The sequence below is a fragment of the Azolla caroliniana genome, unplaced genomic scaffold, assembly GCF_043228905.1.
Source record: "Azolla caroliniana isolate FFs.n. ecotype wild unplaced genomic scaffold, voAzoCaro1.0.p SCAF_1, whole genome shotgun sequence".
Taxonomy (NCBI): domain Eukaryota; kingdom Viridiplantae; phylum Streptophyta; class Polypodiopsida; order Salviniales; family Salviniaceae; genus Azolla; species Azolla caroliniana.
Genome location: NW_028230436.1, coordinates 2788274 through 2860096, shown reverse-complemented (window position 1 = coordinate 2860096; position 71823 = coordinate 2788274). Strand labels below are relative to the sequence as shown.

The window sequence follows — 71823 nt, the reverse complement described above, 5'->3', positions numbered from 1 at the left end:
GGCAAAGCATCAAATTTTGGTTTTCATCTAATATCATATGAAAGTCGCTATCTAATATGTCATAAATAAACCAATTTGGCAATTTTTATTATATTGAGGTTGAATAAAAAATCAAATTTCTAGATTTCACTACGATGCTCATCACAAAAATGGTGTTCAATGTTACAAATTGATACTCATGTTAGAAAAACTCAAACGTATGTGTACAAGTATATTGCCTTTGTTTTGTGTTGTGTTGAGATGGGATGATTGAATTGAATGGACTACGTACATAATTGTAGGTGACACTAAAACAGATTTACCTGTGATCGAATGCATAACTAAACATCGAAGGTACTCATGCAATAACACGACAAGGCGAGAGGCTCATATTGTGAAGATGGTGGAACCATACATTGGTGAGAGTAGGAGGACCACACACATATCCCTCGATAAAGTGACAATGAAAATATCCTCAACAAGTCATAGATAAGGCTTGATAGGAATGGTAGCCAACACGATTGTAATGGTTCTTCCGGGGAGAGATGCATGTAGTGGGAAAATGAAGATTAGAAGCACATAGTAAAGTAGGTTAAACGTTTGTGTGTGTGATGCCATGTAAATTAGGGTAAGGTAAACTAATGAGTAGCTAAAGCTAGAGCTGGCATGGCGTGGCATGCATGTGACTTTGATGAGACAGAAAAGGATAACATCATAACCACACACTCAGTGTTTCTATGTATGTATGTATGTATGTATGTATGTATGTATGGATATGTATGTATATGTATGTATGTATGTATGTATGTATGTGACAATGACATCACAAAAGCACGCGTGAGAGAGAGTACGACTTGCTCACTGCTATCACGTGACTCTCCTTCCATCACCCATCACCATCACCGACATCACCCTCCATCCCAACGCCCCCCTTTTTACCCATCATTCCATCCGTGGCTCGGTATGCATGCCTACCTGCCATGCCCCCCCCCCCCCCCCCCCCCATATCATCATCACCCATCCATGTATGCCTGTATGCCTATCTATCTATGTATGTATGACATACCCACATCTCTATATGCATGTCTCTGTATGACATGGTCGCATCCCTAAACGGATGATGTCTATATGTATGTATGTATTGCCACATATCTCTACTATGTACATATATGCTTTGCACGTATGTCTATGTATATGTGACATCATGCCTCCTATGTATGTATGTATGTATGTATGTATGCATGCATGCAGGCTTGTATTCAAAGTATGTATGTATGTAGTAGGCATCCATGAATTGTTTATCCCTTTGTGTATGGAATGTTGTGTGTATTTTATGCATGATCCCATCCAAATTTGGAAGAGAACAGTTTTTCTGTTCCATTTTGTTTTTTGTACTTATTTTCTAGCCCCTGCTTTTTCTCTCCCCCCACTCTTTCCTTTCCTTATTTTAGCTTTTTAATCAGTTTGAAACCGTTCCCTTTTCTTTTAAAACGGACAATTTTTTCAGTTTGTATAGCATAATTGATGACAACCCAACCTCACTCCACTTGGCTTTTTATACATACATTGGAGTCAATTATATATATACATAATATAAAACATACATCAAAACAAGCATAGATACACATACATATCATTCATTAAGGAAAGATACATAAGACACTTGCATCATCAATCCATCCTACAAGCACAATACATATAATTCATTAATGGTACATGCAGACATACAAATCCACTACCTCCATATACATGCTATATTTATTAATGAGACATCCATACATGCATGTAGGACAAGTGAAAAGATGCCTTGGAGACAAAGTCACTACACGGCTAGCATGGCTCTCTTGAAAGAGGACAAAAAGGAAGAGCAACTTATCCCCTGACTTGTAGCACTACTTGTTTCATCATTGGTCATAAGAAAAAGTAGAGAGAACAAAAAAGCTGATACCACAGACCATGATGTGGAAGGAAATAAAAAAACCCCACCAACTTGTAAGCCTAGTGATTGGTATATGATCTGGTGATAAAGTTGTGTGGGTGTGTTTTAGTACAAATACAAAGCTCACACTTTTACGGCACAAATTCAAAACTTCCTTGAAGGATGAACAACAAACCCTAACATCACCATGAAAAGAGAGCTTTTTGACCTGAATCTATGAAATCTCCACATTCTTATCTTGCAATTAATAATTCATGGGACATTTATGTCTCAGCCACAATTGATTCCAAAAAGGGAAAGAGAGGAAGTATGCGAGAGAAGTTTTCAAATGATACAATATGACATGATGTTGATACACAGGGTAAATTCATTAAAGAAAACTTTACACTTGCAACAAGCCCACAATCCAATAGAACCAGTAAAAATTTTCATAAGTATAATTGATGTGAGTAATCCAACTATCGGCTCTTGAGTAAATGTTTTCCTCTCATACATATGTCTCTAGAGTAGACTAGGAAAACTTAGGGCATAATCCTTCCCCAATAATTGAGACACAAAGGGTCATCAACATAAATGATCATCCTCTTGCATAATCGAGGTGACCGCATTATATTGTGCATTTACTTCTTCCCAGAGATTGTTCACAGATTCAACACCAGTTCTTCTTATCCTGATTATTGGCAGATCGCACCAAATCCATTAGCAAAAGAAAAGATCAAGTCAAAAAGAATGGCATCAAAGGTTTGATTATCGAGAAGAATCGGTAGAAAGTGAGAGATCATCAGGAGAGAGTTCGAGGCTAGGAGGTCTCTTCTTACTTATAGGGGAAAGAAGTGACACTACATTTCCTGCACCATTGCTATTACAATCCAATATAACCGGATTCGAGCACCTAGGGCAAGTTGGGTTACTCTTTTTCATCAACACATACATGAGGCATCGAGAACAAATAGCCGTGGTCATAGTGGATCCACAGACCATTTCTTGAATGTTGCTGGTGGGTTTATTGGCACTTATAACACTATTCTCGAGTTTCCTCCATTTCCACTCTTGGATTGTGCTTTGAGGAGAATATACACCGTTGTAATTCCTTTGAGGGGAACATACACCATACTTCACGGTTCGAGAATTTGTTGGCATTGACTCTGACAAAACTCGGGTCCTTTTCTCATTTGTTAACCTTAGATCCAAATCAAGAGATAGCGATTCTCTGTCTGGAGACCTAGCCATTTCTCTATCGGATTCAAAAAAACTCATCCTACCATCATGATTATGTTCATGTCGAAAGGTTGTATTTCCTTGATACCATCCTTGAGACCAATCTTGCTTTAGCCCATTATTCATTTGTGAGGAGGATTCTCTTCTTACTCTGTTGCGGTCCTTTAGAGCGTGATGATGTGTGTATTGAGATTGTTTGTTAACCCTTCTCGCATTCGATGTAGCATCACACTTCTTGATGTATATGTTACCAGACTGCTAACAAATACAAAGTGGAATTATACAAGGGTAATAACAGCTCACACCAAAATATGCCTCATTACATGGAGACAAAAGGCAAAGACAAAAATGCAAAGAATTAACTTAATGCAATAAAAAAGAGAGGAGAAGAAACATATCAGATCAAAATGCCCTTATTACATATCAGAAGAAACATATCTCTGATGCAAAGAAATCCAACAGTATGGATACACCATTCAAAACAGTTCATGTTCACTGCAGTGCTGAAATCCACAAGGAGCAATGGCATCCAAGCACATGAAATGCAAGAAGATGCCTCTCATACATGACCAGTCACAGTGAAGAGAAGTTAAAACCCCAAAATCACATTAAAAACAAAGGATGCATCATCACCATACATATGCAACACGCAAGAAGATGCCCTTTTAAATACATATGCAGAGCAGAGGGAAAGAAAAAAAAGCAAGGGCATTACACAAGATCATGCCCTATCACACAAAACAAACACAAAACCACAGAGGCCATAACAGAACGATTCAATCACACTACAGTGAGAATAACAACAGCAGGAATCAAGGGCTTTCATCCAACACAGTTAATGGCTACTTATGTATACATATACAATATAATATAAGGCACAAACGAAAGCACTGAGAGATCAGAACATAGATTCTGATACAGAAAGCAAAGCAAAAGGGGGGAAAAAAAAAACAGATGAGTATACATGTATGGTTATACCTTAAGGTCCAAGCATCTTTCCCAACCAGATGGCAATGGCTTATTGTTGTCGGTTGATCCAGGAATATCGAAGAAACTAGAGCTGGCCCCCGAGTCGTGGTGTTGCTGCGAAACACCCGAATTGTTGTCGCGGCCGTGCGGAACCAAATCCTGGTGACCATCGGCGGGCGAGAAGGAATGAGGTAAAGAAGCATAACCATTGGAGGAGGGGTAGGAGTTAGTGGTTATGTTTCCCATCATGAGTTGCTTGAGGCGAGAGGGATCGATGTTCCATGTGGGCCGTGGTGGGAAGGACGATGATTCGTGGCCACCGATGATAGTCTGGATTTTGGAGGAGGAAGGATGTGGTGGGGCTCCTGCTGCAGGAGGTAGGAATTGAAGCTCTGTAATTGGAGGAGATGCTGCCATATTGGAGGCATCGCTATAATTTTGCGATAGATTGATGTTGATATTGTGGTTGGGGGAGGGGACAGAGGAATTATTAGTAGTGGGTTTGGAAGACCATCCCCAATCTATAGGTTTCGGTGGCGATGCAGCCGCCATCATCACCGCTGTCTCTATCCTTCCTTCTCACAGGAACAGACCACTTCTCTTTCTCTCTCCTCCCTGCTTCTTCTGTATTAGTTTCTCGAGGAGGAGGAGGAGGAACAGAGCATGCTCTGTTTCTCCCTTTTTTTTGAGTGTTTGTGAGAAAAAGGGGGGTGGGGATGAGAGGAGGAAGAAGAAGAAATCTGAAGAAGACCGCCGCAGAGGAAAGATTTTCTGAGCGAATGGGGAAAAGAAAAGGAAGGAAAAGGGGACCAAATTACTGCTCCCAATTTACTATATATATATATATATAATTTATTTATTTATTTGTATGTATGTGTAGTATATATCTATTTTTTTCTCATTAATTTCTTCATTATTCGTTATTATATATAATCTATTTTTGAACCTTTGAATTGTTTATTCTTTCTTGCTTGAATTATTTTTGCTAGGTTTTCCACATTTTATTATTATTAGAATTATTAGAATTAGAATTTGGGGTTGAATATGAGAATTAAATGCAGTGCTCTGTTCTGAGTATTTAGTTAATAAACTCTCTCTCTCTCTCTCTCTCTCACACACACACACACACACACACATAAATATATATATACTGTTATTATTTCTATTTGTTAGTTATGCATTTGTTTTGTTGTAATTGGCAGCATATACATAACATACATATATCAATATGTATGTATGTGAGAGTGAATTAAATCCAACAAAAAAAAAAAGAAACGAACTGGAGGCCAAATCTGATGATATGGAGAAGAGCGATTGAAATGGAAATGGAAATGGAAAAGAAAAGAAAAAGACTGAAGGACCGGATGGGGAGGAATGGAGATGAGAGGAAGTAAAAAGGAGGAGAGAGAGAGAGAGAGAGAGAGAGAGAGAGCATTAATTTAGAGAGAGAAGGGAGGAGAAGAATGTAGCAGGAGGAGGAGGAGGAGGAGGAGGAGGAGAAGGAGCAGAGAGACACGCAGACCTCGTATCATTTAATGCTGCTGCTTTTCTCATTACTCGCCTCCTCTCTCTCTCTCCCTTCGAAATTAATTAGAGACAACATGCTCATTCTGCTTCTAACTACGCCATAAATAACACAGGTAAAAAAAGAAAAGAAGAAGAAGCAGAAGCACACACTCAACTAAATAAAGCTGTAGACCACTTTTCTGTTTATTTATGTATATGGCCGGCCTTCTTTTTGCCCCCCCCCCCTTTTACCACTACCACTACTCTTACCTACACCTTCCACAATACTACTACTACTACTACTAATAATAATAATAATAATAACAATAACAATAAGGCCTTCTTTGAGTAACAGTCAATCAATCTTTCCATCAACCTTTCCATTGTCCCCTTCCCCCCCCCCCCCCCCCCCCCATCTCTCTCTCTCTCTAGGTTAATTTTCACTAAAAAAGCTCTTGAAATCTTCCCAGGTCCTTTCGAATACTCAAAACCATTTTTACATCCACCCTTCCGATTGGATTTCGCTTACGATTGAACCTCCTTGAACTACATTACATTAGCCCACTTGTTCTCACGATACTAAAAAACTAATCAATAACCTTGTTTGTTTGTTTACCTTTTAAAAAGAAAACTAATTGTGGGGTTTGAAGACACCACACTCCAACATCTTGTGTCGGTGTTACTGGCTTCATGCCTCTTACTAATCCTTGATCTCTTCAGTTAACATCTCAGAGGCTTTGTGGCGGATAAATACTTTTAGAACCAACATATTGTTTTTAAAAACTACGCGTTTATTAGACTTTCAAATTTTAACATAACTTTGTTTTGATGTGTCACTTTGCTCTAACTTGAGCCATATGCAACCCCACAATACATTATTGTACTCTTTGAAAGAACCACAAAGAGAGGGGGAGAGAGAGAGAGAGAGAGTGTGTGTGTGTGTGTGTGTGTGATAGAGAGGGAGCGGAGATCTTTTTAACATCCACATGATATGATTGTGATCTATGGTGTGGGGCCAATCCCATGGAGGAGAGAGAGAGAGAGAGAGAAGAAGAAGATGAAGGGGGGGGGGGGGGGGGGAGTCTTGAAAAGAAAATTGAATTGGCAATGTTTTCAACTAAGGTTCCCAATCACCTTTTCCTCAAAGGAGTTGCCATTGTAGGGTTTTATATTTGTGATAAAATCCTTGTTATTGTAGAGGGAAAACTAAGGGATTTTTGTATTATTGTGATACACAACCTTTAGAGAGAGAGGGAGAGAGAGTTTATTATTGTCCTTCGGCTTAAACTTGGATTTTGATTTGGAGTTGATTAAGTCACTCTCGATGTTCAATACTTTAACTAATGAACATTGCAATTGAAAGTGCATGTTGTGATTGATAGAGTAATGTATAGAGGGATTGATCAAGGTTCTAGGATGGGGAAAGCAAGCTTGAACATGTCCATGGTCGAGCAATGTCATGCCCATACCCTTCAACTTGCTCATGCCAAAACATGACTAGACAAAGAGGAGTGTGTTCATTCCATTGTTGGCTTTCTAGAAGGACATATGGCATTTGTGTCTATGCACAATCCTTATCTTCCATTGTTTTCCTCGCTTGCAAATTCTCAAAATGTCCAACATTATTCTAAGAATTTGGGACAATTGGATGGGACAATTACCTCTATGTGTTAACTTAGTTCCATTTCATTTATATTGTTTGAAATCCTCGTAGTTTATGTGAAAACGTCAACAAGCATCAAAATTAAGAGGGATGTGTTTTAAGGACTTGTTCAATGAATAGAAATAGTGATGTTTTTACCAAGTTTTAGTTAGTGCAAATGATACCATTCTCCAATGTTTACATTCGAGATTGAATTAAATGAAGAAATTTGTAAGCAGTTGAAATTTAAGTAGCAATTCACACTACATGTTATGAGATGGAAATATATGTCCAATTTCAAGGAGAAAAGTATGGATTTGGTAACACTTTCTTTTTAATTATCTAGTAAGGTAATTGTTATCGTGAATTTTTAATCAAACATTACATGGAGAATGTTAATCTCAAACTTCACGTCACATCAAGTTTCAAGCACATTGAAAAATGAGATGAAACCTTGGGCATAACATTTGCGTACGGAACTTGACACAAAATAATATTTGAAATCACGACCTCTTGGATGAGCTACTCAACCTTCATAATACATAGATGCGCATAACTAAAAGGTTTCTCCACGAGGTTACAAACAACATGTTTTGAGAGATAATGGTAATAAGATTACTTTACACTAATTGGACATAGCATGACCTACTAACATTCAATCAATATGCACATTAACTTTTGTATACGAAATGATAACCGTTTTTATTCTAAGCAAATATATATATGATTGCTTTGAGTCAAGTTAATTACGCTAACAAATTCTATTACTAGGACCAATTCATCAAAGACAAGTATCTGATGCACTTGGTTATCACGTGGAAGGTAATAAAAGGAATAACGATGGAGTAAAACAGGGCAAAATGTATCAAACATGCCAATCCAAATTAAGACAACATCCTTCTTTAAGGTAAGACTAATTAAACACATGGAATGTGACTTTGATATTCACATGCGGGCTTTCAAGATGAATGTTATGCAAATAAAAAGTATGTCTTATGCAATCACTTATGTTGTGCATATTGACATGAATATATTCAATTTTGTGCCTCTTTAAGCTTGCAATGTGATTGTCCTTCGCACCAGAAGGGTGTCATTCTATAGAAAAAGGAGAAATTTGATACACTATATCATTGAAGAGTAGGTAGTATTTGCTTGAACACATGTGCATCTCCCACACTCGTTTGCATGTACATGCTTTGTAAAGCAAAAGCACAAACTTGAACCTACTGCATGCTGCCATTGGTTGGTGCAAATTGCAATGAAGCCCCTAACCCCGGGGTCCATTTGCAATTGCTTAGCTACCTACGTAGCCACCTTCTTGACTTAACAATCAACAGTCTTATGGTTCCACTATCTCATTCTTTTATGATCTATTTATGCACATGTTTTTTTTTTCATATTTATTATGCTTGTAGGTACACATATTTCTTTGAAGTATACCCTCAATCATTAGCGATTATGTCCGTTTTAAATGTCAGCTCATTTTGACTTCTTATAAAAGAAACCCATTTCTTCATTATTTGTAAACAATTAAATCATGTGTAGTGGTCTTTATTAGCATTTATATACATTTTGAGAAAATGCGCATGACATGTCTTTCTTAGCAAATTGCACACGTGGATTGAGATTCAATAAGAACAACAATCGTTTCCATTGCCTTATGAACTAGGGATTTTTTCAAAATTGCCCCTACCATTTAGAATATTAAAAACTCCCTTAATAGTTTGAAAAACATCACTCAACTTCCGACATGGAAATCTAAATTTGTTTATCATCTAAATACAATCAATAAAGTACTCATCATAAATGCCAAGAAACATGAATGGTGATATGCTAATCAACATGAGAGTGTAAAAGTTGTTTATCATCTAAAGATAATTGGTAATGTCACTAACGGAAATGCAAACTAAAGAAATGTTGATCTAGGAAAATTGATGACTTGTTATTTGCAGTGGTATTTTCATGAACAATGAATGTTAATAATAAAATATCATTGTTCATTGTGATAAATATGATTAAAGTGTATTGTACACTGTCAATCAACATTGTTGTCATGATGGTTATGAACACATTTAACAATGGGATTAATATATCATTGATTGCTGAGCTAATATCGACAAAATTATGTTTACATGCAAGATAGAGAGGTTGGAGAACGAGTGGATATGAGAAGACACACGTCGTATGAGATAAAGGAAACATAATGTGTCTTAGGGAAATTGTTCATAGCACTATTAGCTTTCTCTTTTTTTACTCAAAGTGATTATAATTTACATAGATTTTAACATGTGATGCAATATGATGATTTGACACAGATTCTATTATGAAACACATTTAATCTAACACGTTTTATATATGAAACAAAGTTGTATGGTTTGTTCCTAGCTTGATCGTTTTGTTCCACAAGATGCTACTTATTTTTTAAAGTAAAGTAAAATCAATCCCGTTACCTTAGCCTAGATTGTTTATATGAGTATTTGCAAGCAATGGAAATGTGTTTATAACTAATGCGAAAGTTGAATATGACATAATTATGGATCATGAAAAAGGCAAATGACATCACATGACAAATTTCTCCCTTGGAACTTATCTTCAAGAAATGGTTAGGAATTTCCTTCATTATCATGTGCTCAAGAAAGCTAATGTAAAGGGAACTTTATTCCTTGTAATAAAGTGAAAAGATATCGTTCAAAGAAAACTTTTACATTTAGTCGTGTATAATATGTGATTTATCATTACAAACATCATCCTTGATATCAACCATTAGAATTCTCCTTGTTTATCGAATTATAATAATGTATCTTTGTTGTTCCCTACATTGAATGCCACAAAACTATATTTTGGTTAAGAAACAGAATAGCGTTGAATTATTATGCCATTTTGAAGATGAATGGGATCACGAATTCTTAATCACTATTTTTGAAGAAAAATTCGCCTTGTTTATGAGATCCATCCATTGACGCTTACCACCCATATCTAAACATTGATATGGTCACATTCATGATTGATTCTTTATGTTGTGCATGTATTTTTGTCATCACTTTCCATTATTCAAACCCATGCTCTCAATAGTGTTGCCTAATTGCCACAATATTACGATCTAATAATGTGTTCATTTATCAGAATAAAATAATATATTGGATGCACTAAACCTATGTTTAATTATCATCAAGAAAACGAGTTATTTCTCCATAAATATGTTTGAATGTCACATATGTGTACACATCACATTCTCAATAAATGTGTTGGGTGTTCAAAGTCAAAGTAGTCAACCTATTCTAATATGTACATAGTAATAAGTATTATATTGAATAAAAGTAACATTTAAGTAGGAGGGCTTGAGAGAAATCACATGTGTACACAACACACAAATGCAGTAGATTAGGCCAAAGATAGGCCTATTTTGCTCATGGTTAGCTTGGTTGACCAAATCGAAGACAAACATGGTTTAGACATATACATACAATTAATTGGAATTGATAGTGCTCACGAACTACATACGCACTTCTTATGGTGATTGAATTACTTCATTTGGCCACTCTTTTGTTGAAGGTGCAATGCCACTTACCGCTCATGATATTAGATATTGGAGGCCCTCAAGACCAATTATTGGGCTTCATATTGGAGGAATCTTGTGGTTATTGTGTTGATTCTTTGGCCTCGTCTTCTTCTAATCTCATTTTAATCTTTCTTTAATTGCTTCAAATTATGCTAATGAAATATTGAAGGGGAAAACACCATAAAACCCTTATGTTTTCGCAAATGAGCATAATTGCATGAACAAAGTTCATGCTCTGTCCTTTAACAAGTCATATAAGCTTACAAGTAGATAATATATAGATATTTATATATATTATATAGATCTGCTTGTAAGGTGGTGGAAAATATTACCATGTGGTTGGCATTTCCATTTGCCATTTCGTGTAAAGGTACTCATATGGAGAGTGATTGGTGGGCTCTTGGTGGGCTCCCATTTGGTTCAATCTTAAAGCGAATGAGGACTAGGGTTAGGCACATGTTTCTTTTGCACCACTCCATTGGAGGACAATACTCATAGGTTAATCAAATGTCGTATAGTGTGTATAATTTGGAAGTACTTATTAGACATTTGGCAAGTTTTAACCCGTTGCTATTTGAGGCATCAACAATGGGTTTTTTCTCAATATGTTCAAAATGGTCCAAATGATGAGATGGAGATATTGTTCCAAATTTTATGATATTGGGGATTGCAACACAATTGGAATATGTGTAATGCGTTCATGTTTGATAGGAGACATGGGTGGGGTGAAAACCTATATGAAGAAGTTGAAAGGTATCCTTATGAGGAATTTTTGGATGTTAGAGCATGTGAGGATCATTTCCTCAAATGCATATTCTGGTTTTCTAGTGGTTGTTAAGTATCCGATAATCACCACAATGGTTGTGGAGATTGTGGTGCCAACAAGACACCAAGCTCAACCAACCTTAGGAAAAAGGGGGATAGAACAAACCAAAGGGGAAACGATGCAGATCAATGGGCAACCTAGTGTGAAAGGGAGACATTTACCTTGAAAAAAGTTATATAAGCCACCGTTTGGTGACTTTGAAAGTTATTCTTGATTCTTAGGGTTTCTCCTTTTTCTATTAAAGCACTAAGAGCTCCTCTTCTAGCTCCTTAATCTTTCATAGGAGTTAAGAGAGATTAGAGTTAAGAGCTAAGCAAGTCGAACCCTAATCTCCTCCTCATGTATGGTGTTAAACCTCTTTGTATCAAGAAGAGGTGTTAATGCTAAATATCTTCTTTCTGTGAAAGAGAGTAAAGCAAGGGAGAGAGATTAAGTACTAATAGGTAAATGCTAAGCAAGCTAGTAGCCTCCATCGATCTATAAATACGTTTCATGAGGTACACGGAAGCAACACAACAACATTACAGGACGTCCTTCTCCCTACATAGGATAAATAGGTAAAGGAGATTAAGAAGTGTTGCAACAAGTGGATTTTACATACAATTAATATAATCATGTGCTTTTAGAGAGAGAGAGAGAGAGAGAGAGAGAGAGAGCATTTGGCTTCTCCTAAAAGGTTTGGTGGTGCAACAATATTGGATTTGGAAAGGCATTTGATGGCTTGTAGATTTTCATTATTACGAGATATATGTGAACAAGATCAACCATGGATATCTATGATGCAATATTTTATTGAGCATGAAGGATTGGTGCACGAGAAAACAAAGATTCAAGCATCCTGGTGGACATTCCTCAATGGAAGTATTCCTCTAAAAATTCAACATTCTGTATGTGGACAACATTTGGTAAGATTGTGGCAAGATGCATTATCTCTTTTTAAATGGGGACCATTAACTGATCAAGAATATTGTAATTCATTACAAAATGAATTGTTTGTTTCTTCCCGACAACTGTTTTGGCATGGGAAAGAGAAGTTGAGACCAATTCGATCGTTATTTTGATTGGGGATTGTACATTTGGAAGATGTGGTTGATAATGAATCTCAAAGGTTGTCAGATTTTGAAGATGTCAAGCAATGGTTATGTATTCCCCCAAATTATGGATTTATTTGGGAGAAATTACAAGATATACTATTGTTGCAAGGATCTTTGCCATTGAAAACAAAATTTGCACCTTGGGTGGATTGGCGGTTACAAGATGGTACACACTTGTTACAGGTCACTACAAATATATTGTGTCATCATGCGATGACATCATTATCTTGGCTATCTCCTAAAGCAACGGAATGTATGTAAGTCAGATGCAAGGTGGTGGAAAATATTACAACGTGGTTGGCATTCCCATCTACCATTCTGTGCAAAGGTATTCATATGGAGAGTCATGATTGGTGGGCTCCCATTAGGTTCGGCCTTAAAGAGACGAGGACTAGGGTCCGACACTTGTTTCTTTCGCACCATTCCATTGGAGGATTGTACACATAGGTTCATTAAATGTCCTATAACGTGTACCATTTGGAAGTACTCATCGGACATTTGGCACGTTTTAACCCGATGTTGTTTGATACATCAACAATGGGTTTTTTCTCAATATGTATGTTCAAAATGGTTTAAATGATGAGATGGAGATATTGTTCCAATTTTTACGTTATTGGGGTCTACAACACAATTGGGATATGCGTAAGGCGTTCATGTTTGATAATAGACATGGGGTGAAAACCTATATAAAGAAGCTGAAAGGTATTCTCATGTGGAATTTTTGGATGTTAGAGCATGTGGGGATCATTTCCTCAAATGCATATTCAGGTTTTTTAATGGCATTACAGGACGTCCCTCTCCCTACATAGGCACATATGATAGGTAGAGGAGACTAAGAAGTGTTGTAACTAAGCGGATTTTACATACAATTAATATAATTGTGTGCTTTTACACACACACACACACACACACACACACACACACACACACACACACACACACACACACACACACACACACACACACACACACACAGAGTTGGGTTCTTGGCTAATGAATTTAATGGGGTAACAGATCAACTCCGTAGGATGAAAGGGAAGTTGATTTGGCAATAATCACAACTATGTTGCATGGGGACATTGTCCCAAGAGGAGATAGAGGTATGGAGGTATGTCATCTAGTATTGCAATACTCGAGAGGGTTTCCCTTGTACTATCACTATTTATGAAGTAGTGAAGATAGCAAGGGTTGTATTATCAACTTGTTTTAATAACAAACATTGATTTATGAAAAAGAAGAAGAGAGAGAGAGCACATTTGATTGACTCAAGGGCATATCGTGAATTACGGAAACTTAGGGGTATTTGATGAAATAAACAAAACCCAGGTTTTATTTTTTCTCTGTTTTCCGATGGTTCTCAGTAAGGTATCCGTATAATTGCTAGTTGTAGTTATGGTGGTCGTGAGCTCGCAAACAGAGAAAACCAAAAGCAGACCACAGATGCAGAAGACGAAGAAGAGGAAGGTATGTCCGCTTGCAGAGAACATATCTATAACCTTTTGCAAAAGAGCTTACTAAAGAAAGATTTGTCTGGGGCCAGAAGAGCTCACTTCCTAATGGTAAGCCATGGTCTAGATTCTGTTTCTGTTCTGTGTGACCATTTGATCCGTCTGTTTTCTCTCTGTGGAAAGTTGTTTGAAGCTACTCTTGTCTTTTGCAATGTTTCTCAACCCTCTTCATTCACATGGCAAGCTTTCATATATGCACATGTTGTTGTAGGAGAGAATAACAGAGCAATTCAACTTTATCATGCCATGCAGGCTAATAGTGATTGTACGGAAACAAGTAAATTTGTGCTATCATGTGTTTTGAAAGCTTGTTCTGGTATGGGGAGGTTGGGAGAAGAAGAAGGTAGACATATCCATAGCGGCATTGCTAAATCTGGTCTTGATTCAGATGTAGTAATGGGGAGTGCACTCGTTGATATGTATGCCAAATGCGGTAATGCTATTGAAGCTATGAAACTCTTCAATAGGTTGTCAAGCCGGAATGTAGTCTCTTGGGGAGCAATTCTAACTTGTTATATGAATCAAGAAGCAGGGTTTGTTGCATTGGAGCTTTTTGAGAAGATGCAAAGGGAACATATAGAGCCAGATCATGTGGCTTTATTGTGCATTCTTAAAGCTTGTGGTACTGTACAGGCGTCAAAAGAAGGAAGAATCATACATGAAATGGTTGTAAAACATGGATATGAGAAGGATCCAAACATAGGAAATACGGTGGTTGATATGTACGCTCGATGTGGGAGTTTAGATGAGGCTTGTAAGTCGTTCTATGAGCTTCAAGCTCGGAATATTGTCTCCTATGGAGCAATGATCGCTGGATATGCACAATTTGGACATGGATTTCTTGCTCTAGATCTGTATGATCACATGCAACTAAATGATATGGAGCCAAACAAGGCCATTTTTGTATCTATTGTAAAAGCTTGTGGTGTGGCTAAAACCATACTTGAAGGAATGCTTGTCCACGAGCAGATCGTTGATAGTTCATTTGAAACTGATGTGCCTATTGGAAGTGCCCTAATTGATATGTATTCAAGATGTGGGAATCATGAAGAGGCCTGCAAGGTGCTCTATGATTTACCAAATAGAGATGTGATATCATGGAGTGCAGTAATATCTGGGTATGCTCAAGATGGGCAAGGTCTTTCTGCGCTAGGTTTGTTTGCGAGAATGCAGAAGGAGGGAATAAAGCCAGACAATATCTCCATTTTGTGTGCTCTCAAGTGTTGTGCCAATGTAGGGGCCATCATCGAGGGAAGGTTGATTCATAAAGAATTAATCAGAAATGGTCTGGTGAATGATCTTATCATCGGTAACACTGTTGTGGATATGTATGCCAAATGTGGATGCTTAGAGGATTCATGGAGAGCACTCCAGAGCTTAGAGAACCATGACATAGTAACATGGAATGCAATGATTTCAGGTTATGCACAACAAGGTCAATGCATACTGGCAAATGAGTGTTTCATTAACATGCGACGACATGGCCTTGAACCGGATGATAAAACCTATACTAGTATTCTTGCTGGATGTAGCCATGCTGGTCTTCTGGAGCAAGGTCATGATTACTTTAATGTAATGATAAAGCAGCGTGGCATGGTAAATGGTGTTGAGATATATGGCTGCATGGTTGACCTTTTGGGTCGTTCGGGTTGCTTGGATGAAGCTGTAGACTTGCTTCATACAATACCGACCCCACCTGATGTAGTGCTGTGGAAGTCTCTGTTTACTAGTTGTAGAACCTACAACAACAAGGAGATTGGAAAATGGGTCTTTGATCAAATCTTAGATTTGGGTTTGAATGATGGTTTTGGGTATGTACTCATGTCGAACATGTATGCTGATGATAATTATGCATACATGTGGGAGGTTGTGGACAGGGTTGGAGCTAAAGAAAAGATAGGATCGATGGTATAAACTGATAGAAGGGTTATGTTTATGCACCAAATGTAGTCTCAGTGTTGTAATTAACCTGAGGTACTTGACACTTTGCAATGACCTTATTTTTCAACCACCCATCATGACTTCAAGATAATGTACAAAATGTGATGTCAAACAGGAATTGAGGATTTGCAAATTGTAAGTAGTACAATCATCAATTTATTGATGAGAATGCTACTTACTGGAGATATGAAAATTGTTAGTGCCTCAAAAATATAGGCAAGGTCATTATGGGGGTGGCATGAGTCATTATGTTTGAAATCTGATTTTCATTTGATGACAAAAATGTTGGTGAGCAATAATCTCCCTCCCAAGAGCCAGGAATATATCACACCATGCTGTGAAGCAGGTCCAACTGCTCAGCAGGCTTTGTTGGAAGGGAGCCATAGGTTGTTCTCACAGAGCTCAGTGGTATGTGGCTTCGGCAATGCCTCTGTTGTTTAGATGAGGTGTGAAACCAAGGGGCGTTGTATTTTCTGCCTATTTTAATTTCTATTTATGATTTGCCCAAACTATGAGACAGGGTTACTACACATGTGAGTACATGTCACACCATTAAATGTACGGAATTCAGTGATGATATCATGAAATTCAGTGCCACTTAAATGCACATAACTACCCTATTGTGGCATAGTCTATACCTATGATTGACCTCAGTGTCTAATACATACCTGGACCTACCTAGCAGTGGTTTCTATGGTTGCCTGGAGATGATGCCAAAATGCGGAGTGTGGCTTCTCTTCTGTGATCTTTTCTCTGTGTAGGAATGCATTCAATGGTATAATGCTGTGCTACTACTTCAAACCAAAGACATTGACAAAGGCTTGATCTGATTGTTGAGTGTGCCGATTTGGTAAACCACAAGTGTCTTCTCCATCCCATCATGTAACCCAATACAGGCCAGTCCATCGAAGGCGTTGCTTTCCCAGCATGATGGCGAACCTTGTCCAGAACATCAACATGGGGGTTCCTTTGTGATTTTCTGCTTCCACTGATGGCTTTAGGTTGCATTAAACTTTCAATCTGATCTTCATCAAGTTGTTGCAGAGCAAATTTGTGATGTCATAACAGTTGGTCGACCAACCACTTGAATACTTATGCTTGACACCTGATGCTTGATCGGTATGTTGGCCTCCAATGTGAACACCAGACAAAACAGTTTGGTGCAGTTGCTTGTCTTGAAGCTCACCTCTATACCCAAATCACAAACTGGAGCTTCTGATTCCAGACTGTCCAACTTTAAGTGACAATTTTCTTCAAAATTGTGTAGAGTTTAGTTTCTTGACTCTACCCAACCTTTCCTCGTGGATATGAAGTTGTGATTTTCTTGAGTAACACCGTGTATTTCATAGTCAGGGCATCGACAAGTTGATTGATGAAGTGTATACCTTGATCACTAGCTAACTCATTGAGGCAGTCAAAATTGTCTAAACAGTTTAGTTTCTTGACTCCACCCAACCATTTCCTTGTGGATATCATGTGGTACTTTTCTTGTATAAGACCGTGTATTGCATGGTCAGGGCATCGACTAGCTGGTTGATGAAGTGCATGCCTTGATCACTAACCAACTCATTGGGGTAATCATAATGACAGCATTTATTTTTGAATAAGAAATGGGCAATTCAAAAACTAGATGAAACAGCATGGTGTCAATGCTTGTCTTGAAGCTCATATGGTATGCCCAATAGACAAGCTCGAGCTTCTTGTCCCAGTCCATTCCACTCATTGGGGCAGTCATATTTCTTAAGAATGGAATGGACTGTCTTGTTGTTTCAGAGAGCCTTCACTTCTACCAACTTAGTAGTTGATGGCCGCGATAATTTATTTATGGCCCATTTGGACAACTGATTCAAATAAGCCATAAGGCCCTATTTTTGTAATGGCTCCAGCAGGACGATGGGATAGTGTGGCATGTGGCCTTGGCCGTTGTCGGACGCAGATATTAACACTTGTCGCAAACCTTGTTGAATCAATGCACACCTTTTGCACTATGGCCCACCGTAGACTGTTTTTCCAAACTTTATGAGTTATCATTTCTGATGCAATAACCACATCCGAGCCTAACGGAGTTCGAATGGCTTCACTGAAATATAACTTCGAGATCTCTTTCGAGTTCCCTTCCTACTGCTGGGTCTGAAAGTGGTGTAATAATTGCTCAAATGGAATGAAGAACTAGGTAAACAGCAACAGCTCCTCCAGCAATTTAAATATGTTGTTACATAGCAGGTCCCTATCTCATCATTTAGCTTTTAATGTTTTATTCTTTGGTGCGCATAACCAACAGCCCATATCTTTCTAAAACTAGTCCTATGGCCTATTAACTATGCCCATTTCGGTTCATCTTATGGCCTTCTTGCCATTTTCACATTCGAAATCCCATTGTGAAGTAGTATGGCTAAAAGAAAGCTTCTAATGAAAATTAGAATGCCTCCAAGTGCGGGCCAAGCATATAGGAATCCAATACACTTTAAACGAGAACCTTTTTAGACGAGACGACGAAGTCAGAGTAGACAAAGGACAATTGAAATGATCTTGGATTTGGAAGGCCCGAGAGTTTGCCTTAAAAAAACAATGAAGCATATTCCAAATCGATTTAGATGGCCTGATTGATGTGGATTAGTGCTTTAGAGGGTGTTGGTCGTGAACAAGTGTGTTAAGGTGTAGGCACATTGAATATGGCCAAAATCTTTAAACTTTTTCAATATTCCTTGGGGAACCCTTCCCTCTATTGCAAGTTCTCCACACATGGCTAGGAAAGTAGCCCTTTCAAGGCCCCCTACCCTTTCTTTTGATAATCCGCTTTCACGTAATGCCACTAACCAAGTCTTAGCTGATTTCCTTTTCTTTAGCTATAATGATGTTTCAGTTCACTAAGTTTCTCAAGTCCAAGTCAAAGCCATTGCATACAACATTCCCAACAAGCTTGGATACAATTTCTTGATTGGAATCCCATGGATGTCGGTCCATTTACTAGTTACCATTCCAAACTTCTTTGTCATTACATTAACTAATATTCCTGATTGTGCTCCAAAAGACTAGAGTATGCCTAGACCCATGGCCCAACTCTTCACATACCAAAATACATAATTGGAGAAAGATAGTTTCTCTCCCTTTATTGTAACCATGAGTTGGATTCAATATCACTAATTGCACTAGTTACAAAAATTTGAATTGAGTCACCATGGTTCACTTCTACAGCCACCTAAAATTGCAAATTGAAACTTTTGGGTTTCAATATCTACTTCATGCATATTATTAGCTGTCAAGCCATCTACTAGCATCTTTGGTATTTTTCTAATGTGAAAAAATCCCATTAGTTTGTTATCCCCTTTTATACCTCCATCTCCTATGTAATCCTCATGATATTTTTTGTAGATACATGGAAGCATTCTCTTTTAATAGTTTACGTAGATTTTTTACTTTCAGCATCTAGGCCTCCATCATATTCGAAGAGCCTTTTCAACTATATTGCTTTATGTTGTAATGTCCATCAGTCTTTGATTTAAAATTGAGAGCGCCTCTTGTCATCTAAGATGGGGGTATCTAATAACTTTGCATTCTAACATCTCTAGCAGTTTGGAGACTTCACTCTACTGCTTGTTATTCGTTATTGTTCCACTTCTTGTACCTTCTCCCATTATACCAGCTTTTGAGTTGTTTTTATATTATCCAAATATATTACTACTTTATTTTACCTTTATATTGTTCATTTGCTACTTTTGTTGAACTCTTAGTAACCTTCATTCAAAATTCCATTGTCATAGCCCTCTTTGTAGAAACATTCTCCCTTGTCATCGTCATTGCTTATGGAATTACTGTGGATCTCTTACTTAGTATAATTAGCTTTCTACACTCCAGAATGAATGCAAACATATACATATACCAACACTTCTAAATGCACTTACGGATTTTATGATTAGAAATGGCAAGTATCTACTTGATTTTATGATACATCATAAAACATTTTAATATTGCATTGTAAAAGGATTAAAAGAATACCAATAACTCACGCAAAAGACTCTAGAAGCAATATCTAGACAAAGCATTCAGTGTTGGGGTTAGAATTTCCCCTGAGTTTCTGTGCATGTGGAATTAACTTTTTAAATCCACCACAATCACACTGATGTTATCTTTGCTACCCTTACTGTGAGCCAATTTAGCCAATGAGGTAGCAACAAAGGCCGATGCTGGGTCTTCATCATGTGGGAAACTCCTTTTATCTTGCTTTCTCTTTGCAGCAAAACATCTTCGAGCAACCTCACATGCATGATCATTACTTATCACATCCCATAGACCATCACTCGCTAAGATCAAACACTCATCATCCTGCTCCCGTTCTATGCATGTTACTTCTGGATCAGAGATGACATAAGGTTTCAAATAACGATCTCCTGCATCGGATAACAGCTATATAAGCATCCAAAAGAAAACCCCAAAATAGGAAAGTAAAAAAAAGAATCTTTAAGCCAAGAGACGAACCTATCGCCCTCGATAATGCTAAAAGGCCTCCTACTCTATAACCATCATAATATATAATTTTTCCACCTGCGGCTTCTATTCTGCTGGTCTCATCATCTCTTTCAGGCTGTGCGCATAACAAGAAAAAGTTTCCATAAAGGCACAAAGTGAGATGAGTTTTAGACGAAAACACCAAAATATCCCTAAAATTTATCAGAATGCCTCTAAATTTTGAAAATTTACCAAAACACTCATATGTAGTATAAAATTTGAACTCAGAGGGAGATTCAGGTAACTTGAAAAAACAATGTTCTTATATGTAATCAACAGGTTTGATATATTCTGGTAATTTTTGGCAACCGAGTGGGGGTAAGTATTTGGAGATTTTTCTAGCATTGGCATAAAATACTTACCTTGTGATCTGTAGATAACGGGATGGCCTTGCCACCCCGAGATAAGACAGCTCTTGAATCTCCACAATTTGCGAGAACAATTTGACGTGAACCAACCACGGCAACCACCGCTGTTGTACCTACATTTTCGGGTGAAATGGCATCTTCACAAGTAACGCAATTGCTGTCTAACAGATCCTCTTCATAACACATCCCGCTAGGGCATATGCCACCAACCTCCATATCTACTTTTGAGAAACAGTTCATCATTAGCTTTTCCCATTGCGATCGATGATCTCCCTCAGCATTCATTATCATGCACATTGATCTAAGCTCATCCGCAAGCAAATGATGAAACCTTTCGACACAGTAGGATGATGCCTAAAATATGGTCAAAGAAAAGAATGGTCATTCAACAAGCAATAACGTCTACTTTTGAAATATTATCAATAAGGAGTCAGGTATACTTGCCTGAGAACCACCATGACCATCATAAACAGCAAAAAAATGAAGATCACAAGTTGTATCTGGAGACTCTTTATCACATGGACTCATTCCCATCATTCCACAAGGGATCGTAGTAAATGATGGCACAATTGCAGCCGTATCTTCCATTTCTTTCCTTCTTCCACATTCAAGCACTTTACTACAATGAGGACAGCAATTTAATCCATGATACAATACATTGCTTAAAGACGACCCCTCCTCAACATAGAGATAAGAGGAAGACTCCCTAGAAGTTTCTAGTCCTTCGGATATACATTTTGAAGAGCTTTCCAACATTTCTTCCAATAGATTATCACCTTCTGACTTTAGAGTATAATCTTGCTTGGTAGAGCACACACTAATATCCTCGGATTTCTCATCTTCTTTTGTTTCCGAGAGAGAGATATCAGCCACTTTATCCATCAATGATGATGCAGTAACAATGTGTTGGTCTACTTTGCTGAGAGTGGCACAATAGACCTTATCATGAAGGAAATTCTCTATTGGATTTTGGGCAATTTTGCTGACTTTGAGAAGATACTTCCTTGTATGACCCTGAAATCCTTTAGGAGGATAAGATTGTGATCGAACCAAGCCATTATTCTTTGTAACTACATCTCCTGAGAGATTAATAGACTCTCCGTGTAGATCAGTGAGGGGTCCAAGAATACAATCAACACTTGAATTTGCTCTCACAAGTGAAGGTTCTTTATGTGCAATTTCAGTTAGTCTTCCAAGTAATGCACTGACAGGAGTTGACTCTAGTACCCCATCAAAATATGAATTACCAACATGTGAACCTAGTTCTTGAAACATTGAGATTCCCAGAGGTCTGCTATGCCTTTCTCGATGTTGAATTTGTCTTGCACATGACTGTTCTTCCAAGCAGCTAAATTGTATAAATGGATGAACTCCCATGTCATCAGAGAAACATGAGTCCATTTAATGAATTAACAAATAAATATATGAGAATATGACCCCTTTTTCACGGTATGAGCTCTTCTTCCCCTCTGATGTAGTGCTTTTCCAATGCCTTTCTACAGTTGAACAGTTCTCTTCCGTCTTACCTACAATGGTGGTGTTTCTAATGCCTTTTGACATTATAGAACAATAGCAAAAGGATCATATTTAGATGTATGACAGGATTACAGTCTTTCATTCTTCTTCCTTTCCTTCCTTTAAAATGGTGGAATATATGAAGCCTTTGTACATGATAAACTTCAAGCCAAAGTATTATATTTCCTTCCAGATAACTTCACATCTCTCCTCTGCCTATCATAGGTAAAAATCAGAACTCACACACACATACATGTCTCTGCTCTTTTCCCTCCTTTTATTTACACATACATATACAGAGAGGCACATTGCACGCATAGATATATACATGCATTAACACACGATTGCAACTTTAATTTACATACATAAATATGACAGGAATTCTGTTTTGTTACACAACATCAAACATACATGCATAATCACACAACACACACATAAATACGTATATAGATACATACATACTTGCCAATGACAGGGATATGTCTTTCTTTCTTTCTTCAATTCTATATAAAAGGCAAATGCATTGAAAACTACTATGATGGCTAGTCTTCAATAGAGACCGTGAGAGGAGAAAATGACACACCTGTTGAAGATCGCATCACATCGAAAACAATTGCAGATCAATATTAGGGTTTTCTGTTGTGTTGTGTTGTGTTGTGTATTTCCAAAACCCAAATTTGTTCTTTTGCTTCCTCAATCTTATTTTCTTCTATCACCGATCTAGCGGAACCAAAGAAGGAGAAAGCAATCAGAGCAGGATTCTTATCTCTCTCTCTCTCTCTCTCGCCCGCGCTGTATCTTTCTCTCTGAAGTGTCAGTGTGATCAAATTGTGAGAAGAAGCCTTAGGGTGCAAACGTGTCGAAAGGAGGTGTAAAGCGAAGATAGATATAAAGAGAGAGAGAGAGAGAGAGAGAGAGAGAGAGAGAGAGAGTATGTATATGAGACTCTTTTCCTGCTCGTCGACGTAAGATGGAGGATATTCAGAAGAAAGAAGGCGAAAAGGAAGTCTCCATGTGTCAATCAGAGGAAAAGCACAGAGTCAATAAAGGAAGACACCGTGGCGTTTTGCTTTCCCTTTTTCCTTTTTAAAAATTTTCTTCTTCCCTTCAAGCTTTCATGGCGTCCTCTGCTCTCTCTCTCTCTCTCTCTCTCTCTCTCTTTCTCTCTCTCTCTTTCTCTCTCTACCCTTTTGCTGCTGCTTTTGTTTCTGGGAGAAAAACAAAAAGCATTAAAAAAAAGCAAAATCACCTGGCAACTAATTACAGTGAAATGCCTCTCGCCCGTCTCTCGAATTTGAATTACGATTTGTCGGATCAACTCTTCTTCATAAACATAAGTATTTGCTATTGCCGCGCCCTCTCGTCTCTATGTTAATCGATCCTCTGTGTTAATTCTAGACAATGCTTGCGAAGGAGAGCAAGAGATGATGGCGGAAATGCACATTATACGTTCATACCTCGAACATGTAATGGCATGCGTCCCCTCCTATCAATCACGAAGATACTTGCATCCATTCATTATTTTCAACCGAGTTTCTAAAGTTGTAGGCAAAACTCCACAATGACCTATATTGTGTTCTTAGAGATTTATATTACATATCCCCCCAACACACACACAACAATTGATAAATAACACTCTCAAACGTGATGAAAATGACTTCCATCATAAATTAAATTGTCTACTCTTACTTTATGGGACGTCATTCAAGGCTCATGGACACTGCTTGTTACTAAAAATATGAAAAACTTGTATTCCAAAATTTATTGACGATTGTTGACCAATCTTATTTATATGGCTTTGTTTATATAAATACCATGGTTTCTTGAAATTTCCGTACATGCAAACAAATTCATGAACAATATTGGCGAAGCTTTTGCCAAGTCCCTAGCATTTACTTTGACTGGTTGAAAATTAATATATGTATATTTTGTGAGCCATGTCCCATGTAGTTTTTATCTCTCTCTCTCTCTCTCTCTCTCTCTCTTTCATTGTGTATACAATATAGGTTTGAACATTTGTTTCACCTAGTTTTTTGTTTGGCATTCATTAAATCATTTCAATCATTTATTTATTTGTTCCTTCTCCTCAATGATAATATGGTACATGTAATGACTTTTGCCATTTATTGATTTCTCTCATTTCGATGGTAATTCTTTGAGTGTGCATGATGTCTCTCTATGTTCACTTTGAGGAAATGCCATAAATTGGATATGATAAGGATCATGTATTGTGGAGGATTTTTGTTATCTTTATAAAGTAATTGATGGGATGCATTTAGTATAATGTTCAAGGAGATGCTTTCGTATTATGCTTTAAGAACTAATGTCTTGTTGACTTGTTCCTTCTTTGCCCTTTTCTTTTACAAAATGATTGTGACTTGGACCATTTGATTAAGTTCTAGTCATACTAATCATAGGGCAAATCAATTTGTGAATGAGGGAATGCATATATTTGTATATGAGTAGTGTTTGTGATGTGGTGGGTTCGAGGATTAAAGATGTGTAGAGTTTGAATCTTGGTTGGCACGTGATGTGGTTAGGAGTCCAAAGTTACACCAATTGCCCTACATAAATAAGAGGCGATGTAGTCGTTGATTGTAGGTGGGCTCATCAAAGACCACGACATTCGAATTCTCACATATTAGTCACCGAGTTTGGTGAGTATTGAGTGCAAAAGTGGAGTTGGACCACTTCTCAGCCATCATTATACTCCTATTAGGGTCAACGTGTGAGTGTTTAAGGGTTCTTCTTGATTGGAGAGACGGCGGAAAGAGGAGCAAGGCAAAGAAAGGAGGTGAACCAAATGAGGGCGTGGAAATCTACAACAATTAAAGGCATGTCACCGTTGTTCGTAAACTTGGCCCATTGAAACTCGTATTTTTTTCATCCCATTTATTCCTTGTTCCATTGTACTATAATTGTTAGGCTTAAAAGCCAATGTAACGATTTTGCTATTGTTGTTGTGAGCCCTCATGTATGAAGACATATTCTTGCAAAACTTATGTATTTTGAATCTTAATGTTGCCTCATGGTGTTAAACAAGTATACTTAGCTCAAGTTTGAGCTAATCACCTCAAAATCCATCATGTTGTGGCGAGAGAAAGAGTGAGTGAGAGAGAGAGAGAGAGAGGAGATTGAAACATGGCACAGACAAAACAAGCCTTTCTCTTATGTGCTATGACGATTTAGAAAACATGACATCTTATGTGAATCCAAGTGTTTCAAATGCAAAGGTGAAACTGGTCAATTGATGCCATCACCCTTCAATTCTTGTGACTCAATTAAGAAAATTAGAACCTTGTATATAAGTTGGTCTTCTTTTTAGATACAAATGAAGTAAAAAATGTGATGGAAGGCTTGTTGAGTTACAGTTTGTGAGTGAATCATTAGGTCAATGATGGTGCGATCCTTGACTTTCAACATCTCCACTATCTAGTATAGTAATATGTTTAGTGCAATATCATAGACCTTGTATTTTGGTCAAACTCACACAATTTGCCTTATGTTGAGTGCCAAGTCTTGGCGTCAATTGATTCTCAATAAGTCATAAAGAACTAGTGACAACTTCAAATCCTTGTAGTGTGGTGGTGGCTCATTGCTTGACATTGGTCGTAATTTGGGAAGTGTTGTGGAGTTAGGCATTGTACTCGGGTACAATAGCTCGATACCACTCATTTAATCTTTTCTTCGACAACCACACTTCTCACTTCAACAAAGGTTGACTTTCGTGACTTCGAAGAGTCATGCCCTAACGGGTTGGATCTCCTCTTCCCACCATTAGGCAACCTTGTTACGGTCAATGATGAGAAGTAGGATGAATGACACAAAAAGGTTCAAAGTGTAATATACATAAGGGAGGAAAAAAAAAGCTAGAAGTTAGGGTACATGACAAAAATTACTGCGAAAAGCGAAGAAACGTTAAGCTTGGCTAGTGTTTATGTTTGTCTCATGTGGTGGTTATCCAAGCATGGCATTTGAGGATGAACCAATTAGCTTGTGTGCATATAAATCTAATGAGGTTCTCAAAACCCATAAATGAGATCCGAGGATGGCAGGAGACAGACAAACACACATGCGACATTTAAGGATAAGATTGATGTACGAGACAATGTCAATTTGACCATTAGTATTGTTATTGAAGAAATATGTATTTAAAATGTAGATGTACTCTGTGCCATCAATGATGCCCTTGTATTTCATGTTCAAGACATGTAGATCACAAACGTAGATGTTATTGATGCGATTTTGTCAATAAATGATGCATTCAATGATATTATTGGGTTAATGTTTCGTGAGATGAGTTTGTCAGTCTAATGTTCATGTTGGTTGATCATCACAACATATTTTGCTTTCCTTATCAGAAATTACTTCTTAATTGGGTATTCTTCTTGAGAACCACCTCAAGGTCGTTGTGCAAGGACCTTACACCATCTAGCCTTTTGTTTGTGAGAGAGAGACGACTTCAAGTGTCAATCACCTTCAAGCGACATACACTTAGACTAACAAGTAAAGCAAACTCTAGTAAGTTTAGTCCACAACTTAATCACACAAAAGAGCTTAATTTAATTACAAGTCATGAAGATTAACTCATGTTTATATCTCATAATTGGGGAGATGATCAAGGAGAGAGCAATAGAGAGGCATAAGCTTTAGATCTAGGGGGATATATTAAATGAGGAAGAACTCTTCGAATAGGTTTTATTGTTTCAACTTTATAGTTCTTCACTATTCAACTAAATTACAACTATCTTCCTTTCACACTTGGGAGGATAAAGGTTTATCAACATTATCGTTATATCGCATTACAATCTCTCTCTCTCTCTCTCTCTCTCTCTCTCTCTCTCTATAACAAAATTAGCTTCTTTAATTTCGCACAAAAATGAAAAACAATGCAATTTAATTTATACCATGCCTTTTCCCGCAGCAGACAGCTTAATTTGTTATACTTTCATACTGGTCAAGGTCAAATTATAGCATTAGGCTCATTGATAGCCTCTGTTTTCTATTTCCTAATAATTGAGACACTCAGTGTTAAGATCCAATAGAGCATGAATCCAAACCTTTAATACTGAAAGAGATATCGAGAGGTGCTCGACTACCACAATCAGATAAATTAGATATAGGTTTCTCTATCTTTTGTTATGAATGGATGGTTCCCATTTTCTGTATGTATGGGAACGAACCAGTACAAGATCCATATCTGGAATCCATGAATCCGAATAAATGTTTTCTTTTTACCGAATGATCAGAGGTATTTCCATAGCTAGCAATTGAACCCTTTTTTTTTTGTTTATGTAGATTAAGTCTCTCTCTCTCTCTCTCTCTCTCTCTCTCACACACACACACACACACACACACACAACTTCCAGGAGTCTTGTTTAAGTGCATCATGTGGACTTGTAAACAAAAAGTACGGTTAGCCATGTGCCACTCTTGGGTATTTTATAAGTCGTGGATATGTATGTGAAATATTGACTAAACCCTTATTTTCCCATACCACAACATAAACATTCGCCCAAGTTGATTTCATGAGACAGTGGGGCTTGATATTTGTCATTGGTTGTGACTCTTTCTAGTTCTAAGTTGCTTGAGTTTGGAGTTCACTTTGTGTACTAGGCTTTTTTTTTTCCAAAAGAAAATATACTTCCATTAGTTTTTAGAAAAGTCATAAAAACTACAGCATACAAAATTTTCCCAACTCATCTTTATAAGATGATGGTTGAGGAAACAAAACTTTGAACTCCAAAATAGAGGAAAATAGACAACTAATCTGAAAATTATTCTATAAATAGAACAACTAATCTGAAAATTATTCTATAAACAGCTTCTAAGGTAGAGAACAATGTATTCCATGCCTCTACATGTCAGTTTTGAAGTCGATCATACATTCTGTGCTTCTTCAAGACAACCACGTTCCTTATGCACGTCTGTAAACACATCAATCATCTTACTTCCTCTTTCCACATTTGGTTACCACCAAATTCCAACGTCTATAAACACAAACCTAACGCTTCCTCTTTCCACCTCAGTCATGCTACTTGTTACCACCCATTTTCAAGTGAACCATTTCCTTTGGTTGAAGGGTTTTCCTTTGCCAATGCTCCAAACAAATACAATATCATGAGCAGCATAAAATCCATGAGCTGACAGATCAATACGCTAGAAATATCAAGCACTCGCCAACTTTGTGATTGATGAAAACGTTCCCTTCTCAGCCATAGTCTTCCTGCGAGACTTTATTTCTTCACATGCATTTAAAACTGCCTGACCATACAAGTCTGATCTTGTTGAAGCTGTTGTTGGAGAAGCCTTTGGAACCTTATGTGCTTGTCTCAGAGATAAACAGTGAACTCAAAGGACTACTAAATAAAGTAATCGCAATCTATACAATTTTGGTATGCAATCCCTGTCCCATCTCAACTCCACCATGTGTTACAAGAACACTTCCATCTGTATGTAGTTGAAATAAAACCCCATCCTTTTGGTGAATTCATGTAGAGATTGTTTGTCAAACTCTTTGTATACCATCTTGGCATGTTGCCAATGTCCACGGAAATCCCGTATTAACAACAAGAAATTAGTCTAAAGATTTCCTCACCCACTCACGATAGTATGCTTCGACCCCCCCACCATCTTCAGTCATCCTTATAATAGAAAAGTTCTTCATACAGTCCACATCAGCCATCTCGACGATTAGCATCTTGCAGCATCTTGCCAATGTCTACTAAAATCCTGCATAATCAACAGAAATTAGTATAAAAGTTTCCTCACCCACTCATGATAGTTGGCTTCGACCCCCCCACCATCTTCACTCATCCATATCTCATAAAAATTCTTCCTTCAGTCCACATAAGCCATCTCGTCGATTAGCATCTTGCCAATGTCCACACAAAACCTATATTAACAACACAAAAACAGTTTACAAGTTTCCTCACCCACTCATCATAGTCGGCTTCGACCCCCCCACCATCTTCACTCATCCTTATCATAAAAAAAATGAATTTCTTCATTCAGTCTACACAACCATCTTGCCGCTAAGCAATTTGCCATTGTGCACTAAAATCCTGTATTAGCAACAGAAATTAGTGTAAATGTTTCCTCACCCACTCATGCTATTTTGCTTCGACCCACCCACCATCTTCACTCATCCTTATCACAGAAAAAATTGCTTCATTCAGTCCCATCAAACATCTCACCGCTTACCATCAAGGGCCTGTAAAAAAACAACAAAAACTTAGGTGTAAATAATTTCCCCATCTCCACCATGATATACTTCTGTCGTCGCACCATCTTCACTTGTCCTCTCTTCACAGGAAACATGATGCTTCAATTCTCACTGCCATCATGAATCATCATAATGAAAATACAACCTGCCCCCTCATCAAACCTTACTTTAGCCCGCAACACCACCATGATTCTCTTGTCTCTAAAAACTAGACAAATTGCTTCAATACCTCATCACCCATCTCGATTTATACCATTTCGAACCTGTAATGACTCCTCCTAATCCCCTTCATTTTCCACATCAACAATGTGCTTCATTTCTACATCAACCATCTGTTCGTTCACCACCTAAAACCTGTACAAACAACAATAGCGTAAATGTATTGTGTGCATCCCCTCCTAAAAATGTACTTCAACCCGCCGTCAACACCATCAAAAACATCTTTGTGTACTAGGCTTTGTCAACTCCCTAAATGGTTTTGTGTGGGACTTATGGCTCAGTTAGATGTGACTTGGTGGGAAAATTGTTCACTAATATTATCTTTCACCTTTTGTTTTCACTTGGCAAGTAAAGCTTGTGTTCACCAAATTCAACAAGGGACTTACTATTCGGACACCAGTCTTGTCATTATTAATACCTTGGGGGCCATCACATTCATTTGGCTATAAATTGTTGTCATGGACCTAATGGACCTAATGGTACCTCATGTGGCCTAATGGACCTGTTATAAAACCCTTTGAACCTATTAGCACTAGGTGTGAGCCTTGAGGGTAAGGTTGCCCACATCTTTCCACACATTATAAGATATCAAAGTATCTAACTTTGTTTATGAGTGCTACATCAATACCAAAGTCACCTTGCATTTTAGATATTGTAAGTTTATGTAGTATGTGGGGTTGGTCATTGCGTTAATGAGGCTTTCTTGCGCCTAAAGTTTAGGTTGAGCGTGTGCGGAATGTAGTTTGACATCTACCTTAGTAGTCTTGGTCATTTCATCATTTATGACCCTATGCATATTACTCAAGCTTGAACAATAGGAAATAGTACCATTTGAACACAAAATGAGCTAATTTTGTACACAACAAAAACAAATCAAAAGTTATCAAAAGTTATGAGCCAAAGTCAATGTGATGGTTCCTTTTTACCCTCTACATGAAGGTTCAACACAACAATAACAAGTGGTGATGTATAAATTATAATTATGTACGTACTAAATCTAGAAATAAATTTTCTATTGGAAAAATAGGTCCCTTCGGATGGGAATAGTGCTACACTGGATTGGATTGGTCCAGAGGAGAGAACCGGATGAAGACCGATAAGGGCCGGATTGAACAGATCCGGAAGGCATTTAGCCGGATTCAAAGATGAATCTGGAGTTGGGCATATATTTAAATATGTTTAGCTACGCCTATTGAGGCTACATTTGTAAGTAGCACTAAAGTTATATTAGTATAAATATAACTAGGGCAATAATATTACAAGTAGTTGTCTTTGTAAAGAGTTGTTGTTGTCTTGGTAAGAGAGAGAGAGAGATTCAGAGATTGAGAGCCCTGTTGTAACCGTCAATCTGACGAAGATTAGAATGGGGTCGTTGCCCTATTGTCTCTGGAGTGTATACCTCCTCATACTGTAGTGATTCTGTTTGGAATCTACAAACTCCAGTGGTTTTTCCCATTTAGGGTTTCCACGTTAACATCCTGTGTCGTTTTGCCTCTGAGAGAGAGAGAGAGAGAAAGAGAGTGTGTGAAATATTCTAATTTTCAATCTTGTGTTTGAAACTCGGTTGTGGCCGAGACCTATTTTCTATAACATTTTCGTAGTGTGTATATGTATGCATTTGAGGACGACGACTAAACTTTATCATCAACTATGTGTATGTACATGTGCCTATGTTTTTGTGCACACATGTCTATGAGCATGTGTGTGGGGCTTAGGCATCTACTTGTGTGTATGTGTATGTGTATGTGTATGTGTCTATGTGGATAGTAGGTGTGTGGTTCTTCTTGTGTGTGTTATATGTATCCGTGTTTGTGCACATGTTTGTTTATGAGTGAGTGAGTGAGTGAGTGAGTGTGTGTGTGTGTGTGTGTGTGTGTGTGTGTGTGTGTGTGTGTGTGTGTGTGTGTGAGAGAGAGAGAGTTTGGTTGGTTTGTTTGTATGTGTTTTCTTTTCTTGTTAGTGTGTTTTTGTGAATGTGAATGGTAAATATGAAAAGGATAAAGGAAAAAGAGGAACATTATTGTCACACTTGCTCGCCCGACTTTCCATGTTTGTTGCATTATCCACTCATCTCTTTACTCAACAATCCAATTACCCCCCGTCTTCATCTATCATGGACTTTCAAAAGATATCTATATATATTTTCAAATTTGCTCCACACATATGCTTATCCACATGTTTGCTAGTATTCCACTTGGCGTCTATGACACCAACCTCCCAAGTATTGTTTGCATTAAAACCCAATTTCCATTTGCATGTAACTTTGTCTCTAGCATGGGATCGTGCCATTCAAGGTCCCTACAAATTCTAAAAAACTAACCGACACTTTAGTAAGGGACATCTTTTTGCCAAACACTCACACATTGTCTCCTCTCCATGTATGACATTTCTCTCACATTACTTTATATGTATTGCTTTCCTCTATTACAAATCCTAGAGCATGAATTTTGGTCTTGTCGTGAGACAAGTTAGGTTGATTGCCCTTGTTACTACCATGAGAGCCTTGTTCATCTTATGACCAATGAGAGGTTTTTGAAGTTCTGGATAAATGAGCCAAACTTCATTTGTTTTATTCAATCCTTAACTATCGTGGAGTTTTTATTAGGAAGGTGTGTAATGTGCACTTCCATTATTTTCCCTTAATATTTTTATGGGTCTCATTTTATGAAACTTGTAGTTGTGATCTCTCCTACCTTGGTGTGAGTTGAATTCTATAGACAAGTTAATCTTCATATCTCGTCTATCTGCTTCTATTGGACAATGATTGTCATACATATTTTGCCCCAAGGATGTTTTTATGGGATTAGCATGTAGATGAGCTTGTCACATCTTAGTGAGTTTCACTAACTTCCCATAAAAAAATGTAATAAAATTTGACAAAGTCGGGTCATGCAATATAAATGATCCCAAACAATTGATGTAAAAAGGGATATGTTTTCACCATAGGTAAATTTGTCAGAACATATAATCCACACAAAGAATGTATAAGTTCATGGCCATGAATTCTAGGAAAGAGATCAAATTTGAGGTTTCCAAAATCATGGAGTTATTTTACAAATCTCTTAAAAAAAATATCATTGTATTATAATTATAGTATCGAGAGATCGAGAGGTCATGGGAACTTTGCGAGAGAACATCTTTCATTGTTTTAATTGCAATGCTCACAAGTCTTCTACATCTACTTTGGAATCTATGATTCTAAATCAGAATCTATTACCTAACCTTGCAACAATGTGAGCACAAGTGTAGATCGAGGTGTGACAAGAGTCTATCTATGAAGGGATATATTTATGTAGATTAACCTTAGGCATTCAAGGCAATTTACCAAAAGAGGTTACAAAAGCAATCCCCCATTGTATGAGCCAATACGCTAATAATTCGGTGTGATGAAGTTATAGTTAGTTATTATCTCTCTTCTTGGTTTCTTATTCATCCCAACCCCTTATTTGGGAGATGATACCAAAATTCACATCCCAAATAATACAAACGTTCATGCTTGTAATATCTAATCCTTAGCACACGTCTCAATATATGTGTGGAGCCATTTCCCCTAATATTTGACGGCTTTTAGGTTCCTCTCATTTTATGGTAGACAAAAATTGCATCACAATAATCTTTGCATTTCCAGATTCCTATAATGAAGCTTTTAGAAGCTTTAGCAAAACTTGTCATTGCACTTCAAGAAATCTTTTCATGCTTTTTTAGCCATGCACTTCGGCAAACCCTTTAAATTTTGTCTAGGTACTACACCTTGTTAGAGGTGAACCTTTACCTTTTATGGTCTAGTCATGCTCCCTCTATGATGGGAATACACAATACCAATTAATGATGTTTCATACTGTGGCACACGAAAATTGGTTTCTTAGCTCAATTTATAATATAAACACACATACACTTCGGTTCAAAAACATTTTGGTGATGTAATGGTCGTATTAACTTCGGATTCTTTCACACCATAGTGAGCGAAAGTTGCATTGCATTTAGGACATCCCCCTACCACTTTTGCTTCAAACATCCCTTTAATTTTCTTGGTAATGGAATGAATGTTCGGAAGATTTTAGCAACTATTACAATCTTTCCCCATGGTGAATGAAAACTACATTGCTGATTTAGGGCGATGAGAAGTTAGAACCTTATTTTATTTTAGAGTGCCTATCTTTATATTGTTGTATGTGATCAACTACACCTTTCGAAGATAATGAGTAAATTTTAGGTTCTTTGCAAACCATGATCAACAAAAAGGGCATCATACTTCTAGACATGACAATGTAAAACGATTTTCTAGTGTTCTATGTACAAAATTTGGAAATGACGTTGAAGGCATTCCTACTTGCACACGTCCAAACAAGTACCATGTTTTTCTTGGACAAGAAAAAATAACCAAGGGATTATGATATGGCCAACGCTATTGCTAATTTTAAAATACAATTCTAAATTACAAAAAACCCAAAAAAGATATTCATTTTGCAATCAGCAACAACTTGATTTGGCTCAAATTGGGTCAAGGGTTGAAACCATTAACGATGATCCGCGTAAGATATCCTTAGACCTAAACTATTTAAATCATGTCTAATTTTTCTGCATAAAATAATAACAATGTGATTCATTGACTTTTAACTATGGAAAAGAAAACAAAGCTTTTTAGCTTTTTTATAAAATAAAAACATGACTCGTAGTTCATAAAGTTAATAAACTCGAACATGTACAAAGGAAATAACCCATATCTAGTTTGGGTTCAAAAATCAAGAATGAAGACAAGAAATAAAACTTAAATGTTAATGAAATATATTAATTTACAATGACAAATAGACTTATAGGTTGTCTAAGTTGTTTAAGATGTGGTTTCAAACGTGATTACAATTTCAAAACGACCTTAGAAAGCCATTTAAGTGCCTTTAATGACCATTTTGGAACTTAACCCAATTCATTTAATCAACTGAGCCATAAAACTACGGTTACATGGTTTGGTTTGAGCTCAAAACAACTTCTTGCTTGTTGATATTATTATAATCGGATACATATGGTGTTTCATAATTAATATATGTTAAAAGCAATAACTTTTTCTTTTTTTTAAACTAATTCCATTAGTTATAAAATTTTACAAATGAGATGATTATGTACAAATCCTTGTAGGGACGCGATAGTTCTATCTTATGTGGATGCCCACTGACTCAAGAAAGGGAGAGAACGGCCATTGTTGGATGAAGGCTATTTGTTGTCTTTCAACTCCATTGGACCTGCCCTTGAGGCCATCATATTGGCTCTTTAGAGTGGCTACAATTTCACTCCATATCTCTTGCAGTAACATTGTGGGATGCGTGGTTTGGTTGGAGAAGACTCGTCTACACCGTTGTTTCCACAGAATCCAAAGACTTATTGAGCTGACCAAATCCAACACAACTTGAGATTTGTCATTAAGAGGAGTTGAGTGGACATTGCCGATGGTGGAGAAAAAAACCTCTTGTGCTTTTATCACCAAAGTTATCCCCTCCTCTTGATGCTCGTATCTGCCAACTGGGGTTTGCCATGATAGCCAACATATATTTCCCCACTTGATTGAGCCTTGCACCTGGCATAATTGCAACAAGCGGCCAACCCCCCGCCATATTTGATAGGACGTTGGGCAGTCCCACAGAGCGTGTCGTATTGATTCTACTGCATTTGGACACTCTACACAATTAGGAGAGCTAAGGTTCCCACGTTGCCATGCTCCCACCGGTAGTGACTTATGTATTAATAGCCATTGGAACGTGGTAATTCGCCTCGCATGTTGTTGTTTCCAGATTTTTTGCCCAAACTTGGTGATAATTGTGTGAGGAACTTGATATGTGTGCCAGACCTTTGCAGCAGCCGGCTCTCGGGCAGTTTGAGCAACTAGGATGTGGTGACCTAATCTAGTTGTGAATTGGAAGAAAGGGATGAGTTTGCTTCCTTGCTTCGCCTAAGGATCACGCCATGTCCATTGCAAAGGGTCCCAATTGACCTTACGTAGCCATGTGTTTTCATGAGTACATATGTGCCAATTGGGTTGTACTTTGATCGGATAAGGATCTACAATCCATTTATGACCAGTATACACGAGTACTCGAATTGTGTTATTATGTGTTGGTGTCTTAGTGGCGCGCAATTCAGAGCCTTCGATCTTGTCTGGTGATCCCCTACGTCTCGAGATCAAAGATCCCTCCTCCTCATAGCCTATCTATTTCTCCATTGTCGGCCTATGAGTAGTGGCTTCCCTAATTAGTAGAGTGTTATTGATTTCCGATCTCATAGTCCATCCTCCCCTGATGCCATGGAGTATGTTGGCTTGATCTTGTAGTGGCAGTGACATAAACCGTCTCCAACATTCTATACTTTTTCCCGGAACTTTTGCAATGTATCCCCATGACAACCCCTTACTTGATCCAAGTAGTTGATTAGATTCATCCTTGATACATGGGTTCAATAGGATACATTGACTGAGCCATGCGGGTTCGAAATTCGGTTGATCGCACTTGAGCCCTCGTCTAATGTCACACCATGCCTTCCACATGGATGCACTGAATCTTTGGTAAGGTATAATATTTAGTATGTACATTTGAGAACAAGGAAATTATATGTGCTAGCACTAGTTAGAATGATGTGGCAATACAGTCCATAGTATCACTTCGAGAGCTAGGGACATGCTTGTTTGAGACACAAAATGAGCCAACCCGTGAAATTGTGTAATTTCTCATTACTCTTACTTTATTTATTATCAACCATGACTCGTAATGCTTTTTGTAATTGATTTAAATAATGCCTTTTGTCCTTTTGGTCAATTTCAACAACAAAAAACTATGGTAAGGAGCCACAAGTACATTTTTTTGTAAACATAACTCTTTTCAACATGTGATGGTATCAGAGCATAGTGATTTTTCATAAAAAGAGATTGGTAGATATTACTTAAGAGTAAGAAGTGCCACCAACAAATCGATAAATAAGTGAGCTATAAATCCATCCATATATAAAGTTGTGAGTATGTAAGGAAAATGATACGTGTTGGATAATGTGGACAAGTTGATATGTTATAACTAATCCAACAAATCTCGCACATGGACTAAAAACTTTAAAAGGTAAAGACAATAACAAGGCATCTAAAATACAATATATGCACTTGAAAAAGATCGCGGTAAAATGATGTTATGTCATGAAATATCATTCTAGGTGTACATATTATATCATCTTCTATTTTGTGGTATGGGCTCTAAGATATTTTGTGATACCTTGGCTATAGAGTTTTAGGATACAGACACATTTTATGTTACTTTAGTGTATGTTGGAATTTGGGACTCGAGCGGGGAGTTCGAAAAGGGCTTTGGGAATTTTTTATCTTCAATTTCTAATTTCTTTTCAAAATCCAAGCTTATTACTTTTGGTATCTATGCATGAAATGTTTTGGTCGGGTTGATGCCTTAAACCGATTGCATTTATGACACCTTGCCTCCTCCCACCATGGTAAATTAGTTGGAATAGTATCCATTTGTCTTGTTTGGGATGGAGTGCATTTGTTGCAACAAATTATCATCAACCTCTCCTAATTGAGGCCTATTATAAATATCTTATTAGTAGAAGGCTGAAGCTTGAATGTCCTAATCAAAGATTTGGTTTAATTTCAAAACAAGTATGGTGAATTTGAGGGTTGAGTGAAATTTTGTTTCGGCTTTATCCTTGATCAAAGTTCCAACCAATACGTTTGGAAATTTCATGAATGTTTTAGTGAATGACAAGAACTTTCGATAAAGTCACGAGTTTTGGCATGCATATATATATATATATACCTTTTGTGTCTATAGATCATTGGCCATCAGCCATGACTTGAATACAAACCCAAGTGGTATGAACAAAACAAAACAAAAAAGGACACGTGATCATGACTTAGACCATGGAATGCTCATATACCTTTCTTTTTTCCTCTCATTTTGCACATATTATGAATAGGGCCAAATTGACACTTTTATAGATAGATGTGGCTATATTAGAAAAGGATAGAGGCTCATCGGGGAAATAAACACATCTCCACATACCTAACCTCGTCTGTCGAGTCTCCACCCTCATAATTTTTGTTCATTTGTGAATCTTGTTATCTGTACCCAATAATATGTTAAGAAAACTTGAAAACTTTTATTTTATTCAACCCCCTCCATAAATAAGAAGAAATTCCAATAAAAGCTCATCAAATAGGAATGGAAGATTTGATTTGACACATCTCTTACGTTGGAAATTGAAATAAATTGCTCACACATATTGATTCCTTTCTACCTCACGAGTCACACTGTACACATGGTTACAAAGTTCTAATGAGAGCTTGGTCATTGCCTCTAGACTTGGTTTTAAATTGTTTCAAGTTTAAGATCCTCAAAAACCCCATGGAATCACAACAAATAGAATAGTTAAATAGGACAGGCATGAGTGGGTGTGTTTGAAATTTTGAAGGGCATATTGTTATAAGAAGAGCATGAAATCAAGTATATTTGATGAATACGCTTACAACATTGAAGGTTACTAAAGGAACAAATAGGCTAGTTATGTTGCACGAAATGCCGAAAGATGTTTACATCACACCTTATATGCATGGATGATGGATGACAAACACCTTGAAAGAAGTTGTGCTGGTTTATTGGTTTTGTAAATTAATGAGTGCATAAAAGTAATAAAAATATGACTAAGTTTATAGCGATAAAATATGAGTTAAAAAACTCCATTACAAAGGTTTTGTATGCCCATGCAATTGCATGCAATAGTTTTTGACATTACATTGTTGGATACTTCAAAGCATTCAATTAGTTCTATTGTAATATGATGAATCTTTGCAATCTTTGCAATCATCGCAATTATCTTTCCAACAACTCTTCCTAGGGGATGCGATGCATAAATGGACTAATCATTACTTGAGAAATATACTATAAATGATTGGGTGCCCCTGTGTTCAATATTTGAATGCCATAAATTTATTCCATGTCGAATCTCTAAAAACAAAATTTCTCCATACTAGATTGAAGAGGTGCTTATTTGGTGTGGGCCCTGGGGTAAGTTTGGGTAGGTATTGGCCCATCCCGATTTATGTCCACCCTCGAGCTGGGGGACAAACGCAAGTCAATGCATGGTTCCACTTGAATGAACAGTGTCCCCATCCACGAGTGGTTGCATGCGACATAGTGGATAATTAAGCTGTCTAAATGTGCCAATGTATACATGGGATGGTAGTGTCATGGTAAGTTAGGGAGGTAGATAAGGTGAAGGATATTACTTTGAACAATCACGACTCATGTTTAGGACAAAGGTAGCAAACATCTGTCGTATTTACTCGCATGAAGGCAACGTAATTCTATTAAGTGCATACAAAATTAAGTTGTATGAACCCGATAGAATGTTTCAACTCGAATGTCCACCATAAACACACATAATTGATATTTCTCAAAACTTTGTCATTTCGGGCATGAACATTTTCATTATTGAAACAAATTGTTAAATGGAGAATTTCCTCATTTGTTGGAAATCTTCAAGTAGCCTAGAATATTTCACACTGTCTCGATCTGTGACGTGGCATAATCACAAAAGGGTTAGTAGTAATCATCCCTCGTATTAGAAATTCAAATCATTTGAAATCGTGAATTCTTGAACCCAGTGTCGAGGCCAGGTGAGGTGCAAGTGTCATACTCGCTTATTCGCTTGAACCTCTCGTTGTGTAGTGGGGAAGGCCGGATTGATTATAGGTCCACACAAGAAAAAACTCAAAACATATTTTATGGTTAAGAAGAAAAAGAGGACTTCAGGAGGCATTGGATGTGGGTGGGCCACGTGGGCTTGGAGAGAAGGCCAGTGGTCGGCGGCGTGCCACGTCACCTATGATGTATGTGTGGCTCACACATACATAATGACAACATATGCATACATACATACATACATACATACATACGTCTGTAAATTTATATTCAAAAAAGAGGAAGAAATTAATAAAAGGAAAGCACAAAAACAAGTAGAAGAAAGAAAGGAGAAAATAATGGGTTGTATTAAGGAAATAAAAAATAAAAAAACATATTGGAGCAGTAAAAATATATGATCGAAGACTAAAAAAAATAAAGAAAACAAAAAAACAAAGCAGAGAAAGAAATTGGGTGCAATAAATGCAAGCCATAAGAGGGAGGGCATCTCCCTTCTCTCTCTACCCCGACTGTCGAGCCCACTCTCCACACACACACACATTTTTCTCTCTCTCTCTCTCTCTCTGTGTTTCTGTGAATAAAAGAAAACACGGCCGAACGTGAAGTACTCTCTCTCTACAGGATTTCTTCTCTCTCTCTCTCTCTCTCTCTCTCTCTCTCTCCCCACATTATCCCCGTGTGCTACTTCTGTAGAGACAGACAGACAAACACAAACACAAACACAAACACAAACACAATCATGAGAGCCATTGCCATTGCCATCTCCATCGCCATCGCCATCGCCATCTCTGTGTGCACAGTGCAGAGCACAGTGCTGTACTCTCTCTCTCTCTCTCTCTCTCTCTCTCTCTCCTCTCGTACTTCAACCTTTTCTTCCATAACCCCAAATACTCATATTTATTATATCTGGTCCCTATTCTCTCTCTCTCTCTCTCTCTCTCTCTCTCTCTCTCTCTCTTCTGTGTTTCGCTTCTTCTCCTTCAAAACCATACCCCCCACCTCCTGCCGACCTCCCAGGCTAACCTGGCCCCTCTCTCTCTCACAAACACACACACACACACACACACACACACACACACACACACACACCTGTTTGTTCCCTGCTGCTGATCGATTTTCACCCCCTCTCCTCCTCCATCGCCTTAATCCTGCACACCGATATTTTTGCTCTCCATATAGTTTTTCTCGACTCTGCATATTTTCCTTTTCCCTCCTCCTCCTTCACTTTTCTTTCTTTCTTTCTTTCTTTCTTCATCTACTACTACTATCATGACAGTCCATGATCGGGCGTATGTGGGGCGCTATGAGCTCGGCCATACTCTGGGTGAAGGAAGCTTCGCCAAAGTCAAGTACGCCAAGAACAGAGACACTGGCTTGCCCGTGGCCATCAAGATCATCGATAAGGAGAAAATCCTCAAGGTCCAGAAAATGGTGAGCTTTTACTGTGGCTCTACCCAACGTCTCACAGCATCTCACCTGATGATCACATTCTTTGCACATTCAAATTTATCAATGCGGGGCTCGTCTGATTCCATACTTCCATGATCCCAGCATCTCGCGCGATCATCAGATTCTTTGCACATCCAGAACGAATCAATCATGTCCAATATCCAGAATTTCAAGCCTTATTAGTCTCTGTAACAAAATTAGCTTCTTTGATTTCGGACAAAAACGAAAAACAATGCAGCAATTTAATCTATACCAAGCCTTTTCCCGCAGCAGACAGTTTAATTTCTTATACTTTCATACTGGTCAAGGTCAAATTATAACATTAGGCTCTTTGATAGACTCTGTTTTCTATTTCCTAATAATTGAGAAACTCAGTGTTAAGATCCAATAGAGCATGAATCCAAAACTTTTATACTGAAAGAGATTTCGAGGTGCTCGACTATCACAATCAGATAAATTAGATATAGGTTTCTCTATCTTTTGTTATGAATGGATGGTTCCCATTTTCTGTATGTATGGGAACGGACCAGTACAAGATCCATATCTGGAATCCATGAATCCGAATAAATGTTTTCTTTTTACCGAATGATCAGAGGTATTTCCATAGCTAGCAATTGAACCCTTTTTTTTTTGTTTATGCAGATTAAGAGAGAGATCTCCACCATGAAACTGATTAAGCATCCCAATGTGGTGCATCTGAAAGAGGTTGATTTTCTCTTCAGTGGCAATCTGACTGCTGTCTTTATTGACTATTTCTTCAATTTTCTTCTCATGAACAGTTCATGGTACGTATACATTCTAAACTCCTCTTGAATATATGCAGGTGCTAGGAACCAAGAAGAAGGTGTACATTGTCCTCGAGTATGTTGATGGGGGTGAACTTTTTGACAAAATCGTACGTTTACAGATCATTCGTTAGGATAAAAGGTTTTGGTTAATGATATATGGAATTCTATTATCTTCATGCTGCTCTCTATATATTTTACAAAGATTAGGAGGTAATGGAATTGCATATACATAGAGCTAGAACGTTCAACTATAGAACATGACCCCTCTGTATATATTGCAAGTTCAATTCACTATTATGTTGGATAAACCTTGCTCTCATTCACTAATACTGAACTGATTCGTTGTCCATAGGTACACGATGGAAAACTCCCAGAGGATGAAGCCAGGAAGTACTTTCAACAACTGGTGCATGCTGTTGATTACTGCCATAGTAGAGGGGTTTATCACCGAGATCTTAAGGTGCACCTATGGCACAAATTCTATTAATTAACTCATGCTTGTACATTCATTTGCCTCTCAATCATCGTGGTTGTTTTGCAATGACTCCATGCATCTAAGATATGTATATATTTCAGCCGGAAAATCTCTTGCTGGATTCATATGGAAATCTCAAGATCTCGGACTTTGGCTTAAGTGCTCTCTCACAACAACGTCGGGTAAGTGGTATATAAACAGTTCCAGAATCACTTAAAATGTCTACTCTCATTTTGTTAGGAACAGAAGCATTTCCATGAACCCCTTAAAATGGTTCAAAATGCTTATTCTCAAGCTTATCTTGATTAGGTTTGGAACTGAAGCATTTGTGCTCAATGTTCCTTAATTTCCTTGCATTCATTCCTGAACTACTTTCCATGTTTCATCCAGGAAGATGGCCTGCTCCACACCACTTGTGGGACCCCAAATTATGTTGCTCCGGAGGTACATGTCTATATTAATTACGGAAAAATTCAACAATACTCACCAATCTTTCTTTATTGCACCAAATTCCCTTGATTAACTACCCTTAGCGATTATATGAGCTATCTCACCAAATATATGGTCAATTTCTCAATTAAAGCAATTATGTGGTCAATTTAGTTCTTTTTTTACCCAATTACATGGTCAATTAGTTCCCCTTTCTCTTTCTTCCCAGTTTCCCCCATACTTAAGTATGATCCTTGTTAAACTGTTGAGCTTGTTAGATTTAACCCAACTGATTCCATCGTCTCCTACATAATGTAGGTCATCAATGAGAAAGGGTATGATGGTGCTCCTGCAGATATATGGTCATGTGGAATTATCTTGTATGTGCTTCTAGCTGGATATCTTCCTTTTGATGAGTATAATATTGTTTCTCTGTACAAGAAGGTAAAAGCCCTTCTTCTCCTTTTTCAAAACTATCGAATTATATCAATTATAGCCTTAACACACAATTCCTTACCTTGTTACTTCAGATCGAGGAGGCTGATTTTACTTTCCCCTCTTGGTTCTCAGAAGGAGTCAAGAGCATCATCAGAAGAATTCTCAATCCTGATCCCAAAACGGTAGGCGAACGATAGATGCTTATTTCCATATGATTTCTTTATTATCTCAGATGCATCTCTTGTCTCTCGAAACTCAAGAGGTTTCTTGTTGCAGAGGATAACCATGGCTGAAATATTATCTGATGAATGGTTCAAAGTGGGGGACACTCCCATGGTGTGCTCTTGTGAAGATATAGATGTTGACGACGTGAATGCAGTATTTAGTAGTGGAGAGGTTAGTGGTAATCATGTTCTCAATCCTGGCTTGACCTTTGATTTATTGGCATGCCAACAGGGTTTTCCTTATTCTCTGAAATGCCCTTTGATGGTCAATGTAACCCCCTTTTGGCAACCATATTCTGTCTGAATACTTGGAAGGTCAAAGTTGAACACAATACTTGAGGATTATCTGGTCAATTCATAATCCTCTTGGGATTGACCAAGGGCATTCTGGAAATAATCAAAACTTGGGAGGCCCTTTGGAGAGAGAACAAAAAACCAGACTTCTTTAGCAATAGCATTCTTATGACTATAGAAGATATGCCACATAAGGATCAATGTGCTTGATCTCTTTAGCAATGGACTCGTGGTATTTATTTGTTCAGGAGAATGTTATTGTGGAGCAAACCAGACCTGCCCTTGTGAATGCATTTGAACTTATTTCCATGTCTCATGGACTTGATTTATCTGGGCTTTTCAAAGAGCAGAAGGTAAGGATTCCATCCTCAAAGCTGTTATATGATAAGAATGAGTTAAAATCAAGATACTGTCATGGCATGCCACTAAATTGCGCCTTTGGGACGACAGTGTTTGACAAAGAGTGAAACTAGGTTCACTTCCAGACATCCAGCTAGTGAGATATTAAACAAAATGGCAGCCCTTGCAAGCACATTTGGGTTCAAGACAAAGAAAAGCAATTACAAGGTATACAATCAGATTCTCATGTCGGTTTGATTTTCTGGGTATGTAAGAGTGCACTGCTAATATACTCTTGATATAAAACAACACAGATGAAAATGCAACGGGAAAAGCCCGGAAGAAAAGGATGCTTGACAGTGGCTAGTGAAGTAAGTATGATGCAAGGGAAAAACACCAAAACACTCATATTTGTTTCCACCATAACCAGAATATCCCTAAGAAATTCAATGTTTACTACCAGAGAGGGGTTATACTGGTAGTGTTGGAAAACTTGGGGCTGGGGTATTCTACTAAATATTCTACTAAATTCTGGTAGCAATATTTGGGTTTTTTTGCTCCACAATCAGTCGAATGACATGGCGTCTCGTAGCAAAGCATTTTGTTTTTCGTTCTTCCGCGCCTACTACTGTTAACCACATGCTTATTGCAGGTATTCGAAGTTGGACCATCATTGTTCATGGTGGACTTAAAGAAAACAAGCGGGGATACAATAGAGTACAGAGATGTAAGCCGTGCTTATCTTTGTGAATTTGAATTGGAGTCTCTGTCTGTCTGTCTGTCTGTCCGTCCTTAATCCAAAGATTATGACACACATTTTTTCAATGTATGTTTCTAGAATTTGTTATGTTTCTGTGTTTAGTTGGATGGAGTCTTCTTCTTTTTTCTCTATTTATATTCCTTCCATATGTTGCAGTTCCAAAAGGAGCTCTCAGTAGGGTTGAAAGATATAGTGTGGAAAACAGAGGAAGACATGGCATGAGTCCACAATTAGCAATTCCAAATGGGATTGAAAGTCAAATCAACATAAAGCTACCCTGAATATGGAGATGGGGATGATTGCCTGTGCATAAAATCATAATCGGAAGGCTGAAAAAAGAGATTAAAAAAAAGCCAAAAGCTAGTATAAGCATGAAAGTAGAAAGGAATGGAACGAAAAGATACAAAAGAAAGGAAAAAGGAAGGAGATGACTAACCTTTTACCATTCCTTTCTGTTACAGAGAGTAGAGTTTGGGTGGTGTTGTATATAGCCAAAGTTTTGCTGAAGAAAGTTTTGCTCTGTTTTTTTTTGTTTTTTGTGAACCCCCCTTTGTATAGTGTTGTTTCTCTTTGTAAAATAACATATATATTTTTGACTCAAGAGATGAGAGAGTTGGAAGAGTAATTCTTCTTTCCCATTTGCATGCTCTAAATAAAACCTAAGGGTTTAATATGAAGTTCCATCTATTATTTGGATCTCTGTCCGTCCTACTCATTTTATTATTCTTGTATTGTTTGATGGCGCATGCGTGCTTTTGCCGATCCGGGCACCCCGGTATGTATCAATTCATTTAATGATATTAACTCATGGGGGGCACATTGTTATAGACCCCATGCGCATGAAAGAAGATAGACATCTCTCGTTATGTGGAGTTTCACAAAGCATTGAGATACCATGGAACGACAAAAACTAATGACGATATTACATGCCGTGAATATGTTGTGGACTTTATATTTTGTTTACATGAGGGTATTATAAGGAGAATACAAGCACCTTGGACCATAATATGAACCACATGTACCATACGTGCATTCGCATTCGAGAAGGGTAAACACCCTCGAAGTATGGTAAATACCATACTTTTGTATTCATGATTTATTATAAGGTAAGAAAGTTAAGGTAAAAACATAAGAATGTTTTGATAACATATGCATTCGTTTGCATTTGTATGAAAAAGAATGTTTGCCAATGCATTCGAGTATATTACGTACTATGCCTTGGGCAATGTCAAATACTAGTTGTATCATCATCATGCTGAAATAAGGATGGCCACAAGCTTGCAAAATATAGTTTAAGGATTATTAGTTGGAGATTGTTTAGTGTGAGTGGGGACATTGATATTGCTCAATGTCAATAATATTCTGTTTATTTGTGAAACACCAAAAGGGCTTCAACTTGCAATGTCTAACGCCTTGGTAGCATGAGCCAAAAGTTAGGAATGGAAATTTGGAGCACCCATCACGATGGAATAGGTTTGAAAATGTGGCCACGTGGGTTTCAGGGTTAAAGGATACTTGAAGTGCAGTTGACTTTCGAATATGCAAAACCTATGGGTTACTAAACAAACAACACACAAAAAAAGTGTTGCGACCCACTAACCAAGTTGTGCCTTTTTTATATCATTGCTAAGCCCATACATATATATACATATGTGTGTGTCGTAATTTTAGGGATAATGGCTTACAACACATAGCAGAGGCCCCACAACTCACTTTAACATAAATAGAGTACATGGGAGGAGGCAAAGGAACTTATTTAAAAGGAATTTCAAGGGAGACAACAATATAATTGAAACCCCTCTACCATGACAATATAATTGACAATGAGATGTCTCATGGGCCTTTCAAATGGGCCAAGGTAACTTATCTTTCGTTCACTCTTTTTATTTGGCCTAGATAAATTCTCATTTTTGAAACAAATAAACAAGCCTCTTGAAAGAGGTTGGTACAACTCCCCTTGGCTCCATCCCTCCACGGTTTGAGAACTGCTACAACACAATGTGTTGGCACGCCCTTTGTACATCATGTAGACATCCCCATTAAGTTGATATAATAAATTATTGCATACATATTGAGTCTCAAGAAATGGATTTGACATCACAAATCTTTACATTTTTTAATTGAGATTTTCCACACATTAACGATTACATCCTAAAAGTATGGCTTTATAAATTTGTTTTTCAATGGTTGAAAACACTACCATTGACTTCTAAGTGCATGAGTAAGTCAATGGAAATACAAGGATAAAAGTAGATATCCCTTGAATAAATGTAAATGTACTATTTAATGGTTCTTGTTACGGCTACATAGAACTAATTGACAAACAGTTACTTCGAAAGGTTTTAATTTATTCTTAAATTCACTAGAGTATCTTGCACATAACAACTACTCGATTTAGAATTTCAAACTTATAAGGCTCCTCAACATGGGCATGACACAATTTTGTTCTCTTGATTAGAAATTTTAGATATTGATTAGAATGATTACAATTAAAACGGAGATCATATCTTAGATGATTAAACAAAAAGGAGGACATTTGCCAAAAAGGAGTCTCACTTGAAGTCAAGCATATAAGGCTACCACAATAAAGAGAGCACAAGGATGATGCCAAATATGGAGGTTGTGATGATGTAACTAGAAGGGCATGTGGCAAAGCGTGTAGTGCCCCTCATGGTGTATGACATAATTATAATTGACGGTACATAATGGGTTTGAGCTTGAATGAAAGCTCCCATTGAGGCATCCCGCTCTAGGGAGCTCCTTGGGCAATGTATGTGTAGATGTGTTAGAAAGAGAAAGTGTTGTGCAAGCAATTCCTCTCTCCTTTTTTTTTCAAGAAAAAGGTATTGCATTAATATTAAGAAATGCCCTAAGGCTATACATGAAATACCTACACATAGGTAATTACCCCATTTTTTTGCCCAAGGTTAAGTTCAAACTATTGATTAGTTACTCTCTCCTTTGTTTGTGTAATTGGCAATCAAATCAAATAAACATCAAAATCAATTGGCAATCATGTTTCTCCAATGGCATTTCCATGGTAGTCCCACTCCAAGAGGTTGATCTATGTGCAACATATGGCTATGGATTACCAAGGTGATCCATCAATCAAGAGTATATTATCTTGTATAATGCAACTTTTCTATATGAGCGTGCACCATAATGTTAATCATACATTGGTGGCTTGGAATAGATCACGTATTTTGCCAATAGGATATGCATGGGGAACATATATGACTTTATAAATAAAAGAAAATTATTTAGGTGTAATGACTTTGGTTGCATAAAACAAAATAATAGACAAAAGTTTATCTCAAGAATTTAAAGAGAGTATGTTTTGAAAGTTCAAAGGACTCTCCATCATGCGTGGCCATTATTCAAACCTTATATATCACTAGTTTTAAAAGGTTTTTATAAGTATAAGTCCGAAAAGAGAAAGTATCTTTTACCTCTATGACATTGGAGATGATATCAAATTAAAATTGTGATTGCTGATAGCAACTACAAGGAAATGTTTTAATTGACTTCCACAACATTAAAGAAATTATAACTGAGAGGTGAAAGTCTAAATAAATCGAGTGTGAATTATCTTAGACATTGGAACTGGTTTGTTTAGATTCTCAAACTTCAACGCCTTCTCAATGTTGGAATTTGTTACATACCATTATTTGCGTAGCAATGCTTATTATTTATTAGGTCCAAACAGAACCCATATGTGGCCTAATTTATCATCATATTTGAACTAAGAAGGCGTTACAAGATATGTATGTGTGCATTTCTTCTGTGTGTTGTGCGTATGTCTCATAGATCACAATTGGTTTTGTGTTTCACATAATCTTTTCTTTTTGTTGTTGATATTGAGGTGTGCTTCCATGTTATTTGGTCTTTTTGTGAGTTTAATGAAACATGTGTTGTCAAGTTGGCATGTTGGTAAACACTCTTTTAAGGCAAGGCCATTCCAAATTGAAAATATTCACATACCCCAACCCATGTCATTGCAATATTTGCAAAGACAAGATACATGACCAAGAGTGATGATGTTTATAAGGAAGGAAAAAAGGACAAATTTTTAAGAGGTTTTTTAGTTCGTACAAAAGAGCATCATGGGTCTATATAATGCTAGGGATAGGATTTTCTAGGTAATGATTTCATTATATTCTAAAGTTTCTCTATGATTACGAAATAATATTCTTCTTTGTATATCCATCTTGCGATTACATGATATTCTTCTTTGGGATGTCTTTTCAAGCATCCAATGGCCTATGAGAGAACTTATGTGCAAACAAAGAAAATCCTCTTAATTTTAATAATTAAAGGTAGAATGTCGAATATCCATTTAAGTTTTAGAGGTAGGATATTGAATATCCCTCGTAAGTTTTAGGGCTTCGAGGGCTTCAAATGGTAAAGGGTTTGTTAGAAGCTTCAAAGTAAAAATAGAAGGGCAAAATTTCAAAGTTTATTCTTTTGTCTGTTCTTCGACTTTCCTCATTTATTAACATTTGCAACTTACTAAGCCTTCATTACATTGACATGATGTATCATGCTGTTAGCGATTTTGTCTTCACCAACGTACGTAAGTTGGTCATGTGAGCTCTTTACAACTTTGTTTATATTAATAATATAGCAACACATTACTTTGATTAATGACAATCCCTCTACGTGGAGATACTTTATGCTAATGGTACTATCTTCATCAAAATGTACTACAAAAAAAGGAAATTTGAAGGGCTATTTATGGAGTTATTTTTGTCAATTTGCCAAAACATCTCTCATTTGATTTGTCTTTTTTTTTTCTTAAAGAATAATTGGAGTACCACACAATTAGAGCATTGAAACCATAACCCTACCAAGATCATACTAACTAACAATCACAATTCCTCTTCATCCAAATCACCTAACTTTTCCAACAAATAAAATAACCAAAGAACCATCTTTTAACCTTCCAATGTGGTTATAGATTCCATATTGTCTACCAAAAACAAACTCATTTCTTATACACTAGTCATGCCATAACCCCAAAACCTCAAATAATCAAACACGAACTGAAACCAAATTGGTAATACTAATGATTTGACTTGTCCAAAGAGCCATCAAAAGGTATTTTCAAACACTAGTCTGCCAAGATCATACTAATTAACAATCACAATTCCTCTTCATCCAAATCACCTAACTTTTCCAACAAATAAAATAACCAAAGAAACCATCTTTTAACCTTCCAATGTGGTTATAGATTCCATATTGTCTACCAAAAACAAACTCATTTCTTATACACTAGTCATGCCATAACCCCAAAACCTCAAATAATCAAACACGAACTGAAACCAAATTGGTAATACTAATGATTTGACTTGTCCAAAGAGCCATCAAAAGGTCTTTTCAAACACTAGTCAAAGAAATCCAAATATATGTTCCCACTAGACACACAAAAAAAACCAAATTCAACTATGATCTACCATAATTATGTAAAAGAAACACGTCTCCTTAACAATGTTTCTCATTCTCAAAGCATCTCCACTGGGTATCAATCTTAGACATACCACCAAATTCCATTTGACATGTCCATCAAATTAAGTCCAAATCACGAGCTTTCTCAAGATCTATCTGTACAATGATTAGCTCGTATTCAAATTTGTTAACATAATCCATAAACATTTGTAGATTTAAAATATTATGCAAAATGTTCATGCATGCAAGAAAACCATATTGAGTTTTTAATGCATAATCATGGGTAAGAACTTTTGTAATCTATTAGCAATAAACTTTGTAAATATCTCATATACTCCCATTAAAAAAAATGGTCTCAACTAATTAAAGGGTGATGCAAAGGGAACCTTAGACCACAACTTATTGAAACCAATCTTCCAAGTGGGTGGCATAATTCTTGAACTCCAATGTTGTTGAAATAAATGTGGAAGAACTCCAAAACATAATGCTTCGATGAGTCATTGATTATGCCACCCTAACTAGGATTTTTATCGAACAAGAAATGCAACACTTTATCCACCTCAAAGTTATTGGCCTCGAGGGCATGCATATGCTAATGAGCTGTATGATTTCTTATACCCGAAAGAACACAATGTGAGCTTGTCAAACATGCTCGTCAACATTTGTATTTGAATAAAATAATTCTATCAAATAATAGAATCCTTACATCTTTTAACGATGATACGTGGATCACAGTGAATCTCATCATCCTCTTCCACCCTAACCACGTTATGTCTAGCATGTGACTCATGAAGAACATGAAAGAAAGTGTCCAACTATTATTGTGTATAACCTCTTGCTATATCTTATGCACACAAACTCGATGATAACTCTATATTATTGCATCCATACTTGATAAAAATAGATTTGATTGCCAATAAATCAACGTCATCTAGCCAAACATTCAGCAAACAATGATATCTAGCAATCAAAGTAAGCAGTAAATGTACCCTCTCATTCTTCAGTAAGACATTTTGCCTTTCATAATATCTAGATACTTAGTGCATATTGTTAACCAAAATATCCCAAGTAGCACGCTTTCATCAAACTAATTACCAACTTCATATTGATCTACCTTGCCCCCAAACATACCTATTCCATTCAACAAATTATGAAAACATAAAAATCAATTGACTCATATATGGATAAAAAATTTGATGTTGTAGAAAGGTGGCTTACGTAAAATCTGAGAAAAATGAGTGGGCACCAATTGAATTCAATCAATCCTTAACAAACAAAATAACTCTTGAATAATCCTCTTGATTTATCCCTGCATAAAATATACACTATAAGAAAAATAGTGGAACCAACATTTCTATGATTCTTATGTTCAACTGTGCATAAAACATCCCCATAATTTTGAATTACATTCTCCACAACTCCAATACCACACATTCCAAGTTGTTAGTTTCATTTCTTAAGACTATGTTTTGATTTTCATTTGTATCTCTTCTTTCCCTTCCTAGTACAAGGGAAAGAAGAGATATAAATGAAACAAATCTCCCAAAACAGCATAAGAATTACTAATTGATGGCACCTGCATTGAGGTTGATGGATGCTAATGTTTTGTGCTTCATTGCTTGAATTTTGATGAACTAAACGGAGTACCCTTCCTTGACCATCAAAACTAAACTGAAGTGGCACTCAATTGCAACAATCCAAAACTATACATCTTACTGGTTAGGACATGTTCTAACCACAACTTCCATGACTCATCCATAATATCACATCTCTGCCTTTTTGCATAAACCATGTGACATTCTTGTGAAGACTCCATACGGGCATTCATCGTCTTGTGTTGCCCCTCTTCAACCGAGGCCTTGTTACAGCTGGAGTTTTCTGCTTCGATGATAGTTGTATGTGTGCTTTATATCTTTAGGTAGCTCATACCCAGAGATTTTCAAAGCATATTTTCACACTCTTACTCATCACCCGTGTGCATCATGGTTCTCTCTCTCTCTCTCTCTCTCTCTCTCTCTCTCTTTAGCATCATGAAATCATCACCCAATATGAAGATATGCAAACTGTGCAAGGTAATTGCATGCTCAACATATAAGGTAATTGGCGAGAAATATGGTGACTTGTTAGACGGGCATTATAACATAAGTGGTATGATCAAATGTCCACCAAGAAGGGTGCACACATTTGTGCAAGCATTATTCTTCACATTGAGAGCTTTTATTACACAGTAGTAACCCGCCTTCTTAGGAAGGAGTCATACAACATGATATGTGATTTAGTCCCAAAGGTCAAATTTGGCCTCAAGGATGATAAAACATCTATTCTATTCTATTTCTCTCTCATAAATAGTGATTGTATTATTTTCATACTGTATAGCTACAGTAGATGGGGATACAATATCAAAAAGGCCCTATTTGATTCCTCATTGTGTCCCTGATCACATAATTCCTCGGAATGGACCATTCCATTATGTTACCTAACAACCAATGCAAATGGCAGACATGACTTCCTATAAGCCTACAAACATTTAACTGATCTTGGGTCACCCTTCCAGAAGTTTCCAACAAGGAGAACAACCGTTTGTGAACAAGTAATGACAGGAACTTCTGTTACAGCCTATTTTTAGCAAAAACCTTGGAAAATATCTTGTATGACCATTAGTGAAATTGACTGCAAATGAGTAAATGACGATGGAGAGGGAACTTTCAACAACAAATTTATAAGTCCAATCTTCCATGATCTACGCACGATTCTTGAATTCTGAACTTGTTCAAACATCATTAAGTAGTCCCGTCAACTCTTGGACATACGTCTTATTAAAGATTTCAATGGTAAGTCCATCGCAATCTAGACGTCTATGATTGGGCAAATGCAATATCACTCCTTCCAGCTCCTCTGTAAAATCTGCCTCAAGACTTCTGTTGTCTTTTGAGGTACTTGTCTTTGCACTAGGTTCAGAAAACTATTATGGTCATGCCTAACATTATCCAATGTTCTTGATGGTATGATAAAACAATTCTGTAAAATATTCCACAGTTTTCCACTCTGAATTGAGGTTCCATGTGTTCTACATTGACTAGTAGGCTGACCACATTATATCTCACATGAGATTCATGTAAGGGTAGGAAAAACTTATATGATTTGGGGATTATCATCTTCAATTGAGCTCATGAAAATAGTTTGCATCTCCCGAAGCTCCACATTTATAGGCCAATGCTTCAACAACATATTATATCTCTCCACCAATTCTTTCATGACTAGAATTTTTTGTGTTTTGATGGTGGCATGTGTATACCGTAATATCTAGACACTTTTTTTGCATTGGTGACAACACATCTCATTTGTAAGACCTGTCATCTCCGATATGGTCTGTAAATTTAGCCAATAATTGTCTGATTGCCCTTTGATATACATTATGATGAAGAAATGATGAATTGACCCTCAAAGGGGGTTTTCCTAAAATGGCATGAAACTGATCAATCAACTGTCATGTACAATCTAAGACAAGTTGATGATGGTCTAGAAGAATCTGTCTTCAATATATGGTAATGTCTACTACCTCAGGCACTAAATCCAAAGTATGCATAACATAAATCAACTCCAACCAACTCAACATAGACCTACATTGTGCAGATTGAAACATGCATCCAAGAGTTGCCCCATGAATCCATTGAATCATATGTCACCCTTCAAATTCTCCACAGTAAAATTTTCCCTCTCATGTAGTACTGGTGATAGTCCTCTATCACCATTTCAGTGGCCCTAGCTTCACCATCACTCTCTTTTTGTGGACATTCTGTTATAATGGGCCATACAATACCACATTAAAATAGTACCCAACAATGTGCCCCACTTTAGCACATAACAAATCGAATAAATGCCAAGATGTTGTTCATATTCAAAAGAATACATTCTTGATACCTATTTTATGGATTAGCCCATGAGGCCGCCAAGATTGAATTGCTTCTCCTCCACATCTTGGGAGAATCCCTTGGTATACAATCCATTGGATATAGGACGAATTAATGTTCAATCTTCCACAAACTGTCAATATCAAGGGTTTCCATAAAATAAAATCACCATTATCTTTGGAGAAATTCTCAGCCCCTTTCTCCCTCTCTCGCAACCAATAACACACACACACTTGAGTTATGATGCCAAAGAAATCTTGGGATGTATGCAACCAATGGGAAGTAGTCTGCTGATACAATAATGCAAAGAATCGTTCTCCACCTCCCCTTTATGTTTGTTCAATATCAGCCCTTGTTCTCTCTCAATTCTTTGGAGAATTTATCTCCTTTTCTCCCTCTCTCACAAACCAAAAACACAGGCATACACACATGAAGTTACGAATCTGACAAAAGTTTGGTGTGTACGGAACCAATGGAAATGTGGCAATGCCGTGCCAGTCGATATGCAAAGAATCATTTTCCATCTCCCTTCGTCTCGGTTTGATCAGCTCTTGATCTCTCTCCAAAGTTTCTTATATCTAAAAAGCCTCGTTGCTTATCAGAAACAACAAATGAGAAACCCGATTTCTGACAAAAAGAAACAACAAACGAGAAACCCTAATATATAATAAAGAAAAACTCCATATAAAAACCCTGATTTCTCCCCTTTGCACGCCTCATATACACACACACACACATGAAAAAGTTGTGAACCATTAAGCTGTAAAAGATCTGATCGACTCACACCATGATATATAACCCTGCTAGCCATGCTTCAATGATTGACATGCATGCTGGTATTATGGCACCATGATATGCAACCGTGCTGGCCATGCATCAATGACTGGTCACTGATATAGTGCCATCATGCATGGCATATGCATGCTTCTAAGAGCCAAAGCGCCAAAGCACCAAAGTATGTGTGGGTTAATTGACACCATGGACACCCCCCCCCCCTTCCATGTGGACAGACACAAATAGAATAGAGCATCCGCTAGTCATTGGTTCGTGTTATTATGATATAGTACTTCAAACATGTAGTATTATATCATCGAAACGTATGATTGACAAAATGTGTCAAGAAAATCGATCTAGTAGTTGGGGATGTTGCGCCATACTTCCATGTCGTATAAGAAATGATATGCTTAGTTTTAGAGATTTCTTTATCCTCTTGGAAACCAAGATAATTTCTTGAACTTTTCATAGGATGAATTCATACAAAGAATGAGGTACATGGATGTCTACCTATCCCTTAGTGCTCACAAAGCACTTGGCCATTTCAAAGTTTCCTCCCACCAAACTAGAGATCAAGGTAGGGCGAGCACTTAACAATCTTAAAGTTGAAAGATTTTTCAAAAAGATAGGATGAGCACTTAATATTCTTAGAGTTGAACGATTTTTCAACTTGTTTGAAGGAGAGATCAAAAGTGATGAACATTTTGCCATAGGTCCCCAATTTTTAACCACATTAGAGAGAAGTAATCCACCCTCTACAAAGAGGCCAAATCTTGCTCAAGTTTCAAAAACATAGGGAATCAACCCTTATATTCGGATGGATGAAAAAATCCGCATTGTTAATTTCTTCGACAAATCCTTACCTCTTCTAACAACATCCCATGGAGTCACCATAGAGCAATTAGAGGAATGTCAAAACCTTGGAGACTGTGAGTCTTGAGATGTAACGCACATGGAGATCATTGCTCGCCATGGCCAATATACATGAGGACACCCAAATTCACTTGTTAAACTTACTCGACCACATTTGGAAGAACTATGCCTCCTTGTACATGGAATCCACCACCATTCAACAAATGATGGAGAATGTTGACCTACGAAAGTTTGGACAAATTTTGATCTGGATTGAAACAATGAAAATCATAGGGAATCGATCTTTTTTGGGGATGGAATGGCAATCCCACATTGCCAAGTTTTTCCATATCTTCGTACTTCTACTCACAATGTCCCAAAGAGTCACCATAGAGCAAGTAGAGGAAATGTTAGCAAAAATTGAGATTGTGAGTTCCATACCATCAGCCCCCAATGTTTGATACACATTAGTACGTGCTAAACGTCTTCAGAGCCATATAGGAACTTTAGCCACCACTACTCTCATACATATGGCGCACGTCATGCTTGTAAACCGTCTCAAAAACCATTACGCCACACACCTTAAGATCATGACCATGGAGCTTTAGGACTGTGAAAGTTCCATAATAGTGTGGAGCTTTAGGACTATGAAAGAATACATTTTTACCACATTTAAGAACACAAGGATGGTGTCTACTATGGTCAACATAAAATTGTGCTTTGTCTTGAGGAATCTTAATATTATCTTGTGCCACATGGCAATATTTCTTCCATATCCTTTGAACAAATTTCGTGTGCCCTCCAATTCATTTCGATGAAGATTAACATAGATAAGGACTCATGGATAAAAACCACACATCAACGTAAAGAGACTATATCAATTGAAGTATGAATAGACCTACATATTATAATATGAGATACTATTCCCATTTTGTAGCCTTCTTTGCCAAGTTGGCTCAAAGCATGCCCTCAATAATTTGATTAACTTATTCAGTTTGACTGCCGAACTAAGGATGAATTGGGGTACTCATGCTCGAAGTAGCTTCTGGCTATTTAAAGACTCGATTCTAGAAACGCTAGTAAACTCAAAATATTCTATCACTAACCACATCCATTGATAATCCATAAAATCAAAATAGCCTATCAATGAATTGGTATGTTAATTCATGAGATTTTATTGTGGTTTTCATTTGTATAATTTGGCTATTGTCTTGATCTTTCGGATAGTGTCAACATGCATCATGTTTTTCATGTTAGTCGCATGAAATAGCGTATTGGTTTTGATGACAACGTAGTAGCCATAAAAGATTTGGTAATTCACGAGGACTTATCTTCTACACTTGATTTGCTAGAAAAAATATCTCAATGCTCAAACTAAACAGTTGAGATCCAAATAATTTCGATAAATTTAAATGTTTGGATCAAACTATGCGTTATGCCATTTGGAAGGAATAGTTCTTAAATCTAACTTCCGTAAATTTGGTTTCTCATTATAAGAGGACAATGATTTTGAAATAGGATGTATGTTGTAGACATGACCTTAAGAACAAATCCCAATAAGAGTTGTAATAATCGAATGTTGGTTAGTGGGAAGCTAATTATCCTAAGACTTGGGACATAATGAAAGGATGAATAACATGTGTGAACACATAGTGGTTTAGAAGCCTAAGGTGTTAGGCTAGATAAAAGGAACTAGCTACCTCCTTCATTATGGCATCTTGAGACTTTGTCGAGACGTTATTGGTGAGGCAAAGGTTTCGTCTTTCTGATCCATCCTTGTAAACATCCAAGGCAAAGGTATAGCATAAGGTAATATTCAATTCTATGTTATTTTAGCAACTATCATTATTAATAATTATATTGTTTTGCACTCTTGGGATCTACAAAATGAGCCTTTCAAAGTTTTTTACATTACCTATTAACAATTAATTATTTTCAATCCATCAAGTTTTGAAACGAAATTTGTAAAGTTGGTTCTTAAAGGTGGGGTTTCTAAGTTACCTTGTCAAATAACTAATACTCTTTTCAACTCTTTGAAGTTACCTCGTTAATTGTGTAAATATGGAATATGAGCTCCTTACACCATGTTGTATTGCACCCAAATTCGTGTGCTAATATGGTGCAACTTTCCATCATTAAACCAACATGTCAAAAGCCAAGTTTTATCTAGTTAACTTTTGTCATACAATTGTCTTTCTGAAATGGTGGACAAGAATCACATCTTAACCGGGGTACTTACCCCTTAAGAGTAAATTTTCACCAAGTCAATGTCCGTTAAACTCAATCCTTTTTTCTACTGGATGTTGATGTTTTAAAATTTTAATGAAAAAAAAATCTCATTATGTGTAGTAGCCATAAAATTTTAAAATTTTAAAATTTATTTTAAAAGAAAGATGCACCTTAGTATATTACTTGAGAACTCTACATAGAGAAAATAGAAGGAGACATTTTATCTCACCTCTATTGTGATACAAAGGCTAGTATAAGCATTTGATCAAACAAATGATGTCATATATGAAATACAATGCCAATAAAAATGCACCATTACAATGAATACATTAATATCTACTATGATGAGCTCATGATAGAGTAATTTTGAAGATAGAAAATATTCATTCTTTTATGTGGTTCATATAAGTGATAAGACAACACAATATGAGAATCTCTAATGCGTTGTGGTACATGGGTCTCAATGGTCTAAACATTGAAAGGGAGATTCTGTTATGGGGCTTCCAAATGTGTGATTGTGGTAGTCTAAATATCTAAGTGGGACAAACACAAACGAAAACTAGGTTGATCATTATCATCGGGATAAATATACAATAAGGAAGGGGTTTATATATGTGCATATTTGACTATATTTGAAGTAGGACTAAGCCCTACCAAACTCATTTGTACCATGTATTATGATATAAGTGTACAAGTCTAACCAAAAAACGTGTTCATTTAACAAAGATGACATTTGCTGATAGTGACTCACTTGTTAGAGACAATGATGATGTAGGTTGTAAGTCATTCATCGATGGCATAAGACAACATGAAGACTAGTTGGGGAGGTGTACCTTGAGCAAGGGGGGATGATAAAGAGGATATTCGGGTGGACGTGACATGAACCTCACATCTACTATTACGTGGGTGATGTGGGTGCATGCTAGATTATATGAAAAGAGAGATGCCCATCTGATAAATCAAGAAGCAGATAATAAGGCAGCGTATGTGGAAAAAACAAGATTGCATTATCCTTAGATATGGGAAGGTGATTGGCTAAGGTGGGGGAGGGAGATAATTTCATTTATGCAGAGATAAGTACCTAAAGGTAGTCTTGTGCATTGAATGTCTCTTTTTTAGAGAGAGGAGTTCAAGTGTCAGCACAAGTTGGAAAAGGCATGTTAGGTTCTCCTTCATGAACCTCCAAGAGAGAGAAGTTCAAGTGTCAAATCATACAAGTCGGAGAAAAACATAATAAAAAATGGATAAAGGTTCAATTTATCATGAGGGAATGGATATGGAGGAGAAACGGAAGAAAATGAAAGGTTGAGGCCCAACCCAATGTTCATGATATCATCCCGAGAGTGGGTTTGAAACTTGATCATGAAGCCTTCTTATCTCTATATCTCTCTCTCTCATTCCATCCTTGCCATGGGCTCGGCCCCATCCCATAGATTGGAGTCATTCTCTCTCATTCCATCCTTTTCTTGTGGATATTAAAATCTCTCTCTCTCTCTCTCTCTCTCTCTCTCTCTCTCTCTCATATTGCATTGCCCCCACCTCTTTCCCAAGCTAGCTAATATTTCCTTCACCTTAATCATAGTTATGGATGATCGCAATGACCATCAACTTCATGGCATGCAAAACATGCCATCATCATCACATGAAGGCCACATGCTTCGCACGGTGATTATCATGTAGTTGGAAGCACACATACATGCATATATTAGAAAATGGTTATTAGAGCACCTTACAAGTTTATTAGTTTATATTAAGGGTGTCATCGTGGTAATCTAATGTTGTTTCCTCATTTTGTCTGCCCTCTCTTTTTTTATAGATTCAACATTTGATTGAGAAATGCTTAACTTTCTTCATGGATCGAGAAGAGTGCGTTCAATGTCTCGAACGAACTGCAAACCTCAAGCCTTCCATCACCCGCATAGGTAACATAACTTTTACTTTGGTAGTATAGCACCTTATTCTACTCAAACTTTAGCATACCACTAGTTCTCATGTTATTGGGTTTGCTTTAACTTGGAAAACCACATGAATTAATAATATTCTCCTCCCTTGTAGCATTCTTCTTGTTTTTTGGACCATACAACAGCATGTCCACCTCTCATGGACCACTCTACATCTCATTTAGTTGACAACAAATAATTACTTACCATATTAATCCACATGCACGGTAGGTTATGACATGCTTCCCCATTTACAATGTCTGAATTGACTATCAACTAGTTATTGTCTTGTATACAAGCCTAAATTTAGTTTCATCACTTTAATTTTGCTCAACAATTGTAGATACTAATTGACTTATTGACTTTAATCTTGATTTTAAATGAAGACCAGACTCATTTAAATGCCTATAATTAACCACATTATTGCATGGCTAAGTATACTATTAATATTATTGCAAAATTGGTGCAGTTTCTTATTATTTCTCAATAATCCTATTTGTGTTTGTGCTACTACGCAGTATGGGATGAGCTCGAGAAATCTAACATTGAATTCTTTGCATCTTACTCTAAGAACAAAAAAGAGATCCTCAATAACACATATCAATCTCATGGTGCTACAACTCATTCTACATCATCTCCTTCCTCCAATTCAAGTAACCTCATGAAGCTCCAACAAGAAAATCAAAAGGATAATGATAAATGTTAAAAGTTTTGTTACAATACCCACGGGTCATGGTGGTCAAGGACCTCATTCTACGAAAAGTATGAAGTCGAGTTTTAGGCAATATACCATCGAACCCTTAAATGCTCGATGATGTGTTATACATACAAAGTCCAATATTGTAAATGAATATTGTTACCTTTTTCTATTAGCAATTTGGCTCTAACTAAACTTAAACAAAATTGATATCATGCATGAGTCTCATCTCTCTTGTTTTCTAGAGCCAAGCTTCAAACGTGCCTTTTCTTTAACAATAAAAAAAGTTTTGTTTTACACGGATCAACTTCTAATCCTTTAACGATGGATATACTGAAAAGTAAAATGAGTGGTCATATTTGCACTTTATTCCACTGGGAGCTTGAGGCCCTACCATAGTGGTGAGTACAAATTATTGCTAAAAATAACCAAATCAATTGCATTCATTACAAATTCACAAGTAGCCTCGAAACTTTTTAATCTTTTCCATGGAATGCCATTGACATAAAAGTTGAAGCACATCACAAAAGAGACATAACACTGAAGATCAAATGCCAAATAGAGTACTAACCTAAAAACGTTATAATGATGATGGAGAACATCCCAATACCAAAGTCCCACTTAAAGCAAACTTCAGATGTACCAAACTTCGAAGTATCAAGTTTGTAAGTGTCCATCATGTTTAGCATCTCTATGTCTTGATTACCTCATATTCTTCAATAAATTAATAATCAAATCTTAAGGATCAATTTTTCTACATCTATTTGTCTTTCAGAATCATCAGTTTCTTGCAATTGTTGAAGATATGATGCTTTGTACATCTTGAATGTATAACTTAATGATGCTACACAAATTATTGTTTTAATAGGCATTTGCCTAAGAACACTTCGAAACATATATTCTCACACTTTGTCTTCATGGGTAGATCAATAATGACTTCTACTTTGACCTTTCATAATGATTTTCTCAATGATTCATTAAGACCAAGAAGCACACAAGTTATTGGCCCAGGTAGGATGGCACTAGATGAGATTACATATTCTACAACTTAATCTTGCTGACTGTTATCTCTCATTCGCCCATGGGCATACACACACACACACCATGGTATATGAATGAAAAGTAGCACTTTGCAAGCTATGGCTTGTGTTGTGCTATGTTTAGCTCAATTCTTGTTAATAATGTACCATCATTAGAAATTTGTTTCGTGTAACATTCTAAATTAAAACACATGCTTTTCGGACTAGACAACATATTCTGTCTATTACAAGGGTGATACAGGTAATCCTTTGCAAATACAATGACTAGTTCCATTACTTAATTATCCATGAGTTTTGTTCATGCCATTGACAAACTCACACTACAGTCGTATTGCTCGAAATTCGTCAACAACTCCAACAACATAGCATTGCATAAATCAATCAAAATTTCTTGTTGTTCATATCCAATGTGTAATGTCAGAAACAAACCACCCAATAAAGAGTTTTGACATTGACATACAATTCAAATGAGGGAACTATGCACATTCACGTGATGTGCTTGCTAACTAAGGCATGGAGTAACCCAAGGTCGACATTGAGGAGAGGACGAGTTGTTAAAAGAATGGATGAGCCCATGTGTAGCTACCCAATACTAACTCTCTTTTTGGGTTTCAAAGGTCATGTTTTTTGCCTTTTGAGAATGTTAAATTATCATCTCGTCTGTTTCTCGTTAGTTTTCGCAAATATTACTTTGTAAAAGTTTGGAGCCCCCTTGAGTCATTTTGGTGCCCCATAAACAATAATGAATCATCATCTCTCTCTTCATTGCTTTTCAAAAAGTATACTTTGTAAAATCTTGGAGTTCCCATAAATCATTTGGCCCCCAAATTGACAATAATGCAATAATCTTATTAGATACGCAACAATACATGATCACTCTCTACTATGTTGGACTTTTTTCGACCATCCAAGGTCCAACAATAGGAGAACATTGATTACCAATTTGATCACATCATTTAACTTGTGAATGGGATACAATGGCAATGGGTCTGATGTTGAATGATTGAAGGGACAAAACGTGTACATAGATAGGGAAACTTTGGGGGGTAAAGCAAGGCTACACATGGACACAAATAGTTGCATAATATAATCTTATACATCTTGTTATAGAATTTGTTGTTTTCTCTAGCATGTCAATAACACCTTCATTGTATTAAACTTCAAATCCAAACTTCCCATGATTTTCCTTGTCTCTATATGCAATCTGCATGCATGAGTCATGATGCAACGATTTTCTTCCCTTAGTGTGAAACAATGATTGGTAAATAGATATATTAATAAAGGTACTTCACTAAACTTTCAAGCATATTATCTAGCTCCTTCCTAGAAAGATGAATTGTCTAATTGAGTTCATCATGAACAAATGTGCAAATAGTGGCTACATAGCACGGTCTCAGGGGTTCAAATTCCTCCTCGCCCACAATAATAATAATAATAGGGAGAGTTAAGTGTTTAAGTTAATTAATGTTATCAGGCACAAGCTAAAAATAGAGATCATAAAAAATCATCATGCAACTTGTAAGTTCCTAAGAAATATTTTTGGTTAGTGAGCAATTTAGGTCTAATATGCCTACAATAAAATGCATATGGGCTTTTTGGTCGGTGAGCAATTTATTACACATATTATAAGAAATATTAGTTCATACACGATATGGCTCTAATATGCCAACAATAAAATGCATACGGGCTTTTTGGTCGGTGAACAATTTATTACGCATATTATAAAGATATCCATAACGTTTTTAAGATTGGGTATCCCTAGTGACAACCTTTTTGCTTCGCTTTTGAGTGGGTTGTTAAAAGTCACAATAGAGATCACCTTCAATTTCTTTAGGTTTCATACTCACAACATATACGCTTGGCTTTATTTGTGCATTGTTGTTTGTAAGAGTCAAGCAAATAGATGAAAGCATAAAACTTGCATTGTGACTACATTGTAAATCCAAAAAATTGGTTGCAATACATATGAAAGGAACACCATTGAATCAAATATTTGAGTGGGGCAGGTGGGTAGGAAAAGTTTGGGACCAAAAGATTTTGACTTTCTTTTCCAAATATTGGGACCAAAAGAATATTTCTGTTCATCCCCATTTTGGGGGTGGGCTGGGAAGCATATGTTAGGTAACAAAGATTTGATAGGAAGCACACACCCAAACAATCATGCTCCCACAACATTCCACAAACCAAGATTGTTAAATTGTCCATATGATTTGGCTCTTATTTTCCCTAGAAAACATGGGAAAAGAGAGGGAAGATTTGAGAATCATCTCTCTGGCTTACAAGTGAAGAAAGCAAAATATGCTAACAAACTGCAAAGGTTGGATTGTGCCATAGGAAACACATACCCAAACAATCATGCTCCCACAACATTCCACAAACCAAGATTGTGAAATCATACATATGATTCGGCTCTTATTTTTCCCCAAAAGAAACATGGGAAAAGAGAGGAAAGATTTCGGAATCATCTCTCTAGCTTACAAGTGAAGAAAGAAAAATATGATAGCAACAAACTGCAAAGGTGGGATTGTGCCAATGTGTGGTGGTTGGTTGGAAACATAAAAAATTCAGATTAGGAAAGTAGTGTTAGCACTAGTGGGGTGGGGTTGTGAGGATTGTGGAGGCAACCCTAGGCTTGATTAGACATAAAAGGCTATGCTAGGTGAGGAAGATGATTTGTGAGGGTGAAAAGCTATGGGGAGCTAAAGTAAGGGGGGCTATTTGAATTTTGTTCTTGCTTTTTTAGAGTAATTTAGGTATTATGTTATTTCTATACACTATCAATTTGGGGGGGAGGAGGGGCTTCAGATATAGATGGGCTTAAGGTTTGATTGGGTTCTTTTACTTATTTTTTGTTCATACGCCCAATTACCATGACTAATTGTAGCAGCTGGGTTTTTTGTAATTTTAGTGGCGTTCTCTCTCGTTCCAGTAAGGTTAACTTCTATTTCTTAAGAGAATCAATTGACTTAATCATTCTTCTCTATTAGGTTTTTCTTCATCTTTTTACACCCCCCCCCCCCCCCCCGTTTCACCTTCCTCTTGTTGAAGAGAATTAATTTCCTTAAATTATTTTTCTATCTCTTTTCTCTTTTCTCTCTTTTCCGCCCGTTGCTTTTTCTGCTTTTTCCTATCAGTCGACGACACGATGCCGCCATAGCCAAGAAACACACAAAACAAAGGGATGAGCTTCCTTCAACCTGAACATTTTCTGCGTCCTTTCTCTGCCGTTTCTTGCAAACAAAAACCTCATCGCTCCATTCATCGGAAAAGGAACGGAACCTCGGCCGATTTTGTTTCCCCCTGCATTATCGATTCCATGCTCAGAACAGTAACTCAATCATACACAGACGAGCTGCAGTTGTTGCTGCTTCTGCTGCATTTGATCTTCTATGATAGCAGTAGCAGAGGATCCATGGCTACCTTGATCTTCTTTCATGCCGTTTCTTGATCTTTTCTCCACCGCTTCCTTCTGATCGGCGTCGTGAGCAGCGTGGACACTGTACAAAACATAGAAACACAGTGCTCCCGCGGACCATATGCCAAACCTTCGGAAGGCCAGGGCTTTCAGCGATCCAGCCAAGAAAACGTTGAGGAAGATGGACGCCACAGCGACGAAAGGCATCATGGGAGCTTTCCACGTCGCAGAAGAGGCTACAGTTGTAGTAGTACCAGGAGGAACGACAGCTTTGAAGACTATGGAAGAGACGGCTATGGCGGCAGCACAGATGGAAAGCTCAACGGTTCTGTCACCATCGAGACGCCAGATGGTCACGAAAGCTACAGACAGTGCCGTGATGACGAGAAGAAACGCTGCTGTTGGCCACGTTCCACCATGGCATGTAAAGCCTGTGGTCGTGGCAGATGAAACTTGGGACGCCATAGCCACATAACGCCTCATTATCAGTGCATTGGCCACCATGTAGTAGACGAATAAGGTCCCTATGCAGATCAGGTCTATCAATACATCTAACTCCGTGAACAATGCCACCATAGCCGTGCAAGCGCCTGTTTTGATAATCAATCAGTAACATAGATCAATAAGTCAATGATCAGAAAATATCTGACTTTTCCAAAACCTAATCGAATCTCTCCGTGATCCTGCATTGAAGCTTACATGCAATTAACTTACACAGATCGAAATACTCACACAGCCATTTTTTTAAGGCTTAAAATGACGTACGTTGTCCATTAGCTAAATGCTTATTATAAACATCATAACTAGCGCAATTTCGCAGATGATTATCCTAATCCTCCTTAGATTTTAAGCTTATTTTAGTTGCACTGAGATAATCACAATAGAGAGAGGTTACCCAGAGATATGGAGGCGTTCACAGGCGTCCCTGTGGTTGGATTGACCCGTGCAAACCATTGTGGGACGATGTTGGCTCTTCCAATCACGCAGAGATAGCGAGCTTGGCCAAGCATCGCCACCATCAAGGAGCTTACAATGCCAATGCAGGCACACAATGCCACCAGATTCTCCGCCCATTTCCATCCTGCTGTCTGCTGGAATGCAGAGGGAAATGGCGTGTCCACGTTGATCTGAGATTTCTCAACAAAACATGTATATCGATCGCAGATCACAGATTAATCTAAGATCATACGGAAGCAAAACACGATTAAGCTAAGATGAGAACTTCATTATAATTACTTGGTCATATGGAACCATGAGCACAAGTGAAGTCGCCATTAAACAATAGAGAACACTGACGACCACCACAGATCCTGATATACCAATAGGCATTGTTTTCGAAGGTTTCTGACTCTCTTCTGCTAAGGTTGACACAGAATCGTAGCCACTGTAACTGTAGAAAACGATGGCAGCTCCGTTGAAGATGCCTTTCGCCCCGAATGGTGTGAAACCATCAGGTTCTGTGAAGTTACTGAAGGATCCTTTCACGAATCCAGCCACGATTATGAAGACGATCAAAGAGAGGTGAAACATGGTGATGAGCATGTTGAAGGTGCAACTGTTCTTCGTGCTGACAGTTGACAAGAATAGTATCAAGAATATTATCCATTCAGAATAACCGGAACACATCCGTTAATAAGCACAGATTTATTTGGAAAAATGAACAGAGTCACTATATAGGAGATATTTCTTGAAGAGGAATTAAGCCTCTGTAGGCATTAAGCACAAAAGCTTTCATGTAACAGAAAGCGCCGAGGATTCATCAAGGAATTTGCTGACATAAAGGAGAGTGTTGTTTAAACAATTCACCGATCTATATTCAGGAATTTACATTAAGAACAAAAACATCTCTACAGAATTGATCACAGATTTTCACAAACTTTCAGACATTATGACAGATTACTTTAGACAAATTGATCACAGGAATTGAACCAATGTGCAGAAGATTTGGCACACAGTTTTTTGTAGAGAATTCAAACATTCATATGCAAATTTTCCAGACATTTAAGCGAAACTCCTTTGTAGAGTGCGGATACTAATGAACCAAATTTCCAGACATTAAACTCAAAGATTAAGCAGAGTGCTTTTTAATTGAGCAATCAGCATCCATAGATAAAGATGTAACATCTGAAGCAAATTCACAGACGTTAAACCAAATAATTGACCACAAAGATTGAGCATAAAAATCAAACTGGTTTTGTGGAAGTCATCCGCCAGTAATCAAGCACACAGACTAATATTGAAAACCAATTCCCATACAATTAAGCACATATATATTCTTTACAAATGAATTCACACAAAGACACAGAATTCCTAGAAATGAAGTCCTCTGATAGAATTGTGGAATCGATTATAGAATTCTTAAAGATGAAAGCCCAGATTGGGCAAACCTCATGCAGACATACGTGCAGATGACTCAATCATAATGTCGTAAGAAATTTATCTGAATATTGTGTATGGTGATACCTTTTGCAGATAAAAAAGGTCATAAGAGAGACAAGTGCGAGAGCAGGGAAATCCAGGCGATTGTAGCCATGGGCAAGGCCATGGGCGAAAACACGCCAAGCTTCTGGGTTCTTGATTCCAAACACAGCAGAAAGGTTGGAAGTGAAGCTGCGAGCAACAGCAGCGTTGGATATCACATACTCCATCACCAGATTGGCTCCTGTTAAATAAGCTGCCAATTCACCTGCAGAAGTGATTGGATTCTTCATTCCCACAATGTATAAGTTAAATAAACCATTTTCTTGCATGGGAACCAGAATTACGATAAGCATGGCAAAAGGTTAATTCAAAAGAAGAAGACTTAACAAAATGTTGAGTAATTGTCTCCCGACAAACAATTACATTATGAATGGAAGAACCGTGTCAAGATTGAAGTGGAAAAACTATGACCGTCAAAATACCAGTTTTGTTCGACACTATAAATTCGGTAATTGGACAATGGAAGAATTATATGGAGTGAATTGACAAAATATTCAATGATTCCCAATATAGAAATCAATGTATGAGTGAAAGCTCCGCCTGCGGAAGGGGTAGAAATACACAAAACTATGTATCTTTCCAGAACATGATAAATATATAATCTGATGAAGGATAATGAAAGGAGGCAAAATAAAATCGGATGCTGTAATAGAAGAAGATCGAAAGTACAGAAAAAGACTTAGAAATTTACAATTACATAGTATGTTCATCAAGAGAAAATCTGTGCATGTAAAATTACTACAATAATCACGTATAACAAATATATGGCCATGGCTATGGCGGCAGCGATTTGGGGTGGTATTAAAGGACCTCATTTTGCGGCTCGGATTCAAGGAGAGATATTACTAGAGATATAATTAATAGTATGTGAGGTCAATGAATAGAATTAACCTACGACAGCTCACTTTGCATGTAATAAGGCGATTAAGCTCGTGGAATAGTTAAGGTAATATGAAATGAATAGTTTTACAGATAACCTTGAGAAATCTCTTTCTGTAGCCATGACTATGGAGGAAATTGGAGGTAACGTGCTATAAGACCTCATCTAAGGATAAAATTGAAGCAAAGGAAACAAGAAAGGACGACTCCATCTGTGACAACAATCAGCTCAGCTAATAAAAATAGTCATGAGGCGTCTGAAATAGAGAAATTAATTTTGTAGGTAATAAAAAATGTCATGAAGCAAAGACAACGATCCGAAACGAAGAAATCTGCTTTGTAGGTAAATCTAATTTGCAGCTGATCTGAAGTTGAAATGAAGAAACGGTGAGATGTATTTTGCACCTGACACAAATATTCATGAAGTAAAGAAATGAAGTAATCTGTACAGCGATAGTAAACCAATAGATTTACACACCTACAGACACGCACAGATAAGTAGTCAGATATGGATATGGATATAGAGCGATATAGATATGGATATAAATATAGATACATTGAAGAAATCTACTTTGCAGTTGATATGAAGGAATATATATATATATATATATATTGCAGAGATATAATAAACGTTATATGTTTATATACCGAATGTGATGCGGAGGTAACTGAAGGCGCCACCTGCAACCGGAAGGAGGACAGCGAATTCAGAGTAGCAGAGAGCAGAGAGCAAGGCGGAAAGACCAGCGATGGCGTAAGAAGCGACGATGGAGGGTCCGGAGAGGAAACGCGCAGCTCTTCCAGTGGCCACGAAGACTCCTGCACCCAGCATCCCTCCCACGCCGAGCCCCATTATGTCATACCATCGAAGCTTTCTCTGCATCTCAGTGCCTGATCGAGCTCTGAGTTGCGTGAGCTCGGCTTCTGGCGTGGCGATGGCGAGGGAGCGTGAGGCCAGGCGATGGGGAGTTCTCCAGAGGGCGTGGCAGTAGGCTCTCGGTGTGTGGAAGCTGCTGGACGAAGACGAGGTCGCCATGACAGTTTTGCTCAGAGATTCTTGCGCCTACTTGATCCGCCAAAGCAGTAAGTAAGTAGTATGCAGGAAAAGAAGAAGAAGAAGAAGAAGAAGAAGAAGAAGAAGAAAGGCTGTAGTGTCACTCAGTCTGTATGTCTGTTTCTCTGTCTGTTTGTCTGCCTCTCTCTCTCTCTCTCTCTCTCTCTCTCTCTCTTTGTCTCTCTCTGCTTTGGTCTCTTATTTTTGCCCCTTTTATTATTCCGCCGCGTGAAACGCCCCTTACTTCCTTCCACTTTTTATGCTAATTATGTTTATAGCCCCCCACACCAAGAGTCTCCCCCCTGGGCCCTTCCTCCCCAGACTTTCTCTCAAATTTCCCGATATACCCCTCCCACCAAAAACTTTTCCCTATTCTCCCAGTTGCCCTTCCTCATCAAATCAAATGTAATCTTTATTGCCCTATATACTAAGCAATATAACTCAACCACACATTATTATTAGAATCCAAGCACCCCATCCCAAACTTGCTTCCAATCAAGATTGCTACTCAATCCCGCATCTCTACTTACTTTAGGGCATCTTCCCCCTCGCCCCCGCCCCCCCCAACTTTGCCTTAGATTTTGTCTCTCTATCGTAGCTCGCCTCAACTACTACATACTTTTCCCTTTGTAGAGAAACGTTTGGATTTTTATGTCGGATGGTGAGGATGTTCCTTCATCACATCAATCTGTGTCTCTTTTGCGTTCTTTAAACCATGGTAGTTCCCGATTTCGATCCGTTTACTCTTAGCAAACATCATTTTCTCATATTGGTTTCGTTGCACACTTTGTTCAGTCAATGTGTTTGATTTTACACTCCAAGAAAACTTGTGACCCAATTTATCCAGCAACGACGAATATATTATACTAGAAATCTTTGGAATCTTCCTCAATTTTTCTATGTTTTCCCCAAATGTTGTTTGTTTGTATTATGTTCCCGAATGCCCCCAGAAAGAATCAATATACAAAATTACACCTCTAGCTTGTAGGGGTACCCTAGACAATGGCATGAACCACATGTGTTTTATTCAACATCATTCTCTCTCTCTCTCTCAAACCCTCCTCCCTCCCCTCTCCATGTCATAACTATGAGAGAACCCAAACACTATCCTAGCCATGGGGTTGGTCCCATCCCATAGATCATATTTGGTCTTCCGTTACCTGTAGCCATCAATAATCTGTATATGTTTGTTGAATTTGAGATGAATGGATGCACCAACACTATTTCTCTTCTTCCTCTATCTTGATGTGAATGGGTACTTTGTAATAAAAGAAATCAACTCGCTTCTCATGAATGACAATACCATTGCTCAAACACTAATTTACGACTTCAACTTCCTTGGTTGCTTGTGATTGTGCAAGAAAAACTAACCTTTAACTTGTTTTAATTTAGTTAGTAACATAAACCCTTTTTCTTGCATTCCTCTTTGCATGGACGTGATAACCGAAACACCTATGTCTCCAATTTTGATTAAAAAAAACGGCAACAATATTTAGGAATGTCTTACATTTTTTACTAACCATGAAGGTTGGGCTATAAATATTGTTGGCTAGAGTTATTTGCTTTAGCATTTGCACTACAATTCAAACTAATTTTGTTTCAGTTGAGAAAATAACCATAAATTTTCATTAGGCCCCACTTGAAAGCTTACTTAGGTGAGGTTCAAATTGTGTACTCAAATTTGATATTCTAAAGCAATAGATATCCCTAAAAAGTCTTGGACTTCTAGCAAACTTTAGGCAACTAATTATACTCAAGCTTGATGTGACACGTTTTATAGTGTATATGTCATGTTGATATTTTTTGTTATATTAAATTCACCATTAAAAAAATGCAGGTGCGAATTTCCTACCATCCTTAGCTAGATAAAGTTAGGAGGTGTGTAAGTATCCGCGTGACTCCCAACTTCCAAGTGACACTAAGGAACTCATGCTAGTGATGTTGGGGACAACAAACCCAACCTTGTCACGACTCCCAAATTATTACATTCTTGGCTTTAAAGATTCCTTAAAAATTTATAGATTGATATTGGTTAATGCACAAATCATTCCCCAATTTGTAAGGGTTATTCCAAATAAGATTGTCTGTGTATCTAGGAAACCGTACTCACCTAGTTCTGGCAACAAAATTCTGCCTCTTTTAGGTTACAATTGTGTGATACATCAACATTCTCTTTAGATCAAGTATGGGTTGAAAGGCAATGCACATTATGC

The 71823-nt window shown here is 37.4% G+C and overlaps 6 protein-coding genes and 1 long non-coding RNA gene across 11 annotated transcripts; 3 read left to right on the top strand and 4 right to left on the bottom strand.

The window, feature by feature from the left end:
* Positions 1-2330: 2330 nt before the first annotated feature.
* LOC147868316 (uncharacterized) lies at positions 2331-4705 on the bottom strand. 2 transcript variants are annotated; one of them, XM_087317812.1, is made up of 2 exons: positions 4115-4705; positions 2331-3394 (listed from the first exon to the last, which is right to left on the bottom strand). In XM_087317812.1, the coding sequence occupies exons 1-2, from the start codon at positions 4658-4660 to the stop codon at positions 2666-2668; spliced, it is 1275 nt and encodes a 424-aa protein (XP_087173938.1). In that variant the 5' UTR covers positions 4661-4705; the 3' UTR covers positions 2331-2665. The 2 variants fall into 2 exon arrangements, with proteins under 2 accessions (XP_087173938.1, XP_087173945.1); XM_087317819.1 differs by having other exon boundaries at positions 2331-3391; positions 4115-4700.
* Positions 4706-14162: 9457 nt separating this feature from the next.
* On the top strand, positions 14163-18386 carry LOC147868315 (pentatricopeptide repeat-containing protein DOT4, chloroplastic-like). The gene is made up of 2 exons (XM_087317800.1): positions 14163-17304; positions 17363-18386. The coding sequence occupies exon 1, from the start codon at positions 14199-14201 to the stop codon at positions 16152-16154; it is 1956 nt and encodes a 651-aa protein (XP_087173926.1). The 5' UTR covers positions 14163-14198; the 3' UTR covers positions 16155-17304; positions 17363-18386.
* A 1733-nt stretch (positions 18387-20119) lies between these two features.
* On the bottom strand, positions 20120-23437 carry LOC147868314 (protein phosphatase 2C 50-like). Of its 4 annotated transcripts, none has more exons than XM_087317762.1 (5): positions 23154-23437; positions 21500-22786; positions 21050-21409; positions 20658-20763; positions 20120-20569 (listed from the first exon to the last, which is right to left on the bottom strand). In XM_087317762.1, the coding sequence occupies exons 2-5, from the start codon at positions 22454-22456 to the stop codon at positions 20271-20273; spliced, it is 1722 nt and encodes a 573-aa protein (XP_087173888.1). In that variant the 5' UTR covers positions 22457-22786; positions 23154-23437; the 3' UTR covers positions 20120-20270. The 4 variants fall into 4 exon arrangements, with proteins under 4 accessions (XP_087173888.1, XP_087173898.1, XP_087173906.1 ...); XM_087317772.1 differs by having other exon boundaries at positions 21500-22782; XM_087317780.1 differs by having other exon boundaries at positions 21500-22605.
* Positions 23438-40815: 17378 nt separating this feature from the next.
* On the top strand, positions 40816-45720 carry LOC147868312 (CBL-interacting protein kinase 23-like). Its single transcript, XM_087317742.1, has 14 exons — positions 40816-41128; positions 41789-41851; positions 41970-42041; positions 42287-42394; positions 42511-42591; positions 42800-42853; positions 43157-43282; positions 43369-43458; positions 43553-43672; positions 44043-44147; positions 44245-44361; positions 44448-44504; positions 44786-44860; positions 45050-45720. The coding sequence occupies exons 1-14, from the start codon at positions 40967-40969 to the stop codon at positions 45113-45115; spliced, it is 1296 nt and encodes a 431-aa protein (XP_087173868.1). The 5' UTR covers positions 40816-40966; the 3' UTR covers positions 45116-45720.
* LOC147868313 (uncharacterized) lies at positions 44560-44779 on the bottom strand. The gene is made up of 2 exons (XR_015529605.1): positions 44647-44779; positions 44560-44608 (listed from the first exon to the last, which is right to left on the bottom strand). It is a non-coding gene; the product is annotated as an uncharacterized LOC147868313 (long non-coding RNA).
* A 13850-nt stretch (positions 45721-59570) lies between the features above and the next one.
* LOC147868311 (uncharacterized) lies at positions 59571-60916 on the top strand. The gene is made up of 3 exons (XM_087317727.1): positions 59571-59769; positions 59921-60026; positions 60563-60916. Exons 1-3 carry the CDS (start codon positions 59689-59691, stop codon positions 60748-60750), a joined length of 375 nt encoding a protein of 124 aa, XP_087173853.1. The 5' UTR covers positions 59571-59688; the 3' UTR covers positions 60751-60916.
* A 3990-nt stretch (positions 60917-64906) lies between these two features.
* LOC147868310 (cationic amino acid transporter 7, chloroplastic-like) lies at positions 64907-69629 on the bottom strand. The gene is made up of 5 exons (XM_087317716.1): positions 69205-69629; positions 67660-67882; positions 66433-66763; positions 66092-66323; positions 64907-65786 (listed from the first exon to the last, which is right to left on the bottom strand). The coding sequence occupies exons 1-5, from the start codon at positions 69590-69592 to the stop codon at positions 65119-65121; spliced, it is 1842 nt and encodes a 613-aa protein (XP_087173842.1). The 5' UTR covers positions 69593-69629; the 3' UTR covers positions 64907-65118.
* Between the last annotated feature and the right edge of the window lie 2194 nt (positions 69630-71823).

Excerpts from the sequence above, each read along its gene's own strand:
- LOC147868316 (XM_087317812.1), bottom strand. The coding sequence starts at position 4,660 with ATGATGGCGGCTGCATCGCCACCGAAACCTATAGATTGGGGATGGTCT. Across the intron at positions 3,395-4,114 it reads AAAGATGCTTGGACCTTAAG|CAGTCTGGTAACATATACAT; the intron begins GTATAACCATAC and ends TGTATTTGTTAG.
- LOC147868315 (XM_087317800.1), top strand. The coding sequence starts at position 14,199 with ATGTCCGCTTGCAGAGAACATATCTATAACCTTTTGCAAAAGAGCTTA.
- LOC147868314 (XM_087317762.1), bottom strand. The coding sequence starts at position 22,456 with ATGGACTCATGTTTCTCTGATGACATGGGAGTTCATCCATTTATACAA. Across the intron at positions 20,764-21,049 it reads CGTTATCTACAGATCACAAG|CCTGAAAGAGATGATGAGAC; the intron begins GTAAGTATTTTA and ends TTATGCGCACAG. Across the intron at positions 20,570-20,657 it reads AGCATTATCGAGGGCGATAG|GAGATCGTTATTTGAAACCT; the intron begins GTTCGTCTCTTG and ends TATCCGATGCAG.
- LOC147868312 (XM_087317742.1), top strand. The coding sequence starts at position 40,967 with ATGACAGTCCATGATCGGGCGTATGTGGGGCGCTATGAGCTCGGCCAT. Across the intron at positions 43,283-43,368 it reads TTGTTTCTCTGTACAAGAAG|ATCGAGGAGGCTGATTTTAC; the intron begins GTAAAAGCCCTT and ends TTGTTACTTCAG. Across the intron at positions 44,362-44,447 it reads CAAAGAAAAGCAATTACAAG|ATGAAAATGCAACGGGAAAA; the intron begins GTATACAATCAG and ends AAAACAACACAG.
- LOC147868311 (XM_087317727.1), top strand. The coding sequence starts at position 59,689 with ATGGATGATCGCAATGACCATCAACTTCATGGCATGCAAAACATGCCA. Across the intron at positions 59,770-59,920 it reads AAGGCCACATGCTTCGCACG|ATTCAACATTTGATTGAGAA; the intron begins GTGATTATCATG and ends CTTTTTTTATAG. Across the intron at positions 60,027-60,562 it reads GCCTTCCATCACCCGCATAG|TATGGGATGAGCTCGAGAAA; the intron begins GTAACATAACTT and ends GCTACTACGCAG.
- LOC147868310 (XM_087317716.1), bottom strand. The coding sequence starts at position 69,592 with ATGGCGACCTCGTCTTCGTCCAGCAGCTTCCACACACCGAGAGCCTAC. Across the intron at positions 66,764-67,659 it reads ACCTTTTTTATCTGCAAAAG|CACGAAGAACAGTTGCACCT; the intron begins GTATCACCATAC and ends GTCAACTGTCAG. Across the intron at positions 65,787-66,091 it reads GAACGCCTCCATATCTCTGG|GCGCTTGCACGGCTATGGTG; the intron begins GTAACCTCTCTC and ends TTATCAAAACAG.